We start from the raw sequence: 71514 nt of genomic DNA on the forward strand, positions 1-71514 counted from the left end.
TCAAAGTATCATACGTAGCAAGGGGAAAAGGAGCCTTGAGCAAGCTGAATTTTTTTCAGAACTATCGGGGAAACGGGTGCAGGTTTCAACAATTGAAGATGGTGAACCGGTGGGTTTGGCGGAGGCTGAAATTCAGCCCCGCCATGCACAATGAATTGCTTAGCTTGGAACTGTCGTGGGCTTGGGAACCTACGTACAGGGAAGGAGCTCGTAGAGATTATACGGGCAAAAGATCCCTCTGTCGTGTTTATAGCCGAAACTTGGACAGATGAAGCAAGGCTAGATCAAGTACAACAAGAAATTGAGTTTGAAAATAAATGGGTGGTGCCGAGCAATAATAGGGGAGGCGGATTGGTTATGTTCTGGAAAGCATCTGTTAACCTCACCATTGAGGGGTCATCCAAGTACTATATTGATTCTTGCATTGATAAAAACACCGAGAATGCTTGGCGTTTTACAGGGTTTTATGGAGAACCAGACACGGCAAAAAGATGGGAAGCATGGAATAATCTCCGAAGCCTTATCAATCATTCCGAGATCCCTTGGATGTGTGCAGGTGATTTTAACGAGGTGACAAAACAGAATGAAAAATTGGGTGGGGCTCTCCGGAACCATAATCAAATGCAGCAGTTTCGGGAAGTAATTGATGAGTGTGGATTCATGGATATGGGTTTCATTGGCCCTCGATTCACATGGGCTAGGCATTTTCAAGACGGAAGGTCAATCTGGGAGAGATTGGATAGAGGTTTGGCAACTAATTCTTTTTTCCTGAAATTCCCTGGTACACGTATTCACCACCTAAGGTGCTTTTCATCTGATCACTCACCCCTTCTAATTAATCTCTCGGGGTTGGATCAGCCACCTGTAAAAAAAAGGTTTCGTTTTGAGGAAATGTGGTTATCAGATAACCAGTGTGGTGAGATGGTGGAAGCAACATGGAGGTTTGGTGATGTTGGTCAATCAGGTGGTTCCCTAGGCACTTCAGTTATCAAGAAGGTTGACAAATGCAGCAAAGAGTTAGAATGGTGGAACCGGAACTGTTTTGGGAATGTGAGAAGAGAACTGGAAAAGAAAAAATCTTTGCTTACCAAAGCCGAATGGGTGGCACAACAAAGTGGAAGCAATCAGAGGGTAAGGGAACTTATAGCAGAAATTGATATTCTTAAGGAGAGAGAGGCTCGTATGTGGAGGCAGCGCTCCAGAGTATTGTGGGCAAGCAAAGGGGATTGCAACTCCAAATTTTTTCACAGCCAAGCCACCAAACGATTTAGGAAAAACACAATAAGGGGAATAAAAGATGAGGCCGATCAATTGCATACGGATCCAGATGGGATTGCATCAGTTTTAAATAAATTCTACCAAGAGTTATTTGAAACATCTAATCCGACCCATGTAGATGAGGTGTTATCCTATGTNTAAAAAAATAAAAGTTAAAAAATCAAAATTTTAATATTTTTTATTTTTCCTACCAAAACACCTAAAATATGCTTGATACAAGCTAGTATGACCCAGTAATTTTTTTTCCAGTATATTTTAGAGGAGTACTGGTACAAGTTTAATGGCTAATATGGTATATTTCTCTAGTACAGCTAGTAGGCCCAATACAGCTACAGTATTAACTTCCTTGAATAAAGTTCTATTGTTTATTTACCCATAAAAAAATAAGTTCTATCGTTTAGCAAAGAAAAAAAAAAAAGAAGAAGAGTAAATTAACAAATCATTGAAATTCATCTCTAATTGGCATATTTCCACATCTTTCAACAAACTAATTTCTTCATCCTCGTCAAAGTTTTGTAGCTTAACTAATGCTTTATGAAGTTTTCAATAAAAACATCCAAAATTCAAATTCATTGTATCCATCACAAACTAAAAGTACTAAAAAGTCTAAAATAACACACATTCTTTTTAGTTTCTAAATGTCATATGATTGTTAAATTTACAGTCAATTGAATGGTGGAGTTAAATTGTTAACTTTGTTCAAATTGGGTGTAAATTGCATGTCTTTATAATTTGAAGTATAAAATGCATGCAACCCCATGATTTAGGATGGATTTGTGAAATTTACCCCTATTTCTTAGATAGAATGAAATCATTTGCTTAAACTGGCCATGCATTTATAAATTTATTTAATTGAAAAATAAAGAACGTATTATTTTCGGTGGGAGTGGAATGCTAAAATATCATTTGATTTGCGTTGTTATTGATGGAATGACTATTTTGCATATCCCTAAATAAATGACAATTCATCACATGGCTAGTTGTACTCCTAGGATTTTTTATATGAAAATTAGTATCATAATTATGAGGTGTCAACCAGTTAAGGTAAAAGACTTTTGGCTATTGGAATGATATTATTTGCTTAAACTGGTCATGCATTTGTAAATCCATTTAATTGAGCATTATTTGTAAATCTATTTAATTGAAAAATAAAGAACCTATTATTTTCGAGTGGGAGTGAGATGTTAAATATCATTTGATTTGTATTGTTCTAGATAGAATGACTATCTTGCATATTCAATAAATAAATGACAATTCATCACATGGTTAGTTGTACTCATAGCATTTTTTTTATATGAAAATTAGTCGTATAGTTAAAAGGTATCAATTAGTTAAGGTAGAAGACTTTTGGCTATTGAAATCACTTCAATAAAATAAAAAATAAATATTTGAATTATTTTTTTGTGATTCACACATCAAATCACAAGAATTGTATAATAAAATTTATAGGAAAATACTAACGGATGCCCTTAAAATAATGGTTAATAATCCATTTAAAAAAAATATTTATGGAAAAAGAAAAAAAAAACAATTAATATTTTGACAGCTTTTTCAATTTTCCATAAAAGTGGTATCAAAACTTTCCTAAAATGAGTTTGGCTTACAACGGCAAGTGGTAGTAAGTTTTAATCTCTACCTTTTATTTAATTAGTAGATGATATAACAGTTTCTCATTAAAATAAAATGAGATTCTAGTTAAAAAAATACTGGAGGTAAGCCAAACCCTCCTGAAATGGATTGTTAACCATTGTCCTAAGGGCACCTGTTAGCATAACCATTGGCAGCTCTAGGAATTTTGTTCAGAGAGGCCATTAAGATATTAAACCAAACAAAACTTAATAAAAAAAAAGAATTTGAATATATTGAGTTATCGGGAAAAAAAAAACGCAAATATATGAAGTTTTATAATTTTCTTCTGAGTTTTTATATTTTAAAATCATTACAAGATAGTTTATTATCAATTGTTATTATTTATTATCAATGTTAGTAAGTGTAACCATTTTATTTTATTAAGTTTGTATAACATTTTTAATTTTTATTAATTTGTCATTATCAATTTGTCATTTTTTTATAAAAAAATATTTTAAATTAAATGACAAAACTCAACCCATTGTCACTGTATTAAATTGGCCCACATAGTCATACTCATCCGTACATAAATAATACACTAATAAGTATCTATATAACTAATAAAATGCTTAAACAAAATTACTATTTTTACTATTTTTGGTTCTTGAATCACTAACTTTATAACAAAAATTTATTATAACATGATAATAATATATACACATGTAACAAACCCTCCATATTTTCTAATTATTAAATTATATAAAGTTATATTATATTTGTAGTACACAACACACATTCAATGTTAGACACACAAATAACATAATAAAAAATAAAAAATAACACACAAAATCAGTATTAGACACACATTCACACACATATAATATAAATTTATAATAAAGAGAGACACCTACGACTTACAAACATTCTCTTTTTATTCTTAGAGAGACCTATGATCTATGTTGTTGTTTGATTTTGGACTGAACTAATATATAGTTAGGGTGTGCAAGATTTAAGCGAAAGTGTACAAACATATATTCATGGTAAATTATACTAATAAAAAAATTATATATATAAAATTTATAAAAAAATTTCAAGTGAGGGGGTTCAATTGAACCCCCAAGCATAAAGTAACGCCATCCATGAGCATGACCCAAATTTATAATATCCCTAACATTATTTTAAACTAATTATTGCATTTTTCATGTGACTGCATAAAGCTTCATAAACTAATTATTACCTAATTAGGTGCTCCACTGTAATTTATGCTTATTGAGAAACACCTTTAAAATGATTACAGATCTTAGAAAAAGTTTCTCTGACTCTAAGAAAGCTTAGTCTTCTCTTAGGCAGTAGAATTGGGGTCCCTTTTTTACAAAGGTGTTTTTGTCTTCCTCGAAATAACAAGGTTATTTCCAGGATTGTGGGGTCTTTTTTTCTTGGGTTACTGGGAAACAGAAGTGTGTCAATCTACTTTCCTTTCACTATCATCTCATACTCTACCATGGAAGATCTTACAAGAAGTTGGAATCGCCTCTCTTTGTCTGAGAAAGAGGGCCCAGGTTGTTGTTTAACAAGTGAACTCAAGTCTCAAGAATACATCATCGCAGCGAAGTTTCTCACAAGACGAGCGCTGAATATTGATGCCATTGCACAAACTTTCAACCCACTGTGGCGGACAAGGAATGGCTTTAAAATACAAAACCAAGGTGACCACATGGTTCTTTTCATATTTGAAGACAAGGAAGATATGGAACGGGTACTNTTTAAATTTTCTTTTTAGAAACTAATAAAGTTTAGACTAAAGCTGCAACTAGGGGTGTGCAGAAAACCCACTGACCCGCCAAACCCGATTTGATCCAACCCGACCTGTCGGGTTGGGTCGGTTTTTAGGGCTTGGTGGATTGGGTTGGGTTACAAATTTTTTTTTTTTATAGTGGGTCGGGTTGGGTTTGGGTCATAAAATTACAAACCCGACAAACCCGACCCGACCCATCTATATTAAAAATATATTATATATTTAATAATTAAAAAAAAAACCCGCTATAGAGCACTTCGATTCCTACTATCATATATTATATATATATATATAATATTTAAATATATATTATATATTTTGTTTATAACTGAGTTAAGAATTCATGTATATTTTGTTTATAAGTGAATTAGGATATTAGTTCATTTATATTTTATTTATCAACTTAGGTGACAAGTGTGATATATTTTTTTCTGCTCAATTTAATAATAATAGTAATAAAAAAAAAATTGTTCAACTCATGGGTTCAACCTAACCCATGTTTGTTGGGTTGGGTTTGGTTGGACTTATGTGATGAGTTGGGTTGAGTTGAATTTTTTTTGACCCACCATGGTGGGTTGGGTCAAAAAATCCCTTCAACTCAATCCAACCCGACCCATGCACACCCATAGCTGCAACTTTACTTAATAAAATAAATATTACTATATATTTTAAAAATCTAACTATTGAATTGTATGTTTTTTACACTTAATACAAATGTCAAATTGTCAAATTTTATGTCAATAGGATATTATTTATTATATGATCTATAAGCTTATATTTTATGTATAATTTTAAACTGCAAAAACTTGTCATTTAAATAATTTATTGATGACATACCTATTAATTTTTAATTTTTTAGAAAATTTGCAAACATGTAGAATACAAGAAAAAAAAGTGATCCATGGTAGATTTGTCAAAATTTACCTTCAATAAAAAGATATTAAGTATGATTATAATTTAAAACTATAATTAATTTTATAACTAAATTTTATCTTAAATAAATCCTAAGAACACTAAAAACGCAAAAAGGAAAGAAAAAAGGGGAATTAAAATATTAAATTACTTAAGGTTCGCCCGTTATCAACGGATTTATGAATATACAATACAATAATACAAACAATGACGCAAACCAAGAAAAGGACGAGAAAAAAAAATCATTTAAATATCCGTGGTAGTCGTTTTCTGTTTGTTATACTCCTAAATTCCAACCTGGTAACTATATAAATATTTTTTACTGTCTTGTGCTTTCTGGACACGCGTGTATCCAGAATGAGCAATACCAGTGAGTTTGTATTTAAAAAATATGAAAACAACCCTCACGTGCCTCTATATAATGCACATTACATATTAGTTATTACTAAGAAGTAAGAACACCGAATAAAAGAAAGGCGGTCTCCTTCAGAAACGAGAGAGACAGACAGACAGACAGAGATAAGAGATCGAGACATGGGGAGTCATGGTAATGACAGCTTGGAGTCTTCTGTCAAGATCCCGACCATTAAGTTCACCAAGCTCTTCATCAATGGAGAATTTGTTGATTCCATTTCAGGTTTTCATCTCTCTCTGTGATCGATTTTCCTTCTGGTTTGCTTCATATTTTTAGAATAGTTTCAGATCATATTTTAACTCTTCCTTCTATGTTTCTTCCCCGACTCGTAGTTTATGATTAATTAAAATATTGGATTACAATATGATAAGCAGTTTATGATACGGTCAAAACAGAGAAAATAAATATTGGAAAATTCATACCTTGTAATGTTGTAGAGTTGTGTGGATTTACACGCCCGATTTTTTTTTTTATTAAATATATATTTTTTTCATTTTACATTGATACTGCAACCATTGTTTTTTTTCTTTTTTTTATATATATATATATATAAATATATTAACTCCTAACCATGAAATCAACATTTATTATTTCTTCTAAAAATGGGAAAAACTTTTCTATATCTTTAGTTTTCTAAAATGAAAATTTTTTAAAATAAAGAATTTTTTATTCAAAAGATTTACTTATATATTTCTAGGATATGCTATTATGATATAAGAGTCATTATATATTTCTAGGATATGCTATTATGATATAAGAGTCATTAGAGGAAAGAAGCAATGAATTTTCATATTTCTAATTTTCAAAATTAAAAATTAAAAAAATAAATAATGTTTTTGTTAAAAAAATGTACCTATATATTTATGGGATATACTGTTATGGTATAAGAGTAATTAAAAGAAAGAAACAGTACCTTTTCATATCTCTAATTTTCTAAATTTAAAATTAATTTTTTTTGAGGAATAAGTAAGCCAATATTATTAAGAAAAGTCAGACTAGAGTATATCATCCAAATCAGGTGGACAGAGGTGGTAGTCCTCTTCTAACCATATATCTAAATCAGCAGCTAAAACTGTACTTTTTGCCGGAGAGTGGGCTAGTCTGTTGCCCCCCTCCGCACATGAATGAAATAAAAACTTGCATACATGGGCTAGCACACTTAATATCTTGGGTGGCCCATCTGGGACCTGTTTCTCTTGGGATTGTTGATAACCTTCAGAGAGTCTCCTTCCACTTCGGCTTGGAAAATATTGAAAAATATTTTTATTAAAAGATATACTTATATATTTCTAGGATATGTTATTATAGTGTAAGAGTAATTACAAGAAGGTAAGAGTGTATTAATAATATAAAATCTTTTTTATTTTCATTAAACACACTTTGAATTAATAAGTTATTTTCGGTATAGGATTAATTAAATGAAACAAAAATAATTCATTAGTCATCTGATTCCAAACAAATGTGTTATATGTTTTTGGTAAAACTTTAAGGGGACCATTGTTTAAATTTTATCTAAAGTTACAGTTTTTTACCAAAAATTTGTATCTAAAGTTACATTAACATCTTCTTCTTCTTCTTCTTTTTTTTTTTTGTTGGTCTCCTCTTATAGTAAAAAACATGATCTCCAAAAGTAACACAAGTGTAATCTCGTGTCTCCTCAGGGCCTTTTTATTTTTTTTATTTTTTATTTTTTTATGAGAATGTCCTCAGGGCTCTTGATTGGGAGATTTTATTTTCATTGATTTATTAATGTTAAAAATAGCATAGTCAGAAATACAACCATTCTTTAAAAAAAAAAAAAAACCTTTAAAAGGGTTATACCAAGTTCTCATAGAGAACTTATACACGTATGATTTGGCTCTGTACCACCGGACCTTTCATTTGAAGTACAGCACATTTTGTTGTTTTCCAGTGAAATCAAAATCCTTATCTTGATTCCCATTATAAAAATAAATAAATAATCCTTATCTTGATTCTTAAAAATAAAATAAAATAAATCTAATAGAGGAATCCTTAGAAATAAAACTTGTTCCTAATTACTATTAAAATCCACCTGCTCTCTACCCCTCACCAAGGAACATACAAGAAGAAAATAAAAAAGTTCAATCTATATTACAAATAGAGTTGATATAGTGATGAATACCATGCTTGCTGGATTATAAATAAGTCTACGGCTACGTTTGGTACACTGAATGAGGATTATGATTGGAATTGTAATCTTTATTATTAGTAATAAAGTGTGTTGTAATGTAATAACTAAATATATTCATTAGTTTGGTTGTGAATTATAATATTATAATGAAACTTAACATTTATTTTAGGAAATATTTTACTCACACAATTATATCTCCTTAAAAATTGCTATTTTTAAATTTAAGAAAGATATGTGTTATTTTTTATGATTTTTTTTTTATTTTTATAATTGTTAAATGTATATAGAAAGTTTGTTTATTTGGAAATATATTAAGTTTTGAAATTATTGCACTTACTAGGGAATAACTAATACCACATTTTAAAGAGGAATAATTATTTCTCATTTTGAAGAATAGCTATTTATAAGGAATGACTATTCCTTATAATAAAAACATAACCAAATTAAAAAATAACTAAACCATATGAATAACTATTACATTACACCGCTTATTACAGTCTACGAAACATGCCCTAAGTCAATTGTATCATTGACAATATATTTTTTGTTTAAAAGAGTTCCTTAGCAAACAGTAGTTATTTGAAGAAAAACAATATATTTAATAGAATGGTGCATTTTTTTTTTCTTTTTTTGGGAAGAATAGAATAGTGCATGTTGGCATGTTGACTTCAATCTTATTTCATCAGCAGGGCAAGAAATGATGAAAGTTTTTTTTTTTTTCTTTTTCGGCCGACTAAGGTAATTAATGCATGGAAAGTTGACTATATATTTTGTTGTCATTGCTTACAGACTGTGATACTAACATTTTAATTAATATTATATATATATTTTTCGTGCCCGAAATCTGAAAAAACTAAAAATGAAAATAGGTAAAACATTCGAGACGATAGATCCAAGAACAGGGGAGGTAATAGCGAGGATTGCAGAAGGAGATAAGGAAGATGTTGATTTGGCTGTAAATGCTGCACGTCATGCTTTCGATGATGGTCCCTGGCCTCGCTTGCCGGGCTCCGTATGTAACTCTTTCTGGAATTAATGCTCTTGTTTTCTGCCCTATTAATCTATTACATTGCACCTTTGGATATTGACTTACCCTAAATTTGTGCCTTTGTTTTAAGACAAAATTTTCTTCAAAACCAATTTAAAAGAATTTTCACTACTGTTTACTTTTAATGTATGGTCGGAGTATAATTTCTATCTTGTATTAAAAAAAAAAAATTCTCCATTTCAATGATTTATAAGAATATTTAAAAAATTTTACTAAAAAAAAAAGATTATTTAAAATTTAAAAGGTCACATAATTAAAAGTACACTTTAAAAAAAAAAAAAAAATCAACTGAAAGTACAAGTGATGGTCTCTTTGAGTATCTTCCAAACTAGGTTGATCTTTGGAGATAAATTCTGTTGACTTTTTTTTTTTTTTTTTTTAATATTCCATAATGAGCCGCAAGCCCGCTCGGTCGCACCCTGTAGGTAGCATTATTCAGCATGTATTGGATAAGATTCTACTACAAAACCAAAGCCATAAGTTTCTCAAAAAAAAAAAAAAAAAAAAAAAAAAAAAAAAACCAAAGCCATACATCATCAGATCTTCTAAGTCAAATTGTGTTTTATATATGGATAAGTCTAAAAATTGATACTTGAGGAGATCCGCCCAATATATATATATATATATATAATATAATGTATATAACAAATTGTAAACTTCTTTTCACTATCAACAAATGAAAGGTGATCCAACCTAAAAAAATACTACATTATTAATAGGAAAACTAATAGATTGTCGGTTCTAGGATATATAAGAAGATTTATATAAGTCAACCTTCTGATTCGTCAATTCCAACGTTCAAAATGAAAATTCTTTAGTTATTTTGCCTGGACCTTTCAAACCAAATATATATATATATATATATATAATTTTAATTTTACAACTAGTTTGGCTCAACCCAATTCATCATATATAAATTTATTTCATTATTCTTATTTTAACATTTTATTTTGGTAGTTTAAGAATAATTTTGTTGAGTTTAGAATTTTTTAATATAATTAAGTATATTATGTGAATTATAATTAATTGAAAAAAAGAGCTTAAATAGTTTAAGAGAGTTCAAATTTTTATAAGATATGAAACATGTAACTACAAATCTCCGACTCAATCCAATTCGTGGAATTGAGTTGAGTTGGCTTTTACACGTTATAGGTTGGGTTGAGTTGAGTTGGGTATCTCTCAATCCGACAAAGTTAATCAGGTTGAATTGAGTAAACCCTCCAACTTAATACAACCCAATCCATGCACATTTTTAATTCTCTCTCAAAATAAAAAACCATTTATGTAACAAATTCTTGCTTATATATATATATATATATAGATATAACTATAAGTGATATATTGGTATTAGATTTTTTTGACTTTTTTTATATTCAAATGACTGTGTGTGGATTATTTTTTATTATTATTATTATCCAGTTGGCTATGAGTTTGGCACTTTGGCTATTTTTTTTTTGGAACCTATAATTAAAAGTTTGGAATTTGGGATCTAACTCATGCCGATATATATGAATCTACATAAACAATTTATTTGAGGTTTTTCTAAATTTTTTTTAAAAAAAAATTGACAATACATTAGAAGAATATGGCATATTATAGACCACAATTTTGAGCGACTAAGATTAAGTATTTTTAAAATTGTTGATATTTAATTTGTTTAGCCATGAAAATTATTAAAACTATGTTTCACAGTAAAATGGAAGATTATTTTCTAATGGATTCATTAATTTTGTAGACTAAATGGGAAATTGCGCTTTGAAATATAGTACATAATCAAGAGTAATTTACAAATTTTAAAAGAATCAATGTGAAGTTCCATTTTAAGATGTCATGACAACTCTGTAGTCCATAATTTTGCTCGACATGCTAAATATGTCACATATTTTTCAATGTTGATGAAAGATATTTCCAGCTCTCACCTAAATGTTGTAATATTAGCTGATTTGACTACTCTTTCTTAATAATATGAGGCTTCTCTAAAAAAAATTAAATAAAAAAATGTTGAAATATATTAAGAAAAAATTATTTTGGGTATTTATTTATTTTTATATTACGTTGATTAGTTTTTTATTTTTATTTTTATATTAATCTAGTTTTAAATCTTATTATATTTCTAATATTGCATGGTTTTTTTTTTTTTTTTTTGATATTTTGACAAAGATAAAATCTTGGTTCGGTCATAAAAGAAAAATGTAACAGGATAATACATAATTTGCATCAAGCTTATATAATCTCTGTCTTTCAATTTTGTTTGAACACACAATATTAATTCCAAGAACTATATATTAAATTTAAATAAAATTTGAGCTACTTCTTTTTGTAGGAGTAATTTGAATTTAAGTTCTAAAACAATAACTTAATTTAAAAAGGAAACTTGTCACATCCTTCATGAGAGTAGGGTTGACTTGATATAGTTTGAGGCATAGGTGAAGAATTTAAGTAAGGCCTTTTTTAAATTTTAAATACCAATTATATAATATTTGTTTAAATTTTTATATATATTATAATTTTTTAATTTAAAAACCATTTTTCAAAATGAAAAATTATTAATTTCTTTTTAAAATGATAATAACTAATTTATTACATTTTAAAATTTGAGGATTTAAATTTTTTTTTAAATCTTAGGGTTTTATTAGTTACACCAATTAATTAAAGGTTTAGACTTTAGAATGTAATTTGCTGCCTTTATTTGGGTACACAACAGTTTTGGGACTCTTCTTGGAAATGGTAGAAAGAGTCTCTAATTCAGCTAGTCTCGCACTGTCCCACCTTCACATTTATATAGACAAATAGTACAACTTTTGGGGCTTTTTGTGCAATGGGAGAGTCCTAAGAGGAAAATACTAAGATCACAATTTTTGTCACAACTTACTTATATGGCAAGTTTTGAGTGGTGAAATAAAAGTAGTAGGTTCACAACTCTGCCACTCACTACTTGCCAAGTGAACAAATTGCGAAAAAAGTTGTGATCTTAGCATTACTCCCTTAGGCATTAAGTGGACCTCCAACAGAGCTTTCTTATTATATTTAAATCTTAACTACTTCTTTAGTAAATTTCAACCTACTTTATCTAATGATGGGTAGCAGTAGATCAGTAGTATTAGCTGCCATTAATTCTTAAAAACTCACGCTTTTGGGTGACCCTTATTTGTTCTCAGAAGAGAGCAAAGAGAATGATGAAATTTGCGGACTTGATTGACCAAAATGTGGAAGAATTAGCTGCCTTGGATACCCTTGACGCTGGCAAATTGTTCAGTGTGGGCAAGGCTGTGGACATTCCTTCTTCAGCAGATACTCTCCGCTACTATGCAGGTGCAGCAGATAAAATTCATGGAGATGTACTTAAAATGTCACGTGAATTTCACGCATACACATTGCACGAGCCAATTGGTGTGGTTGGACACATTATTCCCTGGAACTTTCCCACCACCATGTTCTTCTTGAAGGTTAGCCCTGCTTTAGCTGCTGGGTGCACCATGATCGTTAAGCCCGCTGAGCAAACTCCTCTCTCGGCTCTCTATTATGCTCATCTTGCTAAGCTTGTAAGTTGCATCACAATTCGATTATTTACTGTTTTGCAAACGCTTAAGGGTTAATTAATTCACACACTATTCATATTCCCAACAATTAGAGAGCAAAGAGAATGATGAAATTTGCGGACTTGATTGACCAAAATGTGGAAGAATTAGCTGCCTTGGATACCCTTGACGCTGGCAAATTGTTCAGTGTGGGCAAGGCTGTGGACATTCCTTCTTCAGCAGATACTCTCCGCTACTATGCAGGTGCAGCAGATAAAATTCATGGAGATGTACTTAAAATGTCACGTGAATTTCACGCATACACATTGCACGAGCCAATTGGTGTGGTTGGACACATTATTCCCTGGAACTTTCCCACCACCATGTTCTTCTTGAAGGTTAGCCCTGCTTTAGCTGCTGGGTGCACCATGATCGTTAAGCCCGCTGAGCAAACTCCTCTCTCGGCTCTCTATTATGCTCATCTTGCTAAGCTTGTAAGTTGCATCACAATTCGATTATTTACTGTTTTGCAAACGCTTAAGGGTTAATTAATTCACACACTATTCATATTCCCAACAATTTTTTTTTTTTTCGTTCTTATAATAAGTGGGGAACATGGGATTTAAATAAGGATTTCCTCAACAATTCTTTTAGGACCGCAATTTGATGATGTAGTGGATCCATCCCATTATGTTTTTCACATCACCTTAAGTGGACCACTTCAAAGTTGTGGCACAAAAATGTGTCCCTAAAATTTATCTTTTTAAGATGTTTTAAAACTATAATGTTGACACAATTTTGATATGTTAAACTATGAATGAGTTGTTTATTATTTTTATATGAATCCACAAATTTTTTTCTTCTTCTGTATTACACATAGTTTGACAAATTGTGGCAAAAATGGTACTGTTCTTAAATTTTCTCTTTAGATTAAACTCATTGCACACACCTTATTTTATACAGTTTTACACATAAACAAAAAAACAACTAGCTCACAATTTCTAACTCAAGTTACGATTAAGTTGTTTTTCGTAAAATTATGCATAATAACTTGTGTGATAAACACTGTTGATCTTATTTTGTTTTTATTTTTTTTAAAGGCTGGTATTCCGGATGGGGTGCTCAATGTTGTGACAGGATTTGGACCAACGGCTGGTGCTGCCATTTGCTCTCATATGGACATTGATGCGGTAATTTCTAGTTTTAACTACAATATATGTTTGTCTTATATGTGAATCTTTTCGAGAAAATTATTTAGCTATAAATCTGTTCTCCTTTTTTTTTCAGGTGAGTTTCACTGGCTCCACAGAAGTAGGCCGTATAGTAATGAAGGCCGCAGCAGCAAGCAATTTGAAAGTGGTTTCACTTGAATTAGGAGGCAAGTCACCCCTCATAATTTTTGATGATGCTGATGTAGATATGGCTGCTCAGCTTGCTCTCATCGGCGTCTTATATAATAAGGTGAAGTGTTTCTATTCATTTTAGAAAACTAATGACTAAATAATGTACATCAATGAAGTTTTTTTTTTATTTTTTCAGGGAGAAATATGTGCGGCAAGTTCTCGTGTCTATGTTCAAGAAGGGATATATGACAAACTTGTGAAGAAATTAGTGGAAAAGGCAAAAGCATGGGTAGTTGGGGATCCTTTTGATCCTAAAGTTCAACAAGGACCCCAGGTATGATCATGATGTGAGAGGATTCAAGATTTTGTTCTTGTTTGGGAACCAAACATGGGGCTTTAGGGAGCAACATACAACAGATTTCTTAATCCACTTATAAGTTATAGCCTATAATCTGAATAAAATTGCAATCTATACTGAAGTAGTAGTACTAAGCTAACAATTTTTCCTTAGTAGGTTTCCAATGAAAAACAACATTTTTATTTCTTTTTTGATTTGCAGGTCGATAAGGAGCAGTTTGAAAAAATTCTTACCTACATTGAGCATGGCAAGAGAGAAGGGGCCACCCTATTAACCGGTGGCAAGCCCTTGGCCTTGGGTGGGAAGGGATACTACGTTGAACCCACAATTTTCGCCGAAGTGAAGGTTTATATATTTTTCCACTTTTACAACATGCATCTGGGGATCTTAATTTCTAAAGTCCGTTTGTCTTTCCCTCCCTTGATATATTTCTATTGATGACTTGATCAGGAAGATATGCTTATAGCAAAGGATGAAATATTTGGACCTGTTCTGGCACTTGCAAAGTTCAAGTGAGTACATTCTTCATTAATCCTCTTATTTCTTTGATCAAAACTTCAGAATAAAATACTTTCATTTATCAATTTATGGTTTTAGAAAGTAAAATAAGGAGCAAGTTTATTATAATGAGCACAATAGTGCAAAATAGTGTTGGGATTTATATATATATAAGCGCTTGACTATGTTGGCTTATCTCATGAACAATGACAGAACAATTGATGAGGCGATTAAGAGGGCCAACAGTACTAGATATGGACTAGCAGCAGGCATCGTTACAAAGGACTTGAATGTGGCTAACACTGTCTCAAGATCACTCCGTGCTGATTTTGTTCTTGTTTGGGAACCAAACATGGGGCTTTAGGGAGCAACATACAACAGATTTCTTAATCCACTTATAAGTTATAGCCTATAATCTGAATAAAATTGCAATCTATACTGAAGTAGTAGTACTAAGCTAACAATTTTTCCTTAGTAGGTTTCCAATGAAAAACAACATTTTTATTTCTTTTTTGATTTGCAGGTCGATAAGGAGCAGTTTGAAAAAATTCTTACCTACATTGAGCATGGCAAGAGAGAAGGGGCCACCCTATTAACCGGTGGCAAGCCCTTGGCCTTGGGTGGGAAGGGATACTACGTTGAACCCACAATTTTCGCCGAAGTGAAGGTTTATATATTTTTCCACTTTTACAACATGCATCTGGGGATCTTAATTTCTAAAGTCCGTTTGTCTTTCCCTCCCTTGATATATTTCTATTGATGACTTGATCAGGAAGATATGCTTATAGCAAAGGATGAAATATTTGGACCTGTTCTGGCACTTGCAAAGTTCAAGTGAGTACATTCTTCATTAATCCTCTTATTTCTTTGATCAAAACTTCAGAATAAAATACTTTCATTTATCAATTTATGGTTTTAGAAAGTAAAATAAGGAGCAAGTGTATCATAATGAACACAATAGTGCAAAATAGTGTTGGGGATTTATATATATATAAGCGCTTGACTATGTTGGCTTATCTCATGAACAATGACAGAACAATTGATGAGGCGATTAAGAGGGCCAACAGTACTAGATATGGACTAGCAGCAGGCATCGTTACAAAGGACTTGAATGTGGCTAACACTGTCTCAAGATCACTCCGTGCAGGCACCGTTTGGATCAATTGCTATTTTGCTTTCGGCAATGACTGCCCTTTTGGTGGGCATAAGATGAGTGGGTTTGGAAGAGATTCTGGACTTGAAGCCCTTCACAAGTATCTTCAAGTCAAGTCGGTTGTAACTCCTCTTTACAATTCTCCTTGGCTTTGAATTTTATATCCCTTCAAGCCTGGCAAAAGGACAATTCACCATTTAATATAATAAGTAATAACGTGTGCAATAAAGTTCCTAGTTTCTAGGCCAATTGTACTACTGTGTGTGACATACACCACTAGTCTGTGTTCCAAAAAATAATTTAAGATATCAATGAAGTTATAGATCCTTTTGTGAAAATTGAGGATTGTCTAACCTTGTTAAAGTTGTGACTTATTTTGTTTCCTTCTCATGAGATTGAATTTCAGTCATTCAAAAATTAAATAATTACACCGTCATTTCGGTAGAAGTTGATATAGTCTGCACGTAGCATAAGTACATAAATATAAATCTCAAGAACACTTGCACTGTAAACGTCCATAACCTTTCTATGTGCCTAAGGTTTAGTGAAACAGTAATTTTAGAACCACAACAAAATTTACAGTTTGTACACATAACAAGTTGTGGACCCACAATGAAAACTTGGAGCACCAATGCCAACTTTTTGCATCATGATTCTATTTGAGTCTATTATTTGCCTATAGTATGTTTAGATCATCATGCTCTTTCTTTTTGTGGTAAACCATGCTCTTCTTGTTTAATGGCAAAGGCCCCAATCTTTAGCATTTAAGCTATATATATATATATATATATATAAAACGTATTCATTTTGTAGAAAAAATGGATTTATATGGAGATAGTGACTCATTATTATTTTCACATGGACCCAACTTTTATTCAGTACTCACAATCACTCACATAAGAGGTGTTAAGAAAGAGCGTGGTTCTACCATTATTCCTTTTCAACATCTCAACCTTCCACGTGTAGATCAATTTGTTGGCTTTGATCCTTGTCCCATCAGTACCTTCTTGAAGTCTTGGTAGGTAGCTATAAGGCTAAAGATTACTGTTCAGGTATCACCTCCACATTAATGCGGCCAGAAAGTTAGCTGCAGAGCATTCAATGCAATGATAGTAACTTTCCTTTGAAATATTTACCAGTTTTTCCTTTGTCTTATCCTCTTTTGATGTTTATCCTCACCAGCATAGTCGTCTAGTGCATTGTTCTTGGTGAAAGACCAAACCCTTGACCTCTACTCTGCCCAGCTGAGGATGTACTCCACCTCAGACTATGATCCCGACCCCTTATCACCATACCTCTTCCATGGAATATTTGACTTGCATACATTCTCTAGCGTTTACTTGTCCTCGGACATGGCCCACGGCTCAATACCCATTTATGGGCCCTCTGCCCTCACACAAATAATTTCAATTTTTGAAAGAAAAAAAAAATCATGCAAAGACTAATGACAATAAAGAAAAATATATTAATTAGAATAAAAATAAAAATGAAAAATTATTTATTTTATTTGTATATATTAATTGGAACTTTTTAAAGTTTAACTAAAGTTCAAATCCAACATCTCTTTTGTCCTAACTTTCCTATAAAAAAAATATAATTTTTTAAATATCTAAAGTTTTTAAGAATAAACAATTATATCTTATAATAATAAGGTGAGTGATAGTCTAGTGGTTGGTTGTCATACTTGACAAAGTGAAGTGTTTTGATCCCTTTTGGCTGTACCTTACGCTCTATTTATTTTGACATTAATATTTTTTGAAAAATGAATAAATTTCTAAAAAATATTTTTTAGAAAACTATCTCATTTTCTTATATTTGGTAGCAACATTAAATGAATTAGAAAATCATCTCTTAACTTCTCTTATTTAGTTTTGTGTGAGATAGAGTTATTTTCTTTATTTAACTTCACGTGAGATAAAGTTATTTTCCAGAAATTTTTAGTGGATAACAAATTTATCTCATGCCAAGCTAAATAAGGAAAGTTAAGAGATAGTTTTAATATGATCCATTTTTTATGATACTACCGAACATAGAAAAATATGGAATACTATCTTCACATAAAGTTTTCCATTGAAACAAACAGAATGAAGTAATGTAACACTAGAACTAACACATAAATAAAAATATAAAATAAAATAAAACAGCAAATTCTACACAAATGGAGTATCATGGGTTTAGTGAAAAATTTGTGAAAAATTTGTTGGGTTTTGGGTTTTGAAATTTGAGAAGCTGGGTTTTTTGTAAGATTTTTTGGAAACTTTTGTGTAATATTTGATTTTTGAGAATATGGTTTTGGGTTTTGCTAGAAATTTTGGTTGAGGGGGTGGTGCATGTAATATTTTAATGAAAAAAGTTTTTTTTTTTTGCTTGCTAAAATAGACAAAAAAAAATCATGGGTTAATGCCAATGCTCTAAGTTTCTAACAACCCAAAATTGAAAATTAAAGATAGTTTTAGATCTACTATTCATAGTTCATACTTGCACAACACACACACACACAAAAAAGAAAAGAAAAGAAAAAGAAGAAGAAGTAGTAGAATTTCATGCGTTAAAAAGAGAAAACATAGAACCAAACATTTCTTTATTGTTGGCCTAACTATGATGTGGGGTGGTGATGACAAGTCGTGTTAGCCTATAACAAATCCGCAAGTGGTGAAGTCTTTTAAGAGAGTTTCAATCTATGGCACCAAAAATGCAGTTTCTGTTTGGCCGGGAGCACGAAATATTTTGGTACTAGATGATATTGGTGTACCATTTCGGGATTACCATTATGCGTGTGTGTGTATATATATGTTTATATTTATTTATATAAGTATGAATTTATTAATTTTTTTTGTTTACCTGCATAAAATTTAAAATAGACATATATTATAGGCCTAAATGTTAGCCTATGTATATCAGTCAATATGTTAACTCTAAATAACATTTTTTTTTAATAAAAAAAATATAAAATTTTAATATTTTTTTATTGTTCCTACCAAAACACCTGAAAATATGCTTAATATAATCTAGTACACTACTACAATCTAGTATTTTTTTGGGTACATTTTAGAGGAGTACCGGTACAAGTTTAATGACCAGTACAGTATATTTCTCTGGTACAACTAGTAGGCTCAATACAAGTATTAATAAGGTGGCTAGTTGTACTCCTAGCATTTTTTATATGTAAATTAGTCTTATAGTTAAAAGGTGTCAATTAGTTAAGGTAGAATACTTTTGGCTATTGGAATCACTTCAATAAAATAAAAAATAAATATTTAAATTATTTTTTGTGACTTTTTTTAGAATAAAAGTATTTTTAACACACACACAAAAAGAAAGGAGAAGATCTTAAAGAATTATATAATAAAATTTATAATACCCCTAACATTATTCTAAAGTTATTGTTGCATTTTTCATGTGACTAGATAAAAGCTTCACTAAACTAATTATTGACTTTTCATATGCATAAAGCATCACTTTCGTTGATAGCGCTATCTTAAACATTCAACTGTAAGCATTCATTCCTCTTATCCTATAAAAAGAAAAAACTGTAAGTACCTTGTTTTTTTTTTTTGTGGGTCATTTTCAATATACCCCACTTGATTTGCAAGATATAATTCTGTTGCTATTTTGGAATTAAAACTTATAAATAAATGGACAAAGTTTGAAGAATACAAAAAGAAGAAGTTATCTAATAATAGATTTATCAAAATTTATTTCCAATAAAAAGACATTAAGTATAGTCGTAGCCTAAGGTTACAATTAATTTTGTAACTAAACTTTATCTTGAGTAATTATTGAGTACTTCCGGAATATCACAAATGTGTACTCCCCCCTTTCACATAAATGTGAATTCCACTAATTAAATTTTTGATGGGACTCATAATTTATGCGAGAGCGAGAAGTAGGGTTGTCCACACCCACCCGTGACCCGCAAAACCTGTCCGATCCGGAGCTACCCGAACCAAAACCTTCTAACTCGAGGAGAGAGGTGGTCAGCGACGATCTTAAAGGTTCAAAACCGGTGCTGACGGGTCGGATGGCGGATCTCTTTCTCCAAAAACCGAGCCACCTGATCCGACCGACTAAAGGGCAAATCTAGCTCCAATTTGGCGAAAACATACTTATTCTCGCTTAGATCTCCTCATTTTCACTCATATCCAGCTACGATTTACTGGGTTTCGCTCAAATGCGGCACAGATCTGGTGAGTTTTTCTTAAATCCAACGAAAATCTGATAATTTTTTGCTAAGATCAAGTGGGTTTTCCTCAAATTCGGCGAAGATATGGTGTTATTTTGCTCAGATCGAGTGGTTTTGCTCAAATCCAGTGAAGATCCGACTAAAAAAACATGTAGTTGCCGTCGATTTGAACCTCTGGCAGCATATTTTCAACTTCGACCGACCCGATCGCCGACCAACCGGGTCCGATCCGACTTGACCTGTGGGTTTTTGCGGTCGGTGGCGGGTCTTCTCGTCGGAAACCCGATGTCATTGGGTTGGTCGCGGGTTGGGCATAAACCCAACCCAGACTGACCCGTAGACACCCCTAGCAAGAAGTACGCATTTATATATCCCAGAGTATTCAATAATTTTTCCTTTTATCCTAAATAAATCCTAGGACCACCAAAAAGAAAAGAAGGGGGGAATTAAAATATTCATTACTTAAATTTCGCTCGTTATCAACGGATTTATTTTGAATATACAATACAATGATACAAACAATGACGCAAAACAAGAAAATAACAAGAGAGAAAAAAATCATAAATATCTGTAGTAGTCGTTTTCTGTCTGTTATACTTCCAAGTTCCAAGTTCCAACCCGGTAACTATATAAATATTTTTTACCGTCTTATTATTTTTGGACACCCGTATTATATCCCTTTGTTGACTTCAGCTGCAATACCAGTGAGTTTGTATTTATTTATATATATAAAATATGAAAACAACCCTTACGTGCCTCTATATAATGTCCATTACATATTAGTTATCACTAAGAAGTAAGAACACCGAATAAAAGAAAGGTGGTCTCCTTCACAAACGAGAGAGAAAAGAGAGACATGGGGAGTCATGGTAATGACAACTTGGAGTCTTCTGTCAAGATCCCGACAATTAAGTTCACCAAGCTCTTCGTCAATGGAGAATTTGTTGATTCCATTTCAGGTTTTAATCTATCTCTCTCTCTCTGTGATCGATCGATATCGATGTTCCTTCTGGTTTGCTTCATATTTTTAGATTAGTTTCAGATCATATATATTTTAACTCTTCCTTTTATGATTTTTTCCCCGACTCGTAGTTTATGATTAATTAAAATATTAGATAACTATCTTATCAAAAAAAAAAAATATATATATATATATATATATATTAGATAACTAGTATATGATAAGCAGTTTATGATACGGCCAAAATAGAGAAAAGAAAAATTGGAAAACTCATACCTTGTAGTGTTGTAGAGTTGTGTGGATTTACTCGCGTGATTTTTTTTATTTTTTATTACATATATTTTTTCATTTTACATTGAAACTGCAACACTTTTTTTTTTTTTTCTAACTTATAGCAAAGTATATATTTAAATTAATAAAAACTATATATATATATATATATTAACTCCTAACCATGAAATCAACATTTATTGTTTCTACTAAAAGGGGGGAAAACTTTTCTATATCTTTAGTTTTCTAAAATGAAAATTTTTTTAAATAAAGAATTTTTTATTCAAAAGATTTACTTATATATTTCTAGGATATGCTATTATGATATAAGATTCATTAGAGGAAAGAAACAATGAATTTTCATATCTCTAATTTTTAAAATGAAATATTAAAAAAATAAAGAATGTTTTGTTAAAAAAAAATGTACTTATATATTTATGGGATATACTGTTATGGTATAAGAGTAATTAGAAGAAAGAAACAACACCTTTTGATATCTCTAATTTTATAAATTTAAAATTTAAAATATTTTTATCTCTAATTTTATAAATTTAAAATTTAAAATATTTTTATCAAAAGATGTACTTATATATTTCTAGGATATGTTATTATAGTGTAAGAGTAATCACAAGAAAGAAGGATATCAGGATATGTTATTATAGTGTAAGAGTAATTAGAAGAAAGTAACAGGGTATTAATAATATACAATCTTTTTTATTTTCATTAAATACAATTTGAATTAATAAGATATTTTTGGTATAGGAATAATTAAATGAAACAAAAATAATTCATTAGTCATCTGTAAGGGAATAGAAAATAATGGAATGGAATAGAATGTATTTAAGTAAGGGAAAAGAATAGAATCAAATGGAATCAAATAACTTTGATTGGATGTTTTAAAATAAAAGAATAGCAAGGAATGAAAATGAATAAAATGTAAATAATCTTATTTGGGAGCAGTATGGAGAGAATAGAATAGAATCATTTTATGACAATATTACTATTATACCCCTATTTTAAAATAAAAAGTTGAATATATAAGGATACTTTGGGAGTTTTAGTAAAAAAAATTATTAAATTTAATTTCATTCTCTCTCATTCCTCTCAATTTCGGAATGAATGAAAATTTGGGATTTTAAGGAAATAGAGAGGAATGAGTGTTCCCTCCTACTCATTCCATTCCCTTCTACTTAAACTCTCAAATAAGGAAATGAACTTTCTATTTTCTTCATTAAAACTCCTAAATAAGAGAATGAAAAAATATTCTAAAATGATTTTTTTCATTCATTTTCATTTTATTCCATTCCATTCTCTCCTCCCAAACGAGGCATAAGGGGATCAGTTTAAATTTTTATCTAAAGTTACAGTTTTTTACCAAAGATTTGTATCAAAAGTTACATTAACATCTTTAGATACAAATTTTTACAATTTTTTGGTAAAAAATTTTTTTTAATATAAAATAAAAATTCTAATCTAACTTAATTTTAGTGTATATGTGTGTGAAATTTCCTTTTGGATACTTAAACTCTGACCCTTACCCCCTACATCCCATAAGCACTTATGCTTGTAGAGTGACTATCGCACTAAGGGTGTGCGGTGATTGGTAAAATAATTTTTTTAGTGGAATTGTGGTGTGCTTTTGCATTAGAACTTCTTTCCTTTTCCTTTGTCCGTGTGTTTGTTTCTCCAAAAAAAAAAAAAAAAAAGTTACATTAACTTTTTTTTTTTTTGGTCTCCTCTTATGGTAAAAAAACATGTAGATAAGGAAGATGTTGATTTGGCTGTAAATGCTGCACGTCATGCTTTCGATGATGGTCCCTGGCCTCGCATGCCCGGCTCCGTATGTAACTCTTTCTGGAATTAATGCTCTTGTTTCTGCCCTATTATACTGCACCTTTGAATGTTGATCACTAGAGTACCCTAAATTTGTGCCTTTGTTTTAGGACAAAGTTTTCTTCAAAACCAATTTAGAAAGATTTTAGTCATTACTCACATACATATACACTTAGATTAGGTTAAAGTAAAATTGTTATTTTATATTAAAATAAAATTTCTCCATATCATTAGATGGTGATTTATAAAATTATTTAAAATTTAGAAAGTCATATGATTAAAAATATACACTTTTTTTTTTTAGAGAATCGACTAAAAATACACATGATGGTCTCTTTGAGCATCTTTCAAACTAGTCTAGTTTGAACTTTGGAAATAAGTTTTTATTATTTTTTATTTTTATTTTTATTTTTTAACGACAAGAGAAGCCGCCAGCCCGCTCGGTCGCACCCCTATAGGTAGCATTATGTAGCATGTATTGAATAAGAAACTACTACAAATCGAAAGCCATACATCTTCAGATCTTCTAGGTCAAATTGTGTTTTTATATTTAGATTATAAGTTTAAAATTTGATGCGTGAGTAGATCCGCCCAATTTATATATAATAATATAATATAATGTATATAACAAATTGTAAACGTCATTTTGTGTTGAACAAATGATGCTTACAAGTTACAACAAACTTGCCGGATTAAAAGGAAAACCAATAGATTCGATTCAAAGATATTAAGAATGGAAAACACTAAAAATACAAACTATTTTACAATATTTTTTATAAACTACCGATGTGGTGAGTGATTATTGCCTTATTGGTAAGTGAAAAAGTGATTTTGTAGTGAGTACAGTTGATAACCAATAAGAATTAGCCTTCTCATAAAAAAAAATAAAAAAAATTAGCCACATCAATAATTTGTAAAAATATTGTAAAATAGTTTGTACCTGTACGCTGTAGCATTATTCTATAACAATATAAGTCAACCTTTTGATTCCTCAATTCCAACGTGCAAAATGAATCTGGACCTTTCAAACCCCAAAAAAAAGTTATTTTAATTTTAATATTTTAAGAATAATTTATATCATTATTCTTATTTTAATATTTTATCTTGGTATTTTACGATTTTTTTTTTGAATTTATAAGATTTTATAATAAATATATTATTGGAATCATAATTAATTGAAAAAAAGAGTTTAAATAGTTTATGAGAGTTCAAATTTTTATAAGATATGAAATGTGTAAGTACAACCTTCTGACTCAATCCAACCTATGGAATTGAGTTGAGTTGGCTTTTACACATATAATAGGTTGGGTTGGGTTGAGTTGGGTATTTTTTAACTTGACAAATTAAGTCAAGTTGAATTGAATAAACCCTGCAACTCAATACAACCTGACTAATGCACACCTCTTATTCTCTCTCCAAAAAAAAAAAATCATTAATGTAACAAATTCTTGCTTTAAAAAAAAAAAAAAGACAGACTATACTTTTTTTTATATTCAAATGACTCTGTGTGGATTATTATTATTATTATTATTATCATCCAATTGGCTATGAGTTTGGCACTTTGGCTATTTATTTTTTTGAACCTATAATTAAAAGTTTGGAATTTTGGGATCTAATTGATGCCGATCTGAATCTACCTAAAAAAATTATTTGAGGATTTTTTTAATTAAAAAAATTGGCAAAACATTTTAAAAATATGGCATATTATAGACCACAATTTTGAGTGACTAAGATTAAGTATTTTTAAAATATTTGATATTTAATTTATTTAGCCATGAAAATTATTAAAACTAAGTTTCACAGTAAAATGGAAAATTATTTTCTAATGGAATCATTAATTTTGCAGACTAAATGGGAAATTGCGCTTTGAATATAGTACATAATCAAGAGATAATTTACAAATTTTAAAAGAATGAATGTGAAGCTCCATTTTAAGACGTCATGGCAACTTTGTAGTCTATAATTTTGCTAAACATACTAAACATGTCACATATTTTTCAGCGTAAATGAAAGATGTTTCCCCTCACCTAAATGCTGTAATATTATTAGCTGATTTGACTACTCTTTCTTAATAATATTGCAGCTTCTTCTATAAAAAAAGTTGAAATAAATTAAGAAACAATTATTTTGGGTATTTATTTTCTTTATATTATGTTGAATAGTTTTGATTTTTATATACTAATTTAGTTTTAAATCTCATTATATTTCTAATACTGCATGGTAGTTTTTTTTTTTGGATATTTTGACAAAGATAAAATCTTGGTTCAGTCATACAAGAAAATGTTACGGGATAATACATAATCGCAAATGCACCAATCAAACTTATATAATCTCTGTCTTTCAATTTCGTTTGAAGACACAATATAAATTCCAAGAACTATATATTAAATTTAACTAAATTATGGGCTACTTCTTGTTGTAGGGGTGATTTGAATTGTTCAATAGTATAATGGATATGAGATTTATCATTGACAAAGCCTCTAGGTTCTAATTAAAACAATAACTTAATTTCAAGAGGAAACTTGTCACACCCTTCATGAGAGTAGGGTTGACTAATTTGAGCCTTTGAGGCATAAGGTGAAGAATTTAAGTAAGGCCTTTTTTATATTTTAATTACCAATTAAATATCCCCTCAAAAAAAAAATACCAATTAAATAATACTATTTGTTTAAATTTATATTTATATATATATATTATAATTTTTTTTATAAAAACCATTTTTCAAAATGAAAAATTATTATTTTATTTTTAAATGATAATAATAATGAATTACATTTTAAAATTTGAGGATTTATTTTTTATTTTTAATATCTTAGGTTTTATTAATTACACTCATTAATTATAAGGTTTTGACTTTAGAATGTAATTTACTGCCTTTATTTAGGTAAAACAATTTTGGGACTCTTCTTAGAAATGGGCCAAATGGCAGAAGGAGTTTCTAATTCAGCTAGTCTCACACTGTCACATCCTCACATATATATTGAGAGTACAACTTTGGGGCTTTTTATGTAATGGAAGAGCATTAGGTGAAAAATTGACCACAACTTTTCTCACAACTTTTGCCACAATTTGTTGAAGCGGCAAGTCGTGAGAAAAATTGTGAAAAAAGTAATGGTCCTAGTTTTACTCCCCTTAGGCATAGATTGGACCTCCACAAGAGTTTTCTTACTATATTAGACTAGTACTATTAGCTGCCATTAAATGTTAAAAACTCATACTTTTGGGTGACCCTTACTTGTTGTCAGGAGAGAGCAAAGAGAATGATGAAATTTGCAGACTTGATTGACCAAAATGTGGAAGAATTAGCTGCCTTGGATACCCTTGACGCTGGCAAATTGTTCAGTATGGGCAAGGCTGTGGACATTCCTTCTTCAGCAGATACTCTCCGCTACTATGCAGGGGCAGCAGATAAAATTCATGGAGATGTACTTAAAATGTCACGTGAATTTCATGCATACACATTGCACGAACCAATTGGTGTGGTTGGACACATTATACCCTGGAACTTTCCCACCACCTTGTTCTTCTTGAAGGTTAGCCCTGCTTTAGCTGCTGGGTGCACCATGATCGTTAAGCCCGCTGAGCAAACTCCTCTCTCGGCTCTTTATTATGCTCATCTTGCTAAGCTTGTAAGTTGCATCACAATTCGATTATTTACTGTTTTGCAAAAGCTTAAGGGTTAATTAATTCACACACTATTCATATTCCCAACATTTTTTTAAAATATTTTTTTTGTTCTTATAATAAGTGGGGAACATGGAATTTAAATAAGGTTTTCCTCAACAATTCTTTTAGGACCGCAATTTGATGATGTAGTGAATCCATCCCATTATGTTTTTCATACCACTTAGTGGACCACTTCAAACTTGTGGTACAAAAATTATGTCCCTAAATTTTATCTTTTCAAGTTGTTTTAGAATTATAATTTAGCCATGTCAAACTATAAATGAGTAGCCTATTATTTTCATATGAACTCATAAATTATTTTTTTATTATTCTTTTTCTGTATTACACATAGTTTGACAAGTTGTGGCAAAAATAGTAGTGTTCCTAGATTTTCTTTTTAGGTTAAACTCGTTGCACACACCTTATTTTATACAATTTTACACATAAACGAAAAAACAAATAAAATCGTGACTTCAAGTCACAATTTCCAACCCAAGTTACGATTAAGTTATTTTTTGCGTTTGTAAAATTATGTATAATAACTTGTGTATAATAAACATTGTTTTTTCCCTTTTGACCATGGCTCATAAACTGGCCTGCTTTCGATTTTATGAGTTCTGACTGCTATGATCTCATTTTGTTTTGATTTTTTTTTTTTTTTTTTAAAGGCTGGTATTCCGGATGGGGTGCTCAATGTGGTGACAGGATTTGGACCAACGGCTGGTGCTGCCATTTGCTCTCATATGGACATTGATGCGGTAATTTCTAGTTCTAACTACAATATATGTTTGTCTTATATGTGAATCTTTTCAAGAAAATTATTTAGCTATAATAAATTTGTTCTCCATTTTTTTTTCTTTTTTTCTTTTTTCCAGGTGAGTTTCACTGGCTCCACAGAAGTAGGCCGTATAGTTATGAAGGCCGCAGCAGAAAGCAATTTGAAAGTGGTTTCACTTGAATTAGGAGGCAAGTCACCCCTCATAATTTTTGATGATGCTGATGTAGATATGGCTGCTCAGCTTGCTCTCATCGGCATCTTATATAATAAGGTGAAGTGTTTCTACTCATTTTTTTCATCAACTTGCATTTTAGAAAACTAATGATTAAAACATGTACATCAATTACATTTTTTATATTTTCAGGGAGAAATATGTGTGGCAAGTTCTCGTGTCTATGTTCAAGAAGGGATATATGACAAACTTGTGAAGAAATTAGTGGAAATGGCAAAAGCATGGGTAGTTGGGGATCCTTTTGATCCTAAAGTTCAACAAGGACCCCAGGTATGATCATGATGTGAGAGGATTCAAGATTTTGTTCTTGTTTGGGAACCAAACATGGGGCTTTAGGGAGTAACATACAACAGAGTTCTTAATCCACTTATAAATTATAGCCTATAATCTGAATAAACTTGCAATCTATACCCGAGTAGTAGTACTTATTAGCTAACAATTTTCCCTTAGTAGGTTTCGAATGAAAAACAACATTTTTATTTCTTTTTTGATTTGCAGGTCGATAAGGAGCAGTTTGACAAAATTCTTACCTACATTGAGCATGGCAAGAGAGAAGGGGCCACCCTATTAACCGGTGGCAAACCCTTGGCCTTGGGTGGGAAGGGATACTACGTTGAACCCACAATTTTCGCCGAAGTGAAGGTTTATATATTTTTCACTTTACAACATGCATCTGGAGATAATTTTTATAGTCCGTTTATCTTTCCCTCCCTTGATATATTTCTATTGACGACTTGATCAGGAAGATATGCTTATAGCAAAGGATGAAATATTTGGACCTGTTCTGGCACTTGCAAAGTTCAAGTGAGTACATTCTTCATTAATCCTCTTATTTCTTTGATCAAAACTTTAGAATAAAATGCTTTCATTTATCAATTTATGGTTTTAGAAAGTAAAATATGGAGCAAGTGTATTATAATGAACACAATAGTGCAAAATAGTGTAGGGGATTTATATAAGTGCTTGACTATGTTAGCTTATCTCATGAACAATTACAGAACAATTGATGAGGCGATTAAGAGGGCCAACAGTACTAGATATGGACTAGCAGCAGGCATCGTTACAAAGGACTTGGATGTGGCTAACACTGTCTCAAGATCACTCCGTGCCGGCACCATTTGGATCAATTGCTATTTTGCTTTCGGAAATGACTGCCCTTTTGGTGGGTATAAGATGAGTGGATTTGGAAAAGATTCTGGACTTGAAGCCCTTCACAAGTATCTTCAAGTCAAGTCGGTTGTCACTCCCCTTTATAATTCTCCTTGGCTTTGAATTTTATATCCCTTCAGGCCTGGCAAAAGGAGAATTCACTATTTAATATAATAACGTGTGCAATAAAGTTCTTAGTTTCTAGGCCTGTTGTACTACCGTGTGTGACATAGACCACTAATCTGTGTGTCCAAAAAATAATTTAAGATATCAATGAAGTTATAGATCCTTTTGTGAAAATTGGGGATTGTCTAACCTTGTTAAATGAACACTTATTTGTTTGTGTTGTAGTTGTGACTTATTTTGTTTCCTTCTCATGATATTGAATTTCAGTCATTGTCATTTCGGTAGAAGTTGATATGGTATCTCACGTAGTAAGTATATCGATATAAATCTCAAGAACACTTGCATTGTAAACGTCCATAACCTTTCTATGTGCTTGAGGTTTAGCGAAACAACAAAATTTACAATTTGTCCACATAACTAGTTGTGGACCCACAATGAAAACTTGGAGCACCAATGCCAACTTTTTGCATCACGATTCTATTTGAGTCTATCATTTGCCTATAGTATGTTTAGATCATCATGCTTTTCTTTTTTTGGTAAACCATGCTTTTCTTGTTTAATGGCAAAGGCCCAATCTTTGCATATAAGCTGTAAAAAAAAAAGAAAAAGAAAAAAGAAACGTACTTGTTTCAAAGAAAAATGAATTTATATGGAGACAGTGACTCATTATTATTTTTAAGTGGACTCATAACTTTTTTTTTTTTTTGATGGAATACTCATAACTTTCATAACTTTTTTATTATTATTTTGATGTGGTACTCATAACTTTTTTTCAACACTCACAATTACTCATATAAGAGATGTTAAGAAAGAGCGTGGTCCTACTATTATACTTTTTCAACATCCCACTGCGCTCCACGTTGTGACTTTGTGTGATTTTAATTTTTACCCATCGCACAAGCAAACCATTGACTTTTGTGTACAAAGTTGTGACTAGAAATGTGTTAAATTGGTAAACCTGTTTTTCGCTCAAAGAAATATTGGTAACCTGTTCTTGTTTGAAAAAATAATAGCTCCCACATAAATAACTATAACCTTGAATCATTTTTATTTCTTTCAAAATTTTATAGTTGCAACCATGGGCGAAAGAATTTGAATCTTAAATTGAGATTTCTTAGCTACTACTTGACATGCACTTGGATCCAAAATAGAGAAATATGTGCAGCCTGGCGTGCGCACATTCATCACCTCCACTAAGATTGATATCTCATTCTAGGAAAATTCTTAGGTTGTTCCAGAGTATAGTGAAATTGTGCTCCCTCCTCTCACATTCATGGTGGATCTACCATAAATTTAATGAGTGGACCACACCATAAATGTGAGAGGAGGGAACACCATTTTTCGTGCTTTGGGAGTACCTAAGAATTACTTCTCATTCTAATAGACCAAAATTGAAAATTGAAGACAATATCAGATTTAGAGGTCAATCACAGATTTTGTTTCCCCTTAAAAAAACGAAATTAACAAAAAATACGCATAAAGAAGGAAAAAGAAAGTCATGGAACTCCAATGACATTCATATTTTCTTACAACCTAATTTCTTCCCATATCAGTTTTTACTTTTATTTACCATTGTCCTTTACCCAAGGGAGTCAATCTCGTATCGGAGGCTGTACTGGTTTGACTAGTGAAACGATATATTTCGGTATCGATTAATATCGGTGTACCATTTTAAGTTTACCGTTATTTTTTATATTTATATAAAATTTTATCATAAAATATTACCTCAATTCAGAAGAAATTATTTATGATTTTTGACTTTAGCATTAATTAAAAGAAAAAAAAAACACAATATTAAAAATAGAAAGTTTAATTGTTCATTGCATACTAAGAAAACAAATAATACTAAATTGCCTAAAGTTACAACATGGTCTAGCCCTTGGCTTTTGAAACAAAAATTGCCTCCACAGTTACCATTCTTCCTTTACAAAAATTCAAAAATTACAAAACTAAAAAAAAAAAAAAAGAAGAAGCTTTTTTTGGTATTGGCCGGTACGCTTAATACCGGCTAGTATTGCTCGAAATCGGCTGGTATTTAAACCGGTACGAAATGTTAGCATTTCGATATCGGTATACATACATGTATAGTATCGACCACCCAAAAATAGAAACCCAGGAAACCAAACACATATGTTGTGATTTTTTTAATATAAATGTATCTGTATTGTTTTTTTTTTTTTTTTTGAAAAAGTATCTGTATTGTTATTTCTTCATTTTTGTATTTTTCTACCGAATTTTTGACACAATTTCTTGAAAGATGTCGAATTATACTCGTTCGTATATACATACCATATTTTACTAACTATGATCTAAAAGACTATAATGTCGGTAATGGACAAACTAAACTTTGACCTCAAATAAATGTCTTGGATAATATTATGCGTAATCAGAGTCATATTATATTTTATTGAATAAATAACCTAAAGGTATATAATTTTATCTCAAGAGGAGAGATTCATCAAGATGATCCTCTCCCATTTATAAGTCGAGAAAATCCATAACTAACCCACCTGTACTTTCTAAAAAGCGACATATAAAGTAATTTTACATATATTTTTTCCTCATCCTAACTTGTTTTTTCATGGAATATTAGGAATCACACCTTACTTATATGTCAATTTATGATTGGTGTGTATAAGTTGACACAAGTCACACAACTTGCATCTTAATTATTCTTATTTCTTTTAAATTTTTCTTTATAATTTTGGTTTTTCACAAACACGGCCTTGGCAAGCCAAACACATCCATAGTTTTCAACTTCCCCTGCACTGCGACTTGCGTGATTTTACCCCCTGCACAAGCAAACCGTTGGACTGTTGTTTACAGACCATAGTAGAGTAGACTGTGATCACTCTGATTCGCGTGAAGGGCAAGGTTCGCAGGGGACGACATTCGCCTGACCAATGACCATAATGTGTTAAAATGGTAACCTGTTTACGAGATTTTTCTTCTTTGAAAAAGATAATACTCCCACATAAATAATTGTAACCTTGAGTCATAATTTCATTAAAAATTCGAGTTCATAAAAAAAATTTCATTAAAAATTCGATTGTTGCAACTAGCAAGGATATCATGTAATTAATTGGTATCCAATTCCAAATATATAAAAATGAAGTTACATAGTGTCTATTATTAGTTGAAAGGATTCACAATTAAAAAAGAAAAAAAACGAAATTAACCAAAAATACGCATAAAGATGAAAAAAAACAAAAGAAAAAAAAAAAAAGAAAGGAAGAAGAAGAGTCATGAAACTCCATTGATATTCGTATTTTTTTACAACCTAGTTTTCTTCCCTGATCAGTTTCTACTTTTATTTACCATCATACTTTACCACTAATCAACCCACAAAAAGAAACCCTAGAAACACTCAAGAACCAAACACCTATATTATGTTCATGATCCACACCACCACCAAAACACTAACGGACACAACTACGTCGTTTTGAAACATCCCATCACTTTCCAATCTTTCCCCTCAGCTTCACACCAAGAACCCTCTCCATCTTCGCCAACACAGCCTGGTTCGGCACAGCCTTCCCATTCTCATACTCCTGAACCACCTGAGGCCGCTCGTTGATCTGCTTGGCCAGCACAGCCTGGCTCATCTTCTTCTCCAGCCGCGCCTTCTGAATCAACTGCTTCACCTCCGTCGAGACCCGGTCCAGCGGCGCCGGCTCAGCAGCCTCGTCAAGCTTCTTAGCGTTCACAGCCGGAGCCGCCTTCTTGTTCGAACCGGCTACCGCCTTCTTCACGGTCTGCACAGCATCTTCTTCTCCAGCCGCGCCTTCTGAATCAACTGCTTCACCTCCGTCGAGACCCGGTCCAGCGGCGCCGGCTCAGCAGCCTCGTCAAGCTTCTTAGCGTTCACAGCCGGAGCCGCCTTCTTGTTCGAACCGGCTACCGCCTTCTTCACGGTCTGCACAGCAGCCCCGGTCCGCAACGCCTGGTTCACCGACTTCTTGTCGCGATCTTGAACCTTGGTCCTGCCCTTGTGAAGCACCACTGGCTCCCAGTCTTGGGTCAGAGCTCCTGGATATCGGCTCGGCATCGTAACAAACTCAGAGAGAGCAACAAAGAAACAGAGAGAGATATTCCCTAACAAAGAAAACTCAGAGAAAAACAAAAAAATTAACACAAGAAGAGCAAATGACAGAGAGCGGAAAAGACACAGAGCAACTGGAGAGAGGGGTATATAAAGGAGGTGAGGGTCTGGAAAGTTCTCAAGCCTTCTTGATACGGTAATTACTCTTGGTTGTCCATTCCGTTAGCTTGCAAAACAAGCTATGAAGTTAAAAATAAATATCTGCACTTGTTGCTGACGTGTCGTTCTTCTATTCGTTATTGTTGCTGACCTGGACCTTTTTTTTTTTGGACAACCTGACCTGGACCTTTCTAACTTCTCTCCGTTCCGTAACAAAGGGTAAAAATTTGACTTTCCCGTTTTTCTTGAAGTCTTTAATTAATTTTCCTGCAGTAGGAATTTGCCACGTAATTGTATAGTGAAAATTTCTTTTGGATTAAGCTGATTCTTGCGATCTATGATTGGTTGTTACTTGTCATGCTGATCTGCTTTGAAATTTCCCTTCTCGGTGAAGGGTAATTTTGGATTTTCGCTCTGCAATTGAATCGGACGCTTCAGAAAATGCAATAGAAATCGAACGGTCAATAGTTACGCAGGAAAGTGAATTAAATAGGTCAAGATCAGTCCACGAATTTTCTGCGCCCCAGGCCAAGACACTCGATGGGGCAAAATTTTGGCGCCAAATTTACACATTCTAAAATCACTTAGTAATAAATACCACTTCACTTCACTTCACATCCTCTCGCGCGCTCTTTCTCTCTCTCTCTCTCTAAAAATCTGAAAATGCAGCGCCAAAAATCTATACTCTCCTTTTTCCAAAAACCCTCGCCGGAAAGCAATGGCTCCGGTGCCGGAAATGAGCTCGGCAAACGGCGTGTTCCGGCGAAGCAGGAGAAACAAAACGGTGTCGCTCTCAATCAGGCTGTGAATGACACTGTTATGGACTCGTCTCTTGAAATCAGAGGAACCGACACACCGCCTGAGAAGGTGCCACGTCAGATATTTCCGGCGATGTCCTCCGGAAGCGAGGACGGCAGAGGTTCTTCACTGTTTTCGAGTATTATGCATAAGTTTGTGAAGGTTGATGATAGAAAAGAGGCTACAGAGAGGTACTAATTTAATTTCTTTTTTTTTTTCCTGTTAGTTTTTAAAAATTATTTTTATTTGAATGCATATGTGAAAGAGTTTTGCAATTATTTAGATCTATTATAGTTTTTTTTTTTTAAATAAATAATAAGTAGAACTGGAAATTTTGCACATCTCTTATTTTTTATTTTTGAAATACTAACTGCTGTTTGGTTGGTGAGAGAATTTGACAACGAAATAAAAATGTGATGGTACATTCCATATTGTTGCTTTGAAAAGATGAAAATCTCAGATTAACTGAGGCATTTCGTTTGTTGAAGCTGTTAATATGTTATTCCAATTTCACAATAGCCGATTGTGATATAATGGCATTGTTGGAAGTGACTGAATGATGATTTTGGGTATCCAACTTAAAACTTTTGAAGGAATTTGAAGTTGTTAAATTGCATATCTGGTCATAAACCTTTCACATTTGTTTCAAAATCGTCCTTATACTTTCAAATGTTTTTCACTTCATTCTTGATGATTTCAAAATTGTTTAAAAAACAAACAAAATTCATGAAATCGGGGTCACTTTGATGACGTGGAGCCTATGAAATGGCATCAATTCCATTTGCCATGTTAGAATTTCCATCTAGCAGATGACAGTAAGGACATTCTGAAATATATTTAAAGTATAAGGATGATTTTGAAACAAATGTCAAAGGTTGAGGACCAAATATGCAATTTACCCTTTTTTCCCCGCTTAAATTCATTGTTGAATGATAGATGTCTTATCCAACCTTATTCTCAAGTCTTGCACAATTCTTATAAGTTTTGAAGTTACAGCTTATTGCTAGTTAATGATACATGTAGATTTATGATTCTGTCATAATACACAAATTATTTCGCAAATTTCATGTGTCGTATGGTCATAGCTAGTATACAAAACTATCCGAAAGTAACTTTACATTTGTACGGTTGTGTTGCATGGTATAGTAATGTTTGTGTAAACTTTTGCAGTAACCACGGTCATGGTGAACAACATCCCCAAAAAGGTAATATTGTCAATTCAAATGGGGCAGTTGATCAAGGATGTGTCTTGCATATTGAAAGTGATGATGATATTCCCAGGCCGGAAACACCCGGTATGCAACCTCTTGTTCCTCGTTTAAAGCGATCTCAAGAGGATAGTCCAAAGTTCGATTCAAGCAAAAGGCTGAAACAACTTCAGGATACAACTGTCTTGAACAAGAATCATGCAGAAATTCCTGATACAATCAGCAAGTTTGAGTGGCTTGATCCTGCTCGAATCAGGGATGCTAATGGGCGAAGGCCTGGTGATCCTCTTTATGACAGGAAGACACTTTATATACCACCAGATGCTTTGAAGAAAATGTCAGCATCTCAAAAACAATATTGGAGTGTCAAAAGTCAATATATGGATATTGCACTTTTCTTTAAAGTTAGTAGACTGTGATCACTCTGATTCGCGTGAAGGGCAAGGTTCGCAGGGGACGACATTCGCCTGACCAATGACCATAATGTGTTAAAATGGTAACCTGTTTACGAGATTTTTCTTCTTTGAAAAAGATAATACTCCCACATAAATAATTGTAACCTTGAGTCATAATTTCATTAAAAATTCGAGTTCATAAAAAAAATTTCATTAAAAATTCGATTGTTGCAACTAGCAAGGATATCATGTAATTAATTGGTATCCAATTCCAAATATATAAAAATGAAGTTACATAGTGTCTATTATTAGTTGAAAGGATTCACAATTAAAAAAGAAAAAAAACGAAATTAACCAAAAATACGCATAAAGATGAAAAAAAACAAAAGAAAAAAAAAAAAAGAAAGGAAGAAGAAGAGTCATGAAACTCCATTGATATTCGTATTTTTTTACAACCTAGTTTTCTTCCCTGATCAGTTTCTACTTTTATTTACCATCATACTTTACCACTAATCAACCCACAAAAAGAAACCCTAGAAACACTCAAGAACCAAACACCTATATTATGTTCATGATCCACACCACCACCAAAACACTAACGGACACAACTACGTCGTTTTGAAACATCCCATCACTTTCCAATCTTTCCCCTCAGCTTCACACCAAGAACCCTCTCCATCTTCGCCAACACAGCCTGGTTCGGCACAGCCTTCCCATTCTCATACTCCTGAACCACCTGAGGCCGCTCGTTGATCTGCTTGGCCAGCACAGCCTGGCTCATCTTCTTCTCCAGCCGCGCCTTCTGAATCAACTGCTTCACCTCCGTCGAGACCCGGTCCAGCGGCGCCGGCTCAGCAGCCTCGTCAAGCTTCTTAGCGTTCACAGCCGGAGCCGCCTTCTTGTTCGAACCGGCTACCGCCTTCTTCACGGTCTGCACAGCAGCCCCGGTCCGCAACGCCTGGTTCACCGCCTTCTTGTCGCGATCTTGAACCTTGGTCCTGTTCTTGTGAAGCACCACTGGCTCCCAGTCTTGTGTCAGAGCTCCTGGATATCGGCTCGGCATCGAAACAAACTCAGAGAGAGCAACAAAGAAACAGAGAGAGATATCCCCTAACAAAGAAAACTCAGAGAAAAAAAAAAAAAAAAACACACAGGAAGAGCAAAAGACAGAGAGCGGAAAAGACACAGGGAAACTGGAGAGAGGGGTATATAAAGGAGGTGAGGGTCTGGAAAGTTCTCAAGCCTTCTTGATACGGTAATTACCCTTGGTGGTCCATTCCGTTAGCTTGCAAAACAAGCTATGAAGTTAAAAATAAATATCTGCACTTGTTGCTGACGTGTCGTTCTTCTATTCGTTATTGTTGCTGACCTGGACCTTTTTTTTTTTGGACAACCTGACCTGGACCTTTCTAACGTCCCTCCGTTCCGAAACAAAGGGTAAAAATTTGACTTTCCCCTTTTTCTTGAAGTCTTTAATTAATTTTCCTCCAGTAGGAATTTGCCACGTGATTGTATAAAGAAAATTTCTTTTGGATTAAGTTGATTCTTGCGATCTATGATTGGTTGTTACTTGTTATGCTGATCTGCTTTGTCACTAAACTTTGAAATTTCCTTTCTCGGTGAAGGGTAATTTTGGATTTTCGCTCTGCAATTAAATCGGACGCTTCAGAAAATGCAATAGAAATCGAACGGTCGATAGTTACGCAGGAGAGTGAATTAAATAGGTCAAGATCAGTCCACGAATTTTCTGCGCCCCAGGCCAAGACACTCGAAGGGGCAAAATTTTGGCGCCAAATTTTCACATTCTAAAATCACTTAGTAATAAATACCACTTCACTTCACTTCACATCCTCTCGCGCGCTCTTTCTCTCTCTCTCTCTCTAAAAATCTGAAAATGCAGCGCCAAAAATCTATACTCTCCTTTTTCCAAAAACCCTCGCCGGAAAGCAATGGCTCCGGTGCCGGAAATGAGCTCGGCAAACGGCGTGTTCCGGCGAAGCAAGAGAAACAAAACGGTGTCGCTCTCAATCAGGCTGTGAATGACACTGTTATGGACTCGTCTCTTGAAATCAGAGGAACCGACACACCGCCTGAGAAGGTGCCACGTCAGATATTTCCGGCGCTGTCCACCGGAAGCGAGGACGGCAGAGGTTCTTCACTGTTCTCGAGTATTATGCATAAGTTTGTGAAGGTCGATGATAGAAAAAAGGCTACAGAGAGGTACTAATTTATTTCTTCCTTTTATTTTTTATTTTTAGTTTTTAAAAATTGTTTTTATTTGAATGCAGTGTGAAAGAGTTTTGCAATTATTTAGATCTATTATCGTTTTTTTTTTTTTTTAAAGAATAAGTAGAACTGGAAATTTTGCACATCTCTTATTTTTTATTTTTGAAATACTTACTGCTGTTTGATTGGTGAGAGAATTTGACAACGAAATAAAAATGTGATGGTACATTCCATATTGTTGCTTTGAAAAGATGAAAATCTCAGATTAACTGAGGCATTTCGTTTGTTGAATCTGTTAATATGTTATTCCAATTTCACAATAGCCGATTGTGATATAATGGCATTGATGGAAGTGACTGAATGATGATTTTGGGTATCCAACTTAAAACTTCTGAAGGAATTTGAAGTTGTTAAATTGCATATCTGGTCATAAACCTTTCACGTTTGTTTCAAAATCATCCTTATACTTTCAAATGTTTTTCACTTCATTCTTGATGATTTCAAAATTGTTTAAAAAACAAACAAAATTCATGAAACCGGGGTCACTTTGATGACATGGAGCCTATGAAATGGCATCAAGTCCATTTGCCATGTTAGAATTTCCATCTAGCAGATGACAGTAAGGACATTCTGAAATATATTTAAAGTATAAGGATGATTTTGAAACAAATGTCAAAGGTTGAGGACCAAATATGCAATTTACCATTTTTTCCCTGCTTAAATTCATTGTCGAATGATATATGTCTTATCCAACCTTATTCTCAAGTCTTGCACAATTCTTATAAGTTTTGAAGTTACAGCTTATTGCTGGTAAATGATACATGTAGATTTATGATTCTACACAAATTATTTCGCAAATTTCATGTGTTGTATGGTCATAGCTAGTATACAAAACTATCCGAAAGTAACTTTACATTTGTACAGTTGTGTTGCATGGTATAGTAATGTTTGTGTAAACTTTTGCAGTAACCATGCTCATGGTGAACAACATCCCCAAAAAGGTAATATTGTCAATTCTAATGGGGCAGTTGATCAAGGATGTGTCTTGCATATTGAAAGTGATGATGATATTCCCAGGCCGGAAACACCCGGTATGCAACCTCTTGTTCCTCGTTTAAAGCGATCTCAAGAGGATAGTCCAAAGTTCGATTCAAGCAAAAGGCTGAAACTACTTCAGGATACAACTGTCTTGAACAAGAATCATACGGAAGTAACTGATACAATCAGCAAGTTTGAGTGGCTTGATCCTGCTCGAATCAGGGATGCTAATGGGCGAAGGCCTGGTGATCCTCTTTATGACAGGAAGACACTTTATATACCACCAGATGCTTTGAAGAAAATGTCAGCATCTCAAAAACAATATTGGAGTGTCAAAAGTCAATATATGGATATTGCACTTTTCTTTAAAGTGGTTAGTTATTGTTTTGATCAAATCTTGATTTTTTTGTTGAAATAATTTATTTCTAGCTATCATTGTGCATTAGAGCATGAATAAGCCCAAATGTCATATTTTTATTAGTTTCCTGATTGAGATTGATTGCTAATTAGTGACTATTGTTAGAATGGTGGTCAAATGATTAAATTCACCATTTTCTAGTAGCTTAAGGTTTTTGGACTAGTGGTAATTTATCAACATAAACAAGGTGCTAGTCCTCTTCCTTTGGAGCATTGTTGGAAGGATTAAATGCTAGAACATGACAAATGCACCTTGAGCAATGCAATTTGTTTTGATCTACAATGTGGGAAAAGTAGCCTTGTGTCTTTTATTTATATATTTTTATTGGGGCTAAAGTCAATAGTTTGGCTTGCTAAGCTTTAATTTTTCTATCATGATGTGAAGTCTCTTTGCAATGTACATGGTTATGTAATTAAACACTTCCTTTACCTGGGACCCCCTTGCTTGGGAGGGGGAAAAAAGGGGGGGGGGGGGTGTTTTAAGGAATGGGAGAGGGCTGTCTACTCTTGTGTATCCCATCAGCTCAAGTGGCCTCCAATTGACTGAAAGGAAAGAAATAATTGTCCCAACTTTGGATTATTGAAAGTTATTCATATCTATCTACATTAAGAATTACAGTTTGAAAAGGATGATTTTGTATATTGAAGCATATCTGCAGCACTATTTTTAAATTCAGAATTCTTTCTTTTGGAATTATATTACATAGTGTAGCAACCTATGATCAAATACAGGGAAAGTTCTATGAGCTATATGAACTAGATGCTGAAATTGGCCATAAGGAGCTTGATTGGAAAATGACATTAAGTGGCGTGGGGAAATGTCGGCAGGTGACTTCATGTTATTTTCATAAACATACTTGAGATATTTGCTCATCTATTGAAGAGAGTGATTTTGCGTGCAATAACGGTAATACTTTCCGGTCAGGTTGGCATATCTGAAAGTGGGATTGATGATGCTGTTCAAAAGCTTGTTGCTCGGGGGTAAGGAAGTGACTGGACTTATATGTTCATTCTTTGTTTCATTTTGTCTTTAAGGAAAATGAGGACATTCTATGTTTCCATTTCTGATTGACTCCTTTTTGTAGCTAAAATCCTCTGGTACATGGCAGTTAGGTTTGGTATGCAAAAATGTGTATTTAAATTTTTTGAGAATTTATGGATCATCATATAGCTGAAACAACAATCTTTTACTCATCTGCTACACCTGACAAAATTGAGAGAGAGAGAGAGAGTTTATGAGAAGCACTTGTTCGATCTAGCCATCTGCTGGTAGTTAGGATGAGATTTAGTTTAATGAAGTACTTATTTAAATTTCTGCTATGATATTTTTTATAAGCTATAGTTCACTTGTCTTACAATTTATTCTTTGTGAAGATATAAAGTTGGCCGAGTGGAGCAGTTGGAGACATCTGATCAAGCAAAAGCCAGAGGTGCAAATTCTGTAAGTTTTTCCATGCTGCATGATGGGCACTTCACATGAATTTATAGTCTTTGTTTTAAAGGGTTGTACTTGACTTGAAATCCATCTTGTGTTTGCGGCTTGTTACAAATGAAATTATTTGGGCTCTCTAGTCTTAACATCAATTTTCTAATCAAAATTGTTAGCCATACCTAAAGATTGAATTATTTTGTTGAAAATTTAGACCAAGGTCAATCCAAAGAAAGTGACATGTCCACATTAAAGTTTGTGCAATAACGGTAATACTTTCCGGTCAGGTTGGCATATCTGAAAGTGGGATTGATGATGCTGTTCAAAAGCTTGTTGCTCGGGGGTAAGGAAGTGACTGGACTTATATGTTCATTCTTTGTTTCATTTTGTCTTTAAGGAAAATGAGGACATTCTATGTTTCCATTTCTGATTGACTCCTTTTTGTAGCTAAAATCCTCTGGTACATGGCAGTTAGGTTTGGTATGCAAAAATGTGTATTTAAATTTTTTTGAGAATTTATGGATCATCATATAGCTGAAACAACAATCTTTTACTCATCTGCTACATCTGACAAAATTGAGAGAGAGAGAGAGTTTATGAGAAGCACTTGTTCGGTCTAGCCATCTGCTGGTAGTTAGGATGAGATTTAGTTTAATGAAGTACTTATTTAAATTTCTGCTATGATATTTTTTATAAGCTATAGTTCACTTGTCTTACAATTTGTTCTTTGTGAAGATATAAAGTTGGCCGAGTGGAGCAGTTGGAGACATCTGATCAAGCAAAAGCCAGAGGTGCAAATTCTGTAAGTTTTTCCATGCTGCATGATGGGCACTTCACATGAATTTATAGTCTTTGTTTTAAAGGGTTGTACTTGACTTGAAATCCATCTTGTGTTTGCGGCTTGTTACAAATGAAATTATTTGGGCTCTCTAGTCTTAACATCAATTTTCTAATCAAAATTGTTAGCCATACCTAAAGATTGAATTATTTTGTTGAAAATTTAGACCAAGGTCAATCCAAAGAAAGTGACATGTCCACATTAAAGTTAAGGAACATATTGAAGGAAAAAAAAAGGCAGGAAATTGTCAAAATGAGGATTTAAATTAATGATAAAGGTCATACCTAGTACACAAAGCTCTCACTTTTGCAGGATCTGGGAGAGGTCATGGTAAGCAACTTTAATTTTTCGGAGAGGATGACTCCTAGACTCAAACCCTCGACCTCTCGCTTTGGTGGAAGGCCCTTGATATCACACCAAGGCTCAACCTCTATCATTTATTCAAATTATTCATATTTTGCAATCTAAAATATCATTCCTATGGTGGCATGATAAAGGGGGTTGAGTTAATTGGACCTTCAATAGAAGTGAGGGTCAAAATTGGGAATTAGATTGAAACTAGTGACAGCTAAATACTAAATGAAGGATCCAATGATGGTGGGGTCAAATCTATCCTGTTTGTGATCCATCTCTAAATTTAAGATATAACTTTTGCAATTAATAATTTATTACATGGTTGAAAAGCATATATTTTCCTTTATGCTAGAAAAAATTCTTGGAAATTTCAATTACTAAATGACAAGAAATATTTTATTTGAAAGAATTGTTTGTTTAAAATTAATTTTTTTGTCCTAGAAAGTGGTGACATTGGCCATTTTCCAGTTTTTTGTCTTTGGTATGGTTACTCAGAAGCTTCAAGAAAATCAAATAAATAGAGATAAAGTTGCACTAGGCAGGGGTTGTACTAATATTGCAGGTGTTTTACTTGTACTATAAGTTCTATCACCTATTTACCTTGTTATTTGAAAGTGATGAAATTTCACTTTTCTATTTCAACTTGTATGTCCTTCATCTTCTTTTGCATCTTTTTTCTCTTATTGTATGCTTGGATTGACTTCAAACATTGGTTTTCAGGTAATTCAAAGAAAATTGGTTCAGGTGGTTACACCATCAACCGCAACTGATGGTAATATTGGGCCTGATGCTGTTCATCTTCTTGCAATAAAAGAGGTATGCTTGCTACTAGTCAGTTATGTTCATATATGTACAAACAGAATGTCAATCTTAGTTTGTGTACTGAATTCCAATTTTCCTGTTTACATGAAGGGAAAAGTTTGTCATTTATCTTTCATTCGCTTTGGTGGAAGGCCCTTGATATCACACCAAGGCTCAACCTCTATCATTTATTCAAATTATTCATATTTTGCAATCTAAAATATCATTCCTATGGTGGCATGATAAAGGGGGTTGAGTTAATTGGACCTTCAATAGAAGTGAGGGTCAAAATTGGGAATTAGATTGAAACTAGTGACAGCTAAATACTAAATGAAGGATCCAATGATGGTGGGGTCAAATCTATCCTGTTTGTGATCCATCTCTAAATTTAAGATATAACTTTTGCAATTAATAATTTATTACATGGTTGAAAAGCATATATTTTCCTTTATGCTAGAAAAAATTCTTGGAAATTTCAATTACTAAATGACAAGAAATATTTTATTTGAAAGAATTGTTTGTTTAAAATTAATTTTTTTGTCCTAGAAAGTGGTGACATTGGCCATTTTCCAGTTTTTTGTCTTTGGTATGGTTACTCAGAAGCTTCAAGAAAATCAAATAAATAGAGATAAAGTTGCACTAGGCAGGGGTTGTACTAATATTGCAGGTGTTTTACTTGTACTATAAGTTCTATCACCTATTTACCTTGTTATTTGAAAGTGATGAAATTTCACTTTTCTATTTCAACTTGTATGTCCTTCGTCTTCTTTTGCATCTTTTTTCTCTTAATGTATGCTTGGATTGACTTCAAACATTGGTTTTCAGGTAATTCAAAGGAAATTGGTTCAGGTGGTTACACCATCAACCGCAACTGATGGTAATATTGGGCCTGATGCTGTTCATCTTCTTGCAATAAAAGAGGTATGCTTGCTACTAGTCAGTTATGTTCATATATGTACAAACAGAATGTCAATCTTAGTTTGTGTACTGAATTCCAATTTTCCTGTTTACATGAAGGGAAAAGTTTGTCATTTATCTTTCAATGCACATTCCTGAAATCACATTAGATGCGAGCTCATTGTGTGATCTTATCAGTAAAGACAGTCAACAATAGGAAAAAGATTCTATCTTGAGATTTTTTTATCTTCATGTCTATGTTTCTGAAAAATGCATGATTCAAAGCTTTATAGTATATCATGAAAGTCCTGAATTATTACTGATGTTATAAGAAAGCATCCAACCTGGCTCTTATCTTGTTGAAAATTGATTTTTTTTTTTTGGGTGGGGTTTCTTTATGGGCACCTTGAAGAAAGAGGCAATTATTATTATTATTTTTTCCATCTCTTTTAATCGTATGTAATGCAGTAGTTGACTTTATAGCATGCTCCTGTACCTTTTCCTCTTAAAGTTGGCACTACTTGAATTAGTAATGGTTTTATGAGTTTATCTTGTTGCTGCTATATACTAGAAAATTTGTTCCAATATATTAACACTATGTTTTGTTAAATTTTCTCTTTAGGAAAATTGTGGCCTGGATAATGGTTCAATTGTTTATGGCTTTGCTTTTGTTGATTGTGCTGCTTTAAGAATTTGGGTTGGTTCCATCAGTGATGACGTGTCCTCTGCTGCTCTGGGGGCTTTACTAATGCAAGTATGGTTAATGTACTGTTTCCTTTGTTTAATCTTTTTTCAAGCAAAGTCTATCAAATTTGAATATTAAAATTTAGTGCTTTTATTGGGATTTGATTTTAGGTGTCACCCAAAGAAGTTATATATGAGAGTAGAGGTGAGCATTCTTCCCCCCACCCTGATGTTTGTGATTTGACCAGGGTTCCATTTCTGAAGCTTACATGAAAATAATTGCATAGTTGAAACTTAAATATTCAACTCCTGCAGGGCTGTCCAAAGAAGCTCAGAAAGCACTCAGAAAGTACTCATTAACAGGTCAGAATGTTAAACTTTTCTGAATGCCAGACTACATATGAGTGGAGTATAAAATTTAAGTGTTCCATGTAAACATGCTAACATACATGCTTTACAAATTTTGTTTTTCCATGTGTTAGAATAATGGTTAAATTTGCCATCCTCTATCTGTTTAAGCTTTTGGGATTAGTGGCAATTTATCATGGTATTATAGCATGTGATCTTGATCCTAAGTTCAAATCTTATTTCCACTCTACCTCCTATTTGAAAAAATTAAAAATCCCATGTGTTGTGATCCACTTATTAAGGGGAAGTGGGCCCACATGTGTCAGAAAGTGTTAAAATAGTGATTAAATGATTAAAATGGGAAACACACGAGCTCTACTTTTTAAAATTAAGCCACATAAGCCAAAAATTGAAGCTGTACCAAATGAAAAATAATTAGGAAGAGTAATTCTGCAGCCACTTTTCTGCAATATAATTGACATTGATTTCAACTTTGGTGAATGTAATATGGTTAGATATATTTTCTTGTTTGAATTATGTTGCGATTTGAGAAAAAAAGGTTGAACTTTGACTTCAGCGTTATAGATGCTCTTTTTATTGTTCTCTGAAACCTGGAGAATAGTATGAGTTCTGTAGATGTGATTTCTACATTCATGTGTGTGACTTAAGTGGAATGAGAGCACAGGTTTCAAACCAGCGTTTTCTTTCAGCTGGTTTGGGTTTGGGAACTTTATATTTGAGAAGTTAATAATGAATTTTGGTACCGAGATGCATATTTATATGCTAATAAATCAATTATCTGCATACTGCTTTACCAAAAAAAAAAAAATGCTGCATGATAATCAGTGAACTTGTTTGTGCAGTTGCTGGACTACAATGAACAAACCTGATAATTCAATCCTACTTATTGTGGGATTCTAAACTGATTATCATGCAGCATTTTTTTTTTNAAGAAGAAGAAGAAGGAATTTCAGCTTACAACGTCTATAGAAAAACATACAAGCATAAAGAAACATTACCTGGTACTTTGGGAAGTCACTATCTACAGCTGCTTCAAATTGGGCAAGGAATTGATCCAGCCCATTACTACCACTTAGCATTGGAAGCTTAAAAACTTTTGACAAAGATGAAATTATATGCCCTTCATTCTGTAAAAGCATTAACAAATCCAATCCCATACGAAGGCCTTTCACAAGTGACCCAAACACTTTAACCTGTACCACAAAACGTTATATATTTTCATCTAAATTATTGAAGCATAATATTCAATTAAAACAAAAAAAAAAAAAAAAAAAAAAGGAAATGTATTTACCATTTGAAGGAAAAGGTAGAGAATACTTACTCGCTGTTTCAAAATTTTTTTGCCTAACAAGGGCAGTATGAGTGAAGCTGATGACTGGACACTAGCCTTAACCCGTCCAAGCAGCCTTTCTAAGTCTGGAAGTTTTTTCAGATTTTGAGAAACAAGCAACATAACTTCTGAATTTGCCATTAGATCTTCAACCACATTAAGCCTATTATTTATGCCTTCAATATCTTTTAGTGGATGGCAAATCCAATTCCTTAAAAGCCGCTTACCAGATGATGTTACACAGTTATCAAGAAATTTGTACAATGTACCTGAAAATCAAGGAGTATTTAACTTTTAGATATTACATAACTAAGAATTAAAGCAAAATATAGGACATCATATGCCAGAGTAGTTTGCTTGAAGTGAAGGAGATGCAGGAACTTGCCTGATGGACCACCATCAGCATTATTGTTGAAAATCTCCAGATTAACCAGTGTCTGTCCATCAATTCTGAGGCAACCCCTATAAACTTGGTAAGGTAATACATCTCCATTCCGTAAAACATCATCTAACTGTAATTGACACAGGACAATTATTATAAAAAACACATATAGATGCTCCCATTTACTTTTTTCATATTCTTAACTTTAAAGAAAGGATACTAGCAAGCTTACCATTTTTTTTTTTTTTTTTTTTTTTTTCAATTTTTAATAGTAAAAGATTCCTGTGACAAAGTTGAAAATGTTGCTGCAGCTAGCAATGGTTTATTTCTGTTTGGATTTTTGAAAATTTATATGATTTGAAAAGTGCTTTTTCATTTTATCTTTTCAAAAAGGTTAGAAGTGTGTAATCAGCAATGCTGAATGAAATTCTGTCTCTTGTAGATCTTAGTAGGAGCCTTAGCAGTTGTATGTCAGTGGATATTGTGCACGATACACATTGTTTGAAGTCTTATTATCATTGGATGTACTTGGACCTAAATATAATATATTTTTTGAGTAAATTATTGCATACATAACCTTTCTTTCTACCATATAGACCTCTTAGTTCAAAACAGCTTTTCCATTCTTATGAATGAGCTTGTTTGGTGATTGTTTTACCGGGCAATGCATTAAATCAATATTTTGTAGTTGCTAAAGTTTTAGCATCTTCACCGTTGTATGCTCTCAAAATTTCTTATCCTTGAGTAATAATTTAAGTTTCCAGTGTTGTGGCTAACACTCAAGTGATATTATCTTGTTGCCAGAATCATGATGTAACAGATTCGGATGCTGAAACACTCTCTATTCTGGTTGAGTTATTTATTGAAAAAGCTACTGAATGGTTTGAAGTCATTTATGCCATCAATTGTATCGATGTACTAAGATCTTTTGCAGTCACTGCTAGTTTTTCATGTGGGCCTATGTCCAGACCTGTTATTTTGCCTCAATCTGAAAACATAACTATGGGCCAAGAGACCAGAGGACCAATACTTAAAGTTAAAGGGCTATGGCATCCATTTGCCCTTGCAGAGAATGGGGGAGTTCCTGTCCCAAATGACATAATCCTTGGTGAGGATACAGATGACTATCATGCACGAACTTTGCTACTGACTGGACCGAATATGGGTGGGAAATCAACCCTCCTGCGTGCGACGTGTCTAGCTGTCATACTGGCACAGGTTTTTCTTTTTCTCCCTATGGGTGATTTTGTTGTTTATCACCTAGGTTCTTGGTGCTAGTGGAGGAAATAATCTCATATATGTTAAAATTCTAGGGCGTTCTACCTTAAAAAAAAAAAAAAAAAACACTAGGATGTTCTGTTTTGGGTCAACTCATGTATATATTTTAATCTATGTTGACTTGCAGCTGGGTTGTTATGTACCCTGCGAGATGTGTGATCTCTCAGTTGTGGATATCATCTTCACTAGGCTTGGAGCTACTGATCGAATCATGACCGGAGAGAGTAAGTGCGCCTTAGCCAAAGAAAAAATTTTAATTGTTATGGATTGATTCAATCTTTGTGATCTGAAGTTTTCTGTGCAAGAATTTGACATGCTGGACCATTTAACTGTTGGACTGTCATTAATTATCATGCTATGAATGGGAGTGGGTATGTGGGTTTTGATAGTAAGGTAGTCATAGTGCTGGGTGTTTGCAGTTGATTTGTAAATACCTTTAGTGGTGTTATTTAGGTGGATTTTATTAGGTTCAAGTGCAAAAAAAAAAAAAAAAAAAAAAAAAAAAACAACAACTGCTGGGAGGCTTAATGAAGTAACGCATGTTACTTTTTGTTTAAAAGTTTTGTAGTTTGACCATCAAACCTTTTTTTTTTTTTTTGGGGGGGGGGGGGGGAGATGTCAAAAAGAAAGAGGAATTCAAAACTAATAGAAGCAGAACAATAAATTAGTTATCCCTACCCAAAGCAACTCTAGCCACTTGGGGGAAATTCCTCTCTCAGAGCCCATTTAGCAAGACAGTCAGCAACAACATTAAAATCTCACCTAATATCTGACTATTAGATAATCTTCCCTGCATGGCTTTTGTTGGGCATGCGTGGTAACAGCTTCAATAATATTCAAAGGCTTGTGACACAACTTGTCTGATAGCCAAGGCTTTGGCTACTGCAGGAGAGAGAGCATCAAAACTTTCACTCAATAATGCTTCACAGCTGGTCTCTTTTATTTAATTGTACAAATATTTGTGGTGATAAAATACTTCATACTATAAGACTGAACAATCAATTGCTGGACTTCAGTAAAGCGGCTTCCATGCATATGCATGGGCTATCATTTTGAGGGTCTTAAAATAAATATCAAGCAAACTGCATCCTTCTAATATATTGGACTTTAAATCCAAATCTTGTGTTTTATAAAATTAATGCAATATAGATTGAAACTCATTCTCACAGACATGGACACGGGTTTGTATGTGTAAGGACTTTTTGAATTGCAAAGTGATTTTGGAAACAATGTCAATCTTTTGTAGGTACATTTTTTATTGAGTGCACAGAAACAGCATCAGTTCTTCAAAATGCGACTCAAGATTCGTTGGTTATTCTTGATGAACTGGGTAGAGGAACAAGCACTTTTGATGGATATGCCATTGCTTATGCGGTGAGATTTTGCTCTTTAATGACTAGTCTTTTGCCCCCTTTCTTTGTTTTCTCATCTTATCCTCAGAAATTATTATACAAATTTCTAACTTCCAATTAGAATATCTTAAACATCTTTGGTTCTATTGAAACTATTTGGCTTTTCTAAATAGTCTATTTGAGAGAGGCTTGTAATATGTTTAAAAATGGATGTATACATAACAAGTTACAAACTTATAAATATACGCATGTTTTGTTTGCTTAAGCATAGTTTGACTATAGACTTCCTAATCCAAATGAACCTAGCAATTAAATCAGGGTAAACATATATAAAATGTTCCACTAATTTATTTTAAATCAGGGGTGGCAACAACTGAAAGAAAGCAAATATAAGATATAATGAAATTATTTTTACACATCAAAACAACAAAGAAATGAAATTATTTTTAGAGTTGCAGGCACACATACACGTATCATGCAAGGGGATGGTAGCTTCTAGGGCTGCATGTAATTAGCTTAAACCAAGTATGAAATTCCTGTCCCATTATTCTATATAGCCACAAACGCCTCTTGTAGGCCACTAATAGTTCTAAGGTGATTGTATACTCGTGTTATTAACCATTTGACTTACAAGTGTTCTATGTGCCATAGCTGACTATGTTTAACTTTTGATGTGTGTTCATTTCAATGGAATTAACCTTTAATACTTGTCCAGGTATTCCGCCATTTGATCGAAAAAGTTAATTGTCGACTACTATTTGCTACACATTACCACCCACTTACCAAGGAATTTGCTTCTCATCCGCATGTTACCCTGCAACATATGGCCTGTGCTTTTAAGTCAAAATCGGAATGCTGTTCTAGAAGTGACCAGGAGCTTGTTTTTCTATACCGGCTTACATCTGGAGCCTGCCCAGAGAGCTATGGGTTGCAAGTGGCAATGATGGCTGGAATCCCAGAAAGGGTGGTTGAAGTTGCATCAAAGGCTGGACTAGTGATGAAAAATTCTCTTGGAGATAGTTTTAGAAAAAGTGAACAGAGATCAAAGTTCTCAACTCTCCATGAAGAGTGGTTTAAGATGCTAATGGCAGTCTCTGATACTGGAGATTGTAATTTTGATGACACTTTCGATACGTTGTTTTGCTTGTGGCATGAGCTAAAAAGCTCGTATGGATCGGGTAACTAAAAAGAAAAGCATGGGAACGCGTTGTAAATATCAAGTTTTGAAATGATTATTACATTAAAATAGCAATGTGAGTATTGGCTTCAACGTTTCAGCCACTTTATCGGGTGTTTAAAAACTTTGTAGGTTTGTGATCACTTAACAGAATTGAATAAATCAGGAGTTATAAATCTATAAATCTATTAAAAGAAAAGCATGGGAATGCGTTGTAAATATCAAGTTTTGAAATGATTATTACGCTAAAATAGCAATGTGAGTATTGGCTTTAACGTTTCAGCCACTTTATCGGGTGTTTAAAAACTTTGTAGGTTTGTGATCACTTAACAGAATTGAATAAATCAGGAGTTATAAATGTATAAATCTATTGAGTATCATTTTTAACCATACAAGCTAAAGTAATAAGTTAGTTAAGCGAGATAATTCAAAAAATTAGCAACTTGTTTAGAGAATAATCCAGCGGTCCCTTTCAATGTTTCTTGCCTAATTCACCCTGACAGAGTCAAGACAAAAAACCGAATCCAAGCATTCCCTAATAAATTACTCATTTCGTCACTTCGTGACTACCAACATTTCCATACACAACACAACTACCAAAAATATTCCCCCCACTTCCATTCCTAATCGTTTTTTTTTTTTTTTCCCTTTTTCCTTCCATCCTTTATTTCTGCCTTCTTACTTTATAATGGGTTGGGGACAAAAAGCGATCAAAATCATGACACCAACGAAAGCTACTGTGCATCATGCCTGGAGAAAGAGGAAGACAGCCAATTCTCAGTTATTTGCTCTATAATCTTCCTCGTGACCCTAAATTGTTGGCGTGGTTAGTCAATTTTCTCATTATCTATCAGACTCCTCACTAGGGAGCATGGATGACGCTTTGTACCTAAATCTAAGTGAATTTGAATAGAATCTATAGTAATTAAGCAGTGCTGTATTGGGAATATCTTCAGCAATAGTTCAAACTTGCATGATGATGCTTTGCTCAATCTTGGGCGCTCTCTGATATTTGCAGCTTCTGAAAAAGGCCACAAGTTCAGCACACCGATTGAATAAGAAGAAACTGTTGGTTTCTGCTGGGACTTGGTCATTCCATTGCTTTGGCCAACGCACAAAGCTTCCGGACATTTTGGCCTAATTTTCAAGATTATATGCTAGCGGTTGATTAGTTTCCTATGTTATCTCCAATTCCATTTGCAGAGAAGGCCATTCTAGGCCTTTTCAAGGTATTCGTATTTCTTAAGCTCCTTAGTACATATCAGTTTAAGAAACTCCCTGAGGAGCTCATTTTCAAGTTCATTAATTTAATGTGGGAACTTAAAAACGAAATTCTGGACACGAGTTCATAACACAATTAGTGAGCAAGATTAATTCTTGAGTATCCTGTAAATTTGCAAACCCAACTTGGATGGAAATTAATCCTTCACTTGTTATTGCTGCACCTTGAAACCTATGATCAGGGAGTTGAGATTTTGATTGTGTAACTGTGTTGATGTCAGATGGGAAACCATGTTTCACGGACAAACTATGCCCATTGTATGCATTGCATTTAATTTTATTGCACTCAAGAACAGTCCACTAGAGAAGAATTTTAAGATACTGGACCTAGTGGCAGATTCTGTGAATTTGTTGATCTAGTGGTATAAAAATCACTATTCAATCAGGGCACAGATTTAGCAATTCAAGCAATACATGTCCTCTTTAGAGGGAAATTCAAGAGGGCTTGGCTCTTCAAACTTTGCCTTGAATTTATTTCTTAAATTAGGGAAAGAACATAGAAAGACCAGCTTAGCTCGGCAAGAAGAGATGAGAAACCACGCAATCATAGCTCTTCAGAAAAGCTTCACACTGGCTAAGGAATTGGATCTCACCACCAACCAACTATATGAACTGTTTTAAACTTATCATTTTTGCAATGATTGATGATTTACACAAGAAGATGTTGGAATACTTGATAGGGGAGAACTTGGAGCAGAAGATGAGAAGTATTGAATGGACCCTAGAGATTGCAATGGAGTTATTGATAGATGTGTACTTGCAGTTTTTGAAACAGATATCACAGGGTCCTGGGTGTCAAACATTCTAGCTAGGCTTGTTAAGAAGAATGGATACAAGTATGAACGCTGATTTGGTAGGGTATGGTACATCGAAAATTGAAAAACTAATCCTAGACTTGTTGAGAAAGATGATGTCACAGATGAAGGAAAAGAAGATTTTTAATGCAGAAGCAAGGTAAAGATCTCTGGAAGATTACATAAATTCAGATTCAATGGTAGCTCTTTTCATTCAAGGAGGAACTATTTCTTGAAGAAAATTTTTTGGAAAAAGAAACGATAGTTTGGTTTAGTCTAAAGCATTGGGCAGCAACAAAGTAGAAATGCTATATTGTGATGTTTGTCCTTTCCCACTTCTCCTTACGATTTTCGTTTCGTTTATGGTTATTTAATTTTGGGGTAGCAGACTATTAGAAGGATGTAAAAAATGGCGTAATTATCTAATTTCGCGTGTACATTTTCCATGGAATAATTTTCTTTGATTCTTCAATTGCTCGTGCAAATTTAGTTACATATTACAATACTCTGTCTACTAGTCTTAAACTCCAAGTTGACATTATCATTATTTTACCTCTCTCTCTCTCTCTCTCTCTCTGTCTCTCACACACACACACACACACATCATTTCATCCACACAGTAGCTTTCCCCCAATAAGAGCTAATTAGTGAAGGCAAAATCATGAGTTCTCATTTATGGAAATCATTGAATCTTTGGTTTTACCTTAACTACCCTCAAATCAGCAAACCCACCATCATTTCTTTATTGACACTAAGTTCTATTCTAAGTAGTAACATCATAGAGCCTAAGCGTTCCAAAACTAGCAAACATTTCTCAATTGACAATTGCTTAAAGAGAATAAAATGATCAAATTGAGAATCAAAGTTTCATGATTTGTATTAGAGTTCCAACCACTGTCGATTATGAAATCAACGATTCTAACGTGGGTAAAGCATGTAGTTCTCTAGTTCTTGATATTCCATATTAGATATTTTCTAAAATTAAAAAGTATTGAGCTTCTTAAACATCGGTTCACCACCTCATAATTGATAGTTTTAAAGCCTTTAATATATAATGCCAAAAAACATTTTCATGGACGTGTTGGCTATAATATAACAACCCTCTAACAAACCTCTTCAATCATGAAAAATTAAGTTGCAAGCAACCAAACCTCTAGTTATTATGTTAACCTTAACCATGACATTCCTCATACACTCCCCAGCTACAGTGTTTCATTCTCTCTAAATCATTTCCATTCTATAGTACTTTTCCACACAGCATGCCTAGAACAGCCCAAGTCCTTGAATCAATCCATCTAATGAACGCAGCACATATTTTCAGGGAATCTATCAGACTTGTACTTCTTCATTCAACTCATTTCCATTCAATCTCAATATTCCTTTTCTCACCTCTCCCTATCTCTCTCTTCATCTCCCACTTTCTCATTCACCAATTTCCCCAAATGCCCGCCTCAACAATTAAATTCACACATCATTTACTTGGACTACCTCTGTCTAAATTACTCTCCAAAAACATTGTTCACATCATCATATGTTTTCCTTCATTTATCACCTTCTCTCTGCTTGGAAGAGCTGCCACTGCTCAAGCAGTGTCAGACAGTTACAACAGAATAAACCTTGATAGAAGAAGGTTACTTATGAGAAGTGGCTTGGCTTGGATTAGGCTTCTCCATACAAGTTTTTGTGAGTTCCTTCTTGTATTTGGCCTTCTGGGTGTTTTGGTGGCTATGTTGGCAACAATACCAAAGATATTATTTGCATGGGGTATTTGTTCCAAAATGTTAGGACTCTGGGGTGTCCTAGGGATTCTAGGTGTGCCCTTTTGTGTGGCATTTGCACATGTTATGGTTGTAGGGAACCTAGCGAGGGTTTTATCAGTATTGGAGGGTGAGAGTTATGGGTTTGAGTCATTATTGAAAGCCAAGAGTCTCATGGAAGGAAAGCGACAAACAGCTTTGGTTATGGCTTTGTCTAGCAATATGGGTCTTAGACTAGTTGAGCGCTTGTTTGAGTTTAGGATGTGCAGCGGAATCAGCTTATGGGAAGCTCCTCTGTTGGTTTCCATGTATTCCTTGGTGCTAGTTTTTGACACTGTCATGAATGTTGTGTTCTATTATGCATGTAAACCTTGAGGTTTTCTAATGTCATATATGTAGCAAATGTTCCTTTATTGTGGTTGATTCAGATTAGGATCATCTTGAGTTTTAGAAATTTCTAAAATCCAATTCATTCAATTTGAAATAAGTGAACTAAATTTTACTATGTCATCAACATTTAAGTAAATGTTAAGTATCACCATTTTGAGATATATATATATATATATATATATTATTACTGAAGTGGCAAAATCCAATTCACACATTTTATATAAATAGATTAGATTTTATTAACTCCTTGGTGGAAACCTTTCCAACTCTCAAGAATCCTAATCCGGTTGATTCCACAAACTTCAAAGGATTTTAATTAGTTGAATGATTCTACAATTTTTGTGACTGAAAATATTTGTTGTATAAGCCAGAAAATACGACTGACCGAGGTTAATGTCCTATTAGCCCCTAGAAGCAAATTCATCTCTAAGAAAGAGAACAAAATATGTTGGTAAGGGAGCCTTCAGCCAGAGTTATTCAAGAAGGATCTACCCTTGAATTTGTATAACTTCATACAAGTAAGATCTACCCTTGCATCTTTTTTCAATCAACTGCACAAACTTATATCTTTGGTTTAAGGGGAAGATGTGAAAAGGGGGCATTAACATGGAATCCTTTGCCAAGATTTTTATTTTTATTTTTTTAAGTTTGTGAATTACCCGTGCACTCCATGAGTCTTGAATGCACAAACTGCTCTCCTCCTTTACGAAGAAGGAAATTCCATTTGAGTCAGATCTCAATGGCCCTTTACCAAAGGAATTTAATTTGGCATTTGTATTGAAATGCATTGCCAAGAAACTAAATTAGCAAGCCATGAAATTATCTGAGATGGGGAAAAGGTGGAGATGAACTCCGATAATTGAGAGAACATAAGAGAACAGCCATGAGTATTGATCAGGAGAGTATGATACATTTGATACAAAAGCATTGCATAAAAGCGGAAACTTCCAAACATTTCCCCTCCCCTCTCCTCCCCAAACATACACTTGGTCTGATAGCTACCCCTTGCTTGAGCAGAGAGCAGATGCTTCTTTTTCCAAAACCCTTGCAGCAGGTCCTGATGCCACCATCAGCTCAGAAATTTCAACTGCTCAGACAAGTGAACAATTAAAATCTATTACTACCAATACCTCCGACTGTAAAATGCCATCATATTTATGAAAATGGCTTCAACCAAAAAATATGTTTACCAAGTTGTTAATTAATTTATATGCATAGAAAAACTCAAATCACTGGCAACTCAGAAATCCACCAATTAATTTCCCATCAACCAACAGGAAGAAGCAGCACAGGATGTAGATCTGACAACTAAAAAAGGACCATATGTATAAGTTCAGATAAATTACAGAATTGATCCACACATATTAATATCCTACATTACAAGTATAAAGTGTTCCCTCCACTAAGAAAAGCAAAAGCTTAATGAGCTACATGCAGCAGGCTGAAAAACTCAGGCCTCAATACCAGGTTTTTCACTGACAGACACCACAAAGCACTAACATTAGCAACAATGAGGTACAAGAGTTCCACAGACCAAGAGAAAAGTTTATTTCTACTATCTGCAAGTTAAAAAGTACGGAGAAGCAGAACAAAGACGATGGATAATATCCTTGTTCCCAAAATTTAATCACTTCTTGGTATCACCTCAAAGAGAAATACTAACTGGGACAAACATGGATATCATGTTTCCAACGGAGACTTCTAGGGATCAAATCCCCCACACCCCCCCCCCCCTCCCCCCCCTCCCCCAACTATTGAATTATCACAAAAATAAATAAATAAAAAGACAAACATGGGTATCCGGTGAAAAAAAAAGTATTTTAGAGATAGCATATAGTTGAAAAACTTCCACTCTCCAAAGGCAGTTATGTCAACTTGTTTTTTTCTGGTGCCTCTTTACCTAATAGAGCACGCACCTACTGCTAGCAATAAGGACCAAACAAGCAGTACAAGTTATTGGCACTTATAAAAAAAATTAGTACAAGCTATAGGCAATACTAAAGTAAAGCAATTAACCCCTAAAAAAGGGGAGCAAAGCCACCTATGGAATGGTCCATATCAAACGCCTTTGCAAGAAAGCCACCACATTTAGGTCCAATACAATCTAAATTGAAAGGTTTGCAATGTTCTCTTTTCTAATGGACTAAAGCTCTCACAAAAACAAAGTATCACATGACCTCTACTATGTTATGTCTGTCCTAATATGCAATGGAGAACAAACTGACATCCATAACCATTAATCCAAGTAGAAGTTGTTTCACTTTGGTTACATAAAACCAGATACCCTATGAGTGTAAAATAATTAGGGTTCACACTTGTTTACATATGTATTATTTTTACTTGAATTTCAACTTCTTACAAATTGCATATTCTAGCCAGAGTTGAAGATGTAAGTCAACACAACACAATTTGACAAAGCAAATCAAATGTTTCCTTAAACAAGAGATGCATAAGTTAATCATTAATACCTGCTGTCAAAAAAGGAATAAAAACAAATACAATATTTTTCCCTAATTTTTCACATCTAATACTAGCAAATATCTCTCTCAAAAAAAAAACTAGCAAATAACATATTCAATCATAACAAATATTTCAACATGCAATGTAAGATCAAGGAAACACCCACCACCAACATCACTCACTGACATTCTCTTCAGAAGCATCGGAATCCTCATCATCCTCCACCTCTTCCTGCATTTTCGCAATCTCCACTTGCGCCCTCTCCAGAATCTGCTTCTTCTGCAACTCCAACTCCCTCTGGAACTCCAACCTCATCTTCTCCAACTCCATCATCTGCTGCCTCTTACTACTCTCAATCTTCTCATATATCTCCCCAAACTTCTGTATCGAATCTGCCAACACCTTATACGACAATCCATCTCCACCTCCACCGCAGCCTCTCACTCCCCCCCTCCCCCTCTCATCCAACCCATTCCCTTCCTCTTTCTCCTCCTCATTCTCCGACTCCCCGGGACTATCCCTCATCTCATCAAACCCATTAGACCTCTCCAAATAAACCCGGGTATTCATAAACACATACTCCCCGGAATCAATCCCACACGCCAACCCGCACTCTTGCCTCGGCGACGAAGCCATTAACATATCCATCTTCTTAAAGTAGACCCATTTGCTAGCACTCAATCCAAAGTCCTCAACTTTAGCCTTCTCTTTCTTGTACCTCCTCTTCAGCTTATCCAACATGGTCCTACACTGCAACTCATCCTTCTCCATCTTCGACGCCTCCGATACCTTCTCCGCAACATCGTTCCAGTCCTCAGACCTCAAGCTCTTCCTCCCCAACTTGAGAAAGCTGTCCCCCCACACCTCCAACAGCACAAACACCGCGTGCTCATTCCAGTCAGCACCCGAATACAAAGGCTTCGAGCTCCTACTACCCCTCGGCACCGAAGCGAAGTCGAACTCGAACTCGGGAATCGAATTCCTTAGCTTCCTCTTCTTTGAGTGCCTGTCGACAAATTCACCATCTCCTTCCAAATTCCGATAATACCCACCTGGGTTTTCGTCGTCTTCGTCGTCCAAATCTTCTCCCAACTCGACGTCGTTTTCGTCGTCGTCGTCGTCGTCGTCTTCTTCGATTTCGTAGCGATTGGAGATTGGGTGAGAGAAAGGGGCATTGCGAATTGGATTTCTAGGGCGACGAGGTGGGTTGTATGGGTTTAAAGAATAGGGCTTTGAAGGGTACCTCGCGTCGTCTTCAATATCATCCATTTTTTTTTTCTGCAATAAAATTGATTTAGAACCAAACAAGCCCTAATTTTGATTTTGAGAAATGTTAGGGTTTTTGTTTTGGTTTAGAATTGAGGACGGTGTCGTTTTTGTTGGGGCATGGCAAACCCTAAATTGTTCTATTTTTCTGGCGAAATTTTTTGAACAAAGAGTTGGGAGTTTCGGGTACGAGAGCGAGAGAGAGAGAGAGAGTGATTGAATCGGGTGGGTTTTTGGGGAAAATATCGGCGGGAGCTAAAATGCACCGGGGGTGCGTGCGTGCGTGCGTGGTGTTAAATTAAAGTGGCCGTTGGTTTTCGCTTTTTCAGTTTTCAGTGGATTGTCCACGCGTCACCGGTGCGCGTAGCTATATGTTGTGCTTGTATTGTTGTCTTGTGCCACACTGACACTGGGTTTCTGGGCCGTGTCGGATTGGAACTTGATTTCAGAAGGCTGGCCACCGAGAATTTGCTACAAACGTGGGCTAAAGCCCAGGTACTGTGTGAGATGGATGAAAACAAACCAAAACTTTTTTTTTTTTTTTGGGTGAAGACATACCAAAACCTGTATTTTTTTTTCTTTCATTCTTTCTATGAATAATTTGATAGTTACAACATAGTCGAGAGAATTTCAAAACCAGATATCTTAAAAAGACCAAGAGACACCAATTAGTTGAGTTACAAAAATCTTAAATTTTTAAAATTATAATTAACACTATATTCAAATGCACTCTTTATGTATGCTCACCTGCCCATTTTGACCCTCAAAATATGCTTAGATATGAATTATGATGAGTTCTTTGATCTTGATGTTTAGTAAGAAATGAAATTGCACATTGATGATACACGAAAATCAGTAGGCTGAAATACTTCGAACTATGACAATGGCTATAAATCTTGAAAGGAAGAAGGAAGCATCAAAGGTGACCGATGTGACTCGGCCATGGACCCTCCGATGATTAAGTCAATTTTCTGTCTTGGATACAAGAACTCAAAAACAATGGATGGTTAGAACTTACTTTTGATAGATGGGACCTGCTCCTTTTATAGAGAATTTGACGTGGGTCTACTTGTTTGGGACCTATCACCATCATGGGTTATATTGATGGTTAATGAAGAAAATGGGGTATGTGGAACGAAGTGTATGGAATTCCTTCCACATATTAAGCAACGTGTCATGTTTTGCTTATGTAGAACTCTTGGAGAATTTCTTGTAGAGTTTACCAAGTACAATTTGATCGTCCATAGGTATGGTCGTCTATGACATTGTCGTCCATGGACAAGTTCTTTTTGGTAGATCTCATTATTCTTAATGAAGGGTCTTGTTCATGCATTCTGTCATTCCACTGTGATTTTTCCTTGGATGTGATCAACTCCATGGACGACAACCAAGGACGAGTTAGACTTAATTGTAGACATGGCAAAACGGGCGGTCGGGTCGGGTTCGAGTCGAGTCAATCGGGTTGCAGGTTAAACGGGTCACTGGTCATTTTGAGCATGTCAAAATCGGGTTTGGGTCAATCGGGTTGCGGGTCGGGTCGGGTTGACCCTTTTTTCACATGAATTTTTTTTTTTTTAAATAAAGAAAACAGCATGTATCTGTCATTTGGAAAGTTATGCAACAAATTACTTGATATAAAATACATTATTTTGAATTCACCACTTATATCAAGAATGAACTCAGTTAAACTTATTAATACTTATTCAACAATTTTAAAATTATACAAATCCTAACATTACTATCTAAAACAAAATAACACAAAGATAAGTAAAACAAATACACAAGTTTTATTTCTACACAATATCAACATTCCAAATATAAAACAAAATTACAAATGACTTATTGGGTAACTCATTTGATAAAGAATAAAAAATATAAGAAATTTACAATCTTGAAAATTAATTTTATAATCTATTATCAGTTGTGGTTGACACTCTATTTCAATTTGAGATATACTTTAAAATTTGGTCGTTTACTTATTTATACATGATCTCTTTTATGAATATCATATTATTGTTAAGCAACACACACTCTACGAAATATCATAATTTCTTTTGAAAAGCCATTTATTTTGGACATAAATTATTAAAAAAATAGGTCTAAGTATTCATAATTTATGCTAATTTGATACTTTAACTCACTATTTTCACACTTGTGAATATTTCTCACATGTCTACAATTTTAAATCTATGTTTTTAACTCTACTGTAACCATATTATCTTGGTATGTACTTTGCTATTTGAGATCTAAAAATATTTACTCATTACAGAATGTTCAACCATTTATCTTTCAATTAATTTGCATATAGTTATGTAAATGTATCAATTGTTTCCTTAAAGTTCACAATAAACAATTAAACCAATATTGTCTTAGTTTTACTATTTTTTTTACAAAAAAAAAAAAAGTTTTAAAAAAATGGTTCGGGTTCGGGTCAGGTCGGGTTGACTTGCAAAAAACACGGGTCGAGTCATGGGTCAACTCATTTTTGCTTCGGGTCAAAAAAATCGGGTTCGGGTCAGGTCGGGTCGGGTCAAAAACTTCTAACCCGTTTTGCCATGTCTACTTAATTGATCCTCATTAGTTGCCCCCTCGTCCTTGCGTTGTTTGTCACTATGCTGATTTGAATTTTTTTTTTTTGTTGACACGTGGCGCATTCTTGAGGTTTGTTCATAATGTCGTTTCATTCTTCAAAGGAAGTGGCACACGGTTTCATTTGGTTGGTCACGTCGTTTTAGTGACTGGATTCATCGCCTACAAATAGTGGAATTCCTTTCCTACCTTCTCACATTTTTCAAATTTTCTTCTCTTACCTTCGTCATCTAGTGCCTCATCTAGAAGTCCTCCTTCGTTTTTAGACCTCCATTGTTTAGAGCTAGGTATCCTCTCCATCTTGTCTTTAGGTTCTCCTTTAGTTTTTCACAATGTCTAAAATCATAGTATCTTCGTCTAGTAATAATGACAATAGAGAGATAGACGAGTATCACGATAGCTCTAGTAGAAGCTCTAGTGATAGCAGTAGTGGAGATAGTAATAGTGAGGGAAATACGACAGATGAGCAATACACGTTTGGAGTTTCTGGGGTCCTATTAGAGATCCTTCAGGAGTAGTTAAGGATGAGGATGGCTTCTGGGTCATAGACTGGCACATCTGCAAATGCCTCATTGTCTTCTTCTTTTGGTGAGGAGGAGACCGTGTTTAGTTGTGCAATTGGGGTCTCCTCTAAAACCGATGAAAAAAGACTTCATCACTTAGGAGTTGGTACCAAATCCTAGACAACCTTAATCCTAGATTGGCCATCCATGGTGAATGGTGTTGCGAACCTCATTTTGGAGTAGGTATTTATGAAGCCTACCTTTCAAGAGGGCTCAAACTGCCTCTTAATGCTTTTGCCAAATAAATACTTGATAGGTTAGGTGCAGGAATTTGTCAATTAAATCCAAATGCGTGAAGGCTCATCATCTCTATGCATATTTTGTGGAGGGAAGTGTTTGAGAGGAATTGTGCTCTCACTGTGGACGAGTTCCTTTACTTTTATAAACCCTTTGAAATTAATCAGTCATGGGGTTTTTATCAATTCACAGCTAGGGGCTCAATTGTAGGTTAGTTAAGTCCTTCCCTACATCTGACAGAAACTGAAAAACAGAGTTTTTCTTTGTCTCTAGGTTTTGGAGTGGACACCCTGTTGAAGTAGGCAGGGATCCATTCCCACCCTATTCTGGCAAGATGGGGAACCTTCATCCAAAGGGTATGTTTCTTTTTACCTTTTCTTTTTATAACTTTTTTTTTTGGGGTATTCATCCAACCCCCCCCCCCCCTTTTTTTCTTTACAGCTATAAGATGACATTCTTTAAGCAAATTCCATCTTGAGCACCTCCAACAAGCTTGTCTATTTGCTGATAGAGGTTTCCATTCCTTGGTTATCTTGCATTGTCTTGCCACTTGTAATTTAGGGCCCACACCTACTGAGGAAGCTTTAGCTTACGAGCTTACCACACATAAACATGAGTTTTATATGTAAACTTCTATTATCTACTCAATATTTGCTTCATCCAAATTTTAACACTTCTTGTAGGAATGCCAACTATGAAGGAAAACAAGGGGAAGGGTTTAGCAGATAAGGAGACCATACAAGAGACTCATTCCCAGCCTCGTCTTGCGGTAGGAGACAAGAAGAAGACTTTATCTAAGATGATAGACTTAGGAAGTCTTCCGAGTCGTCAAGGCCACGAGAAGGTGAAACATGGGTCGTCTAAGTCTCGAGTTGTCAAGTGTGGTTCTGTCATCTCTTCTACTTCTTCTAAACAACTGTTTGTACAAATTCTTGACTTGGACTTGTCCATCCTACTGAAACTACTCCATCCAAGCCTGTTGTAACCACTTCGTCCAAGCCTCCTAGAAGCGCTCCTATGACTCTTCTTGAAAATGAAGGTCTTGCTTGGGAAAGGTTTCAACAAGCTGTGATCGATGAGGACATTGCTATGTGCTATGACATGTCCTTGAAAGAATTTGAACATTCTGTAGTTTGTGATCTCTTCAAGGTATATTTTTATGTATTTATTATCATTACTTTTTGTTTTGCATCTTCATACTTAACTTTTCTCGTCTAATCATCTTTTTCAACCAATTGTATATACAGGCCATGTCAAAGTTCATGGCAGTGTCCAAGCAGGCTATTGAGGTGGATGAGGAAAGGATTAGGTTGGAGGCCAAAATCCGTGATATGGAGAAGGAATCAAGCCGCAAGACGGGGGAAAGGATGAAGCTTGAGGCTAAGGTGGTAGAGTTGAAGAATCTCTTTGAAGAGTTGAAGATAGATGTTGTTGAAAAGGACACTCGTCTTGATCACCTACAAAATAGGAATGACGAGCTTTGCATCCTTCTTAAGAAAGCCAAGGGAGATGCCATCAAGGATTTTAGGGCATTCAGCAAGTTCACTGATCTTTTAGATAAAAACTACATTGTTGGTTTTGAGGACTTTCGCATGGACACCGTAGAGCATTTCCCTGAGGTTGACTTCAGCTCTATTAAGCTTAACATTGGTGTTGCAAGCTCTCTCCTCCAGATGAGTTCTGAAGATATCAATATTAAAGATGATGCCATGACTCAGCCTGCTCATGACAACCCTAATTCTGGTGAGAATCCTCCCCTGTAGTTTATGAAGAAATTTTCAAACTTTTATTTGTTCTGTTATAATTTTTCTATGTGGTCCATTGTTTTTGATCATTTAAATTTGTCTAAGTACATTTGGCTCGTTCTTGCTTTTAGACGAGCCTTGATACAATTGCCTTTTTTAGACTTAAATTTAGGGGTTTTGAACAATAGTTGTCTACCTTTTTTATTTATGAATGCTTTTATCCATACTGTTGATTTCTGAGTACTTTCCGTCTATAGTTAGAACTTTATATATTTCTTGTCCTTAGACATATCTTTGGAATTTCACTTGGTTACTTTTATCCATAGTTTGGATTGATTGGACGTGTTGTCCATGGAATGTTGCATGAATGCTTTTCTTTCGTCCTTAACTTTTTGGATGAGTTTAGTTGGGAAGTTTAATCTTTCCCTTGGTCATGGCCTCTTTATGGCTATTTGCCTGCTTTATTTTTTTATTATTATTTTTTTTTATCAAGGATGGCTTATGATAATATATCTCCGCGTTAAGAGATTTTAAACATCTTTAACTTTATATGGATATTAATTTCACAGAATCATAAACATTTAAATTAGGAAATTCAAGCTGCTTTATATACATCTGTACATAACATCATCCGTCGACGTACAACATTTGTACATAACATCGTCCGTGGATGTTAAGGAACATAGTATATAGCATCATCCAAAAAGTTTGTCCATGCTAATACTTAGTCCTTTTTTGTGGAATTCAAATTACTTTATGTACAAAGGGACTTAGTTCATGACATCATCCATAGCACATGCTAATAGCTAGTGCTTTTTAAGGAATTCAAACACAGAAACATAACATACTGTTTCAAAACATAAATACTGAAATATAATATAAACAGACTACTAATAATTACAAGTGATCCTCAATCTCATCCATGCTGACCTTCCTAACAAGTCACTTTCACTGGTAGTACTTTCTCAAATGCTACATGTTCCATGGGTGTTTTAGCTTCTGTCCATCCAGGGCCTCCAAGTAGTATGAACCTTACCTTTTGGAGTTGATAACTCTATATGGCCCTTCCCAATTAGGCCTTAACTTTCCATGAGCAAGATCCTTTGTAGCCAGAGACACCTTTTTTAAGACGAGATCTCCGTTGTTGAACTACCTTGGTTTCACCAGTACATCATGATGCTTGGACATCAAATTTTTGTAACGAGCCACCTTCATTCTGCATCCATTCTTATCTCATCCATAAGATCAAGACTTAGACGAGACTGCTTTTCATTCTCTTCGTTGTTGTAGTGAGCCACCCTGTAGCTAGTTAAGCCAACCTCCACGAGTATGACTGTGTCACTTCCATACGCCAACTTAAAATGGGCCTCTCTAGTTGGAGTCCTCATCGTCGTCCTATATGCCCAAAGGATGCTGGGTAGTTCCTCCAGCCATATCCCCTTCACCCCCTCAAGCCGGGTCTTGATGATTTTCAACAATGACAGGTTTGCAACTTCAACTTGTCCATTGGCTTGTGGATGGAAAGGTGAGGATTAATGATTTCCCCAATTGCTTGCAAAAGTCTTTGAAGGGTGCATTATCAAATTGGCATCCATTATCCAAGATGAGTACCCTAGGAATTCAAAAGCAGCATATTATATTCTTCTAGACAAAATTTTTGACATTTTGCTCAGTGATTCTTGCCACGGGCTCTGCTTCCACCCATTTTGTAAAGCAATCAATTCCTACTATTAAGAACTTCATATGTCTTGTCCCTATGAGAAAAGGACCAAGAATGTCAAGCCCCTACTGGGCAAAGGGCCAAGGGGCTACCATTGGAGTAAGATACTCTGACGGTTGCCTAGATATGTTGTTGTACCTTTGACACTTATCACATGTTTTAACATAGGCTTTAGCATTTTCTTGCATAGACGACCAATAATACCTTGCATGGACCATCTTGTAGACGAGGGATCTATCCCCTGAATGATTTCCACAAGCCCCCTCATGGACATCTCTTAGGACATAAAAAGACTTGTTGGAATTCAAACACCTTAGGTAGGGTTGAGAAAAACCCCTTTTATATAACACCTCGTCTATGAGGATAAACTTTGCAGCTCTTACCCTTAGTTTCCTTGCCTCTTTTGTATCTTTTGGGAGTATTCCATCTTTGAGATAAGATACAATCGGGGTGGTCCAGTTGGCAATTTTGTCTATTTGATTTACCTCCAGAACGTCTATGCTCGGAACATATTGGGCTTTAACTTGATCACCTATCGTCTCGTTTAAAGATGTTGTCTTAGCCAAAACGTCAGCTTCGGTGTTCTCTTCCCTTGGTATTTGTTGGAATTGGGCTGTCGTAAAGCCTTTGATGCACTGCTTAACTTTTTCTAGGTATCTCTTCATTCGTTCTTCTTCGACTTCACACACCCCATTTACTTGGCCTATCACCAACTGCGAATCCCCCTAGACGAGGATTGAGTCTGCTCCAAGTGATTTGGCTAACTCCAAACCCTGAAGTAAGGCTTTATATTTTAGCTTCATTGCTGGTTGTCTAGAACTATAAACGGACGACGTATTCCAGATGATCCTCTTTTGGTGATTGTAAGACTATCCAAATTCCTCCTACATGCTGTATGGACAATCCATCAACATGGATGACTTATTGCTTCGCCCCCTGGTCTTCATCTCGATGATCATTAGCAGGAGTAAATTCAGCAATGAAGCCTGCAAGAACTTGAGCTTTTATTACTTCTCTTGTTTTATATCGCACATCAAATTTACTAAGTTCTACTGCCCACTGGATCAGTCGTCCAACAGCCTCTAACTTATTCATTGCTTTCTTCAACGGGTGACCTATCAAGACATTGATTACATGAGCTTGGAATAAGGTTTAAGCTTCCTTGCTGCATGTTCAAGATTGTCTGGATCTTATTAGGGTTGGCTTCAATACGTGGGAGAGGATAACTATCCTTAAGGCATGCTTTATTTAAATCTATAAAATCCATACACCTCCTCCATTTGCCATTGGCCTTTTGACCATCACTACATTAACTAGCTAGTCAGGATAATAGACTTCGTGAATGAATTCCACAGTGACTAACTACTGAACTTCTTCTTTAACAGCATTATCTCGTTCTAGGGAAAATACTATCTTTTTCTAATTAAATAGGCTTGTAGGATGATCATACATTTAGACAATGAGTCAATGCCAGGCACATCTTCATGGCTCAAAAATATCTATGCTTCTTTTGAGGAATTCAACGAAGTCCTGCTTCGTCTTTTCCTCCATGCTTGTCCTAATCCTAGTAAACTTCTCCGGGTTGGACTCATCTAATGGCACATCTTCTAATACTTCAACTGGTTCAACCAACGTTCTTCTTTCTTCAATGTTCATTGTCTGCATTTGCTCATCCATAGCTAGCATTGCTAAATAGCATTCTCTAGCAGCAAATTGATCTCCCTGTACTTCTCTAATGCCATATTCTATTGGAAACTTGACTGAAAAATGGTAAGTGGTCATCCAATGATGGCATTATATAAGGATGAGTAGTCTACAATAAGAAAATTCACTTCCTTGTTGATTTGTCATGGGTAAGAACCAACTACGACTAGCAAGGAGATGGTATTCACTAGCAGAACCTTCCTTCCTCCGAACCCTATTAATGGCATATTTATCGAACGAAGTAACTCCTTGTTGATTCTCATTTGTTGAAAAGCTGGATAGTAAAAGATGTTTGCTGAACTTCCATTGTCTATTAACACCCTTCTAATTGTAAAATTTGCAATTGTTAGTGCCATAATGCAAAGAACCAAATTGAAAAAGAAAAATGGCGGCTAGTTTCGAGGATAGCTAGGCCTCTTAAGGATAGTGACAAAATAGAAGGGAAGAATGGGAACACAGAAAGAAGTGTACCAACATACTCTTTTCCTATCTTGTGTACACATTGTAGTGTTACTCTTATACCCCTCAATTCTGCCCTCTGTAACTATTTGCTACAGCTATCACCGGCTTTTACTAACCAACCTAACTAACTCTATCACCTAACAATGTAACCAACTACAACCGGATTTTATCACAGCAACTATTACACTTTGGCAGTCACTATTAGAGTCACAAAGTAATTACAAAGAGTACATATATAATGACCCAATGACCCAGTAAAATCTCTAACAACACTTCCCCTTTTAAAAGACCTTGCCCACAAGGTGAGGGAATCTTTGCTACAAAATGTACAAGCTCTCCCACGTGGCATCATCAGTACTTTCATCTTGCCATTGAACCAAAACTTGAGTTATAGTCCTATTTCAAAGTTGATGAGACCTTTCCTTGAGAACAGCTACTGGTTCTGAAATGACAACCCCTTCCAAATCAGTAGGTGGTAAGGTTGGAATAGAGAACACATGCTGCCCAAGCTTAGCTTTTAGACAGGATACATGAAAAGTAGGATGTATCTTAAAATTTGAAGGCAAATCCAACCTATAAGACACCTCTCCAACCTTCTGCAAGATCTGAAATGGTCCGTAGTACTTAGGAGATAATTTCTTCAATTGGTGGTGCTTAAGGGACTTCTATTTGTAGGCTTGAAGTCATAGAAATACCCAATCTCCCACAGAGAAACTCCTTTCAGTCCTATGCTTGTCAGAATATAGCTTCATCCTTTCTTGTGCTGCTACCAGGTTCTGCCTTAACAAAGAAGTCAGCTGTTGTCTGGACTTTAGATGAGCATCCACTCCTTCAACCTTTGTTGTCCCAGGAATGTAGTCCATCAGCCTAGGAGGGGGATATCCATACAATACTTTAAATGGGGTCAGCTTAAGTGAGGTATGGAAATTAGTGTTAAACCAGAATTCAGTAAGTGGCAACCACTCAACCCAAGTAGCTAGTTTGTCAGCTGCAAAGGCTCTCAAATAATGATCAAGACTCTTGTTCACAACATCTGTTTGGCCATCTGTTTGGGGGTGATAGGCTGAGGACATGGCTGATTGAATACCCTGAAGCTTTATTAGCTCTTGCAAAAAATGAGAAGTAAAAGTAGGATCCCTGTCACTAATAATTGAAGTAGGCATTCCATGCAACTTAAACACATTTTGCATATAAAGAGTCGCTACTTTAGAAGCCGTGTATGGTTGAGACGTGGCTACAAAATGAACAAACTTTGTAAACCTGTCCACCACTACCGTAACCACCTCCTTCATCTGATATTTTGGAAGACCCTCAACAAAATCCATGCTCACAGCCGCCCAAGGTCTCTCTGGTATAGATAGGGGCTGTAGTAGACCTGCTAGATTACAGGTTTCATGCTTGAGCTTTTGGCAGGTATCACACTCCTTAACATACTTCCTAACATTTGCCCTTAACCCAGGCCAGTAAAAATCCCTTTGAACCCTATGCAATGTCTTAAGGAAACCAGAATGACCCCCCTCATGACCCATCATGCACCTGCTGCAAAATAGCTGTCTTCAATGAATCATAAGTTCCCAAATACATTCTGCCTTTATATAACAGCAACCTATTCTACATAGTGAAGCCTTTAGGGCCTTTCTTCCCTGCTTGAAAAGCATCTAAAATACTCATAATGGAATGATCAACAACATAGCTAGCCTTAAGTTGAGCCAACTAATTAGGAGTGGGAAAGGAAATCATGCACAAAACACCCTCATGAGAAGAAACTCCACCACCAAAAACCTGTCTTGACAAAGCATCAGCCACCACATTCTCCTTACCCCTCTTATACTCTACAATAAAAGCATATCCTAACAACTTGGTAATCTATTTTTGTTGAGCTGGGGTACCAATTTTTTGCTCTAAGATATACTTAAGGCTCTGTTGGTCTGTCCTCACCAAAAAGGGTTTTCCAACCAAATATGGCCTCCACTTATGCACAGCAGTGACCAAGGCTAGTAGTTCCCTCTCATAAGTTAATAAGGCCAAACTCCTGCCCTTGAGAGCTTGGCTATGGAAGGCTATAGCTCTCCCTTCCTGCATCAGTACAACACCTAATTTGGTGATATCCAGACCTCAAGTCAAGTTTAGAAAATATGCAAGCACCATTCAATTCATCAAGTAATTCATCAATAACAGATATAGGAAATTTATCCTTAATAGTATTCAAGTTAAGTGCCCTATAATCAATGCACATACACCAAGACCCATCTGCCTTCCTTACCAACAAAACAGGGGAGGCAAATGGACTACAACTATTCCTTATAGATCCAACAGCTAATAATTCTTTAACTATCTTTTCTATCTCATTCTTTTGGTAAAAAGGGTACCTGTATGGCCTTTGGCAGATTGGTTGAGCTCCTTCCTTAAGAGTAATGTGATGTTTATGCCCCCTAAGAGGAGGTAGCCCTACTGGAGTGTCAAAAACCTGAGCAAACTCTTGAAGTAAATCTGCCACTTCTGCAAGCAAAGCAACCTGCTTCTTAGCTGAGGAAGGAGTTAAGATGTGAACCAAAAGGCCTTTCTTGATTGGAGTTTTAAAGAATTGATCCCTATCAAGGAGAAGTGAACCAGATTGCTTCAATCCTTGCAACATAACCTTGTGCCTCTTATGACAAAACTCCATAGTTAAGAACTGGAAATTCCATTGAATATCACCAAGTGTGGTAAGCCACCGAGTTCCCAACATGACATCACACCCTTCAAGTGGTAGAACATGAAATGGAATAGAAAATTCCTCCCTTTGAATGCATACAGGTACTTGATCACAAAACCCTTGAGTCCTCACCATTGCACCATTAGCTACCTTACCTTCCAATGTTTGAGATTAGTCAATCAACAAATGCAAACTAGGAACCAATGCTGCATCAATAAAATTGTGGGTGCTACCTGTGTCCAAAAAAATTACCAAACTAACTCTATTGATTTTACCCATAATCCTCATAGTACAGGTGTGGGAGTACCAATTAGAGCATATAGAGTTATCTCAACCTCCTCAGAATTAGTACTATTATTCTGCCCTTCATTGATTGGACTTCTAACTTCTTCCTCCAACTCAGTGATCTTAACCCCAGAATGTGAATCAGTCACCAATTCAGTCCCCTCAAGAAGGAATATTTTGGCACTTTTGCACTTGTGACCAAGGCCCATAGTGACAGGGATCCTATTTTTCATCACAGTTATAGCATAAACCCTTTTTCTTCCTTTCTTCCATTAGGGCAGGGGAAATTCTTTTAATTAGAATTTCGTACTTAGCTTTTACAAAGGTATTGACTTTAGGAAGACCCAAGATAGATGGTTTACCTATTTCTTGCTGAATCTTTGAACTCCTTTTGCAACTTATCAAGTATTCCTCTTGAATTTTAGCCAATCCAGAAGCTGCATTCAATGACTGTGGATTTAGCATCCTCACTGGCAGGCGTATCTCATCTTTTAAGTCACCTAGGAAATAACTCATCTTATGCATTAAAGACAAACCCTTAATTCTATTTGACAAAGCCTCAAAATTTGACTTGTAAACTGCTACTGTTGAAGATTGCCTCAACTTAGTGAGGGCCTCCATAGGATCGTCATAGGGTGTTGATCCAAACCTAACATGTAAGTCCTGTACCATACCCTTTCAATTACAAAACACACCAGCCTCATCTGCATCTTGAAACCAAACCAGAGCTTCTCGATCCATGTGAAATGAGGCCACCATAAGTTTCTCCACAGCTGGAGTTTGGTAATACCCAAAATATTGGTTAGCCTTTTACACCCAGCTAGCAAGATCATTGCCTGAAAAGCGTGGGAAATCAAGCTTGATAGGTTTGGCAAGGGACACTATAGAAGAATTATGCATTGGAGATGAAGTTTCACGTGATCTGGTTTCATTAGGACCCAACTTCTGAAGAATTGCCATAAGATGTTGATTCATCTCATTCATTGTTCTAGTATGGATCTCTTGAATCTTTTGGATTTCTTGAATGTTTTTGCTGTGATGGTCTGAAGTAACTTGAAGAGAGGCAATGGCTTCATTAGTGGCTGCCATGGCAGCATTAAAACGTGTCTCAGCCATCAGGTCACAAAACCTCTGCTCTGATACCAATTGCAAAGA

General features: G+C 34.5%; 6 protein-coding genes across 7 annotated transcripts; 3 read left to right on the forward strand and 3 right to left on the reverse strand.

The window, feature by feature from the left end:
- The first annotated feature begins 6007 nt into the window (after positions 1-6007).
- On the forward strand, positions 6008-16377 carry LOC112030192 (aldehyde dehydrogenase family 2 member C4). The gene is made up of 9 exons (XM_065775709.1): positions 6008-6191; positions 8991-9133; positions 12328-12711; positions 13788-13877; positions 13975-14148; positions 14227-14364; positions 14590-14733; positions 14839-14900; positions 15921-16377. Exons 1-9 carry the CDS (start codon positions 6089-6091, stop codon positions 16192-16194), a joined length of 1512 nt encoding a protein of 503 aa, XP_065631781.1. The 5' UTR covers positions 6008-6088; the 3' UTR covers positions 16195-16377.
- A 4642-nt stretch (positions 16378-21019) lies between these two features.
- On the forward strand, positions 21020-29524 carry LOC112030193 (aldehyde dehydrogenase family 2 member C4). 2 transcript variants are annotated; one of them, XM_065775710.1, is made up of 9 exons: positions 21020-21240; positions 23207-23293; positions 26532-26915; positions 27621-27710; positions 27828-28001; positions 28095-28232; positions 28461-28604; positions 28705-28766; positions 28961-29524. In XM_065775710.1, exons 1-9 carry the CDS (start codon positions 21079-21081, stop codon positions 29232-29234), a joined length of 1515 nt encoding a protein of 504 aa, XP_065631782.1. In that variant the 5' UTR covers positions 21020-21078; the 3' UTR covers positions 29235-29524. The 2 variants fall into 2 exon arrangements, with proteins under 2 accessions (XP_065631782.1, XP_023918652.2); XM_024062884.2 differs by lacking the exon at positions 21020-21240 and having other exon boundaries at positions 23218-23293.
- Positions 29525-32468: 2944 nt separating this feature from the next.
- LOC112030195 (multiprotein-bridging factor 1c) lies at positions 32469-33423 on the reverse strand. Its single transcript, XM_065775712.1, has 2 exons — positions 33106-33423; positions 32469-32956 (listed from the first exon to the last, which is right to left on the reverse strand). Exons 1-2 carry the CDS (start codon positions 33283-33285, stop codon positions 32693-32695), a joined length of 444 nt encoding a protein of 147 aa, XP_065631784.1. The 5' UTR covers positions 33286-33423; the 3' UTR covers positions 32469-32692.
- A 521-nt stretch (positions 33424-33944) lies between these two features.
- Positions 33945-50515, forward strand: LOC112030170 (DNA mismatch repair protein MSH7). Its single transcript, XM_065775698.1, has 15 exons — positions 33945-34427; positions 35407-35848; positions 37674-38059; positions 39032-39476; positions 40253-40348; positions 40446-40501; positions 40895-40961; positions 42862-42957; positions 44462-44593; positions 44695-44728; positions 44839-44898; positions 47362-47822; positions 48010-48106; positions 49129-49256; positions 49950-50515. The coding sequence occupies exons 1-15, from the start codon at positions 34102-34104 to the stop codon at positions 50418-50420; spliced, it is 3297 nt and encodes a 1098-aa protein (XP_065631770.1). The 5' UTR covers positions 33945-34101; the 3' UTR covers positions 50421-50515.
- Positions 36247-37025, reverse strand: LOC111990592 (multiprotein-bridging factor 1c). The gene has a single exon (XM_024022379.2). It carries the CDS (start codon positions 36900-36902, stop codon positions 36471-36473), a length of 432 nt encoding a protein of 143 aa, XP_023878147.1. The 5' UTR covers positions 36903-37025; the 3' UTR covers positions 36247-36470.
- A 4947-nt stretch (positions 50516-55462) lies between the features above and the next one.
- Positions 55463-58682, reverse strand: LOC112030172 (trihelix transcription factor ENAP1). The gene is made up of 2 exons (XM_024062861.2): positions 57260-58682; positions 55463-55720 (listed from the first exon to the last, which is right to left on the reverse strand). The coding sequence occupies exon 1, from the start codon at positions 58360-58362 to the stop codon at positions 57268-57270; it is 1095 nt and encodes a 364-aa protein (XP_023918629.2). The 5' UTR covers positions 58363-58682; the 3' UTR covers positions 55463-55720; positions 57260-57267.
- Positions 58683-71514: the final 12832 nt, after the last annotated feature.

The sequence above is a fragment of the Quercus suber genome, unplaced genomic scaffold (assembly GCF_002906115.3).
Source record: "Quercus suber isolate HL8 unplaced genomic scaffold, Cork oak 2.0 scaffold_118, whole genome shotgun sequence".
Taxonomy (NCBI): Eukaryota; Viridiplantae; Streptophyta; class Magnoliopsida; order Fagales; family Fagaceae; genus Quercus; species Quercus suber.

What these genes read in the sequence shown, in the direction of transcription:
- LOC112030192 (XM_065775709.1), top strand. Translation starts at nt 6,089, where the DNA reads ATGGGGAGTCATGGTAATGACAGCTTGGAGTCTTCTGTCAAGATCCCG. An exon ending in CTCATATGGACATTGATGCG is followed by an intron (nt 13,878 to 13,974) that starts GTAATTTCTAGT and finishes TTTTTTTTTCAG; the next exon opens with GTGAGTTTCACTGGCTCCAC. An exon ending in CTGGCACTTGCAAAGTTCAA is followed by an intron (nt 14,901 to 15,920) that starts GTGAGTACATTC and finishes GAACAATGACAG; the next exon opens with AACAATTGATGAGGCGATTA.
- LOC112030193 (XM_065775710.1), top strand. Translation starts at nt 21,079, where the DNA reads ATGGGGAGTCATGGTAATGACAACTTGGAGTCTTCTGTCAAGATCCCG. An exon ending in CTCATATGGACATTGATGCG is followed by an intron (nt 27,711 to 27,827) that starts GTAATTTCTAGT and finishes TCTTTTTTCCAG; the next exon opens with GTGAGTTTCACTGGCTCCAC. An exon ending in AAGTTCAACAAGGACCCCAG is followed by an intron (nt 28,233 to 28,460) that starts GTATGATCATGA and finishes TTTGATTTGCAG; the next exon opens with GTCGATAAGGAGCAGTTTGA.
- LOC112030195 (XM_065775712.1), bottom strand. Translation starts at nt 33,285, where the DNA reads ATGCCGAGCCGATATCCAGGAGCTCTGACCCAAGACTGGGAGCCAGTG. An exon ending in ACAAGAAGGCGGCTCCGGCT is followed by an intron (nt 32,957 to 33,105) that starts GTGAACGCTAAG and finishes TCGAACAAGAAG; the next exon opens with GCGGCTCCGGCTGTGAACGC.
- LOC112030170 (XM_065775698.1), top strand. Translation starts at nt 34,102, where the DNA reads ATGCAGCGCCAAAAATCTATACTCTCCTTTTTCCAAAAACCCTCGCCG. An exon ending in GCGTGGGGAAATGTCGGCAG is followed by an intron (nt 40,349 to 40,445) that starts GTGACTTCATGT and finishes CTTTCCGGTCAG; the next exon opens with GTTGGCATATCTGAAAGTGG. An exon ending in TGGGGGCTTTACTAATGCAA is followed by an intron (nt 44,594 to 44,694) that starts GTATGGTTAATG and finishes ATTTGATTTTAG; the next exon opens with GTGTCACCCAAAGAAGTTAT.
- LOC111990592 (XM_024022379.2), bottom strand. Translation starts at nt 36,902, where the DNA reads ATGCCGAGCCGATATCCAGGAGCTCTGACACAAGACTGGGAGCCAGTG.
- LOC112030172 (XM_024062861.2), bottom strand. Translation starts at nt 58,362, where the DNA reads ATGGATGATATTGAAGACGACGCGAGGTACCCTTCAAAGCCCTATTCT.